This window comes from Ranitomeya variabilis, chromosome 8, assembly GCF_051348905.1.
Source record: "Ranitomeya variabilis isolate aRanVar5 chromosome 8, aRanVar5.hap1, whole genome shotgun sequence".
Taxonomy (NCBI): domain Eukaryota; kingdom Metazoa; phylum Chordata; class Amphibia; order Anura; family Dendrobatidae; genus Ranitomeya; species Ranitomeya variabilis.
This window is the reverse complement of record NC_135239.1, coordinates 63,183,780-63,243,392: the sequence shown is the minus strand read 5'-3', so window position 1 is coordinate 63,243,392 and position 59,613 is coordinate 63,183,780. Positions and strand designations below refer to the sequence as shown.

Below are 59,613 nucleotides of genomic sequence, written 5' to 3'. Positions count from 1 at the left end.
CTTCAGAATACTTAGTTACTGCTTCTGTAACATCCCAAATTATCATATATAATAAAATAATCTCTCATTACAGATATTATCTTATAATTACTAAGTAGCAACAGTTCCTATTAAAGGAAACCTATCAGCAGGAATGTGCTAAGTAAACTACAGACAGTGTCAGGTTGGCACCGTTATACTGATTAAAATGATACCTTGGTTGATTAAATCCATCTTGTGTTTGTTCTTTAATCTTAATTTGTAGTTTTCAGTTAACGATATTCTCGTGCTCCGGGGCGGACTGTGGGCGGGGCTGTGGGTGGGAAGGTGGGTGGGGCTTTATGTGGTGCTCTGATTACATATTCATCTGCATGGCTTATGACAGGTTATTGATCCCTCACTGGCCGGCCCTCTATTTTGCATACTGAATATAACATGGTTTGAAAAACAAAAAATTGCATTCATCAGGCAGGTGCCGGCGCATGCACTGTAGCATTATACGGTGGATAATATGCCTATTTTTAATTTTATTTAGACATTTAGTTTTGTTTGAAAAAATATATTTTAATCAAAATGGCGATGGCAGCCGCATCGGCGCAGTAGCATCTATCACATTCAGATAATTAAAATGATACGGCTCGTAAACCCGCTCCGTGGGTGACTTTATGCAGCTTCTAATGTAGAATGCATGGTTTTGGATGTAGCTCAGATGGGCTGCATCCAAAACACTGCTGTTCCAGATCATGGGCACATACCCTTATAATTTCTTAGAAGAATAGTGTCACGATTCGGATAGCCCATGGCCAGGAGCTACTACCCTGTCCCGGACACTAGGTGCACCCTAGCTATCATGCTCCCCAGGTTACGTCTGATGGTGAAGATGCTGGGGCCATGTACCTTGCTGTACTCCTGAATCAGCCCTATATCTGTCCCCGTCCACCACCCAGGGAACTGGGGAGGAATAGTGTATGTAAATACACAAACCAGACAAGCAAGGTAGGACGTACAGAGATAAATGAAATCACCAATCATGCAAAATATGCACTCACAGGCAACAGAAGAGAACACCAGAGATATTAGGAAGTTAAACAAAATGGGAGAGGATGGGGACAATACACACAGCCAAAACAGCAAGCAACTGTCACAGAATAGCTCTCCAAAACCGCCTCTACTGAACACCGAATCCTCCACTCCTTCACCAAGCAGTACAAGACTTAACACTGACAATCCAGATTGCCAGAGGCCACAATATATAAGAGAGTAAATTAGTCGGCAGTAGTATTTCCCATCAAGCGAACCCATATATTACTAGTCAGGGTTAGAGTCTGAATATGTCTCAATAGATAAGAAGAGTTTAAACAGACATTCAGCTCGTTTGCTGGCGCTGCTCCCTTAAGAACAGGTAACATTTGGCAGAAGTCACCTGCAAAAAGTACAACAATTCCCCCATTAAGCGATGGGATCGCTGAATATCTTTGAAGGTGTGATTGAGGGCCTCAACCATTTTCTTGTGTGCCATGGTACATTCGTCCCAAACAATTAATTTGCAAGTCTGTAATAAGCCCTTAGTGATATTACCGATTGGAGTTTCCAAAAGCTCTAGATTCAAGGGCATGGATGGATCACTACTGTATGATGAAATGTAAAAAAGAATATGTAAGATATCACCCTACAAACACTAGGCCAAAATATTCCTTATCTCTTACATTTGCACCTCATTCCCTCATATATATACAGCTCTGGCAAAAATTAAGAGACCACTGCAAAATGTTCAGTTTGTCTGATTTTTCTCTTTATAGGTATACTGTTGAGTAAAATATAAATTGTTCTTTTATTCTATAAACTTCTGACAACATGTATCTTAATTTCCAAGCAATACATTTTGTATTTTTTTTCTGAAAAGGAGAAATGATCAAAATAATAAAAAAAACAGTGCTTTCAGACCTCAAATAATGCAAAGAAGACAAGTTCCTACTCATTTAGAAACAACAATTCTATAAATATATGTAAAAAATAGAGGGATCATGTGCAAAAAATAATGTAAAAAGTTGTCCATGACAATGTAGTGGTCGCAGTTTTTCATTTTTTAGCCTTCACTTATGTAACAGAACCTGACTGTCATGCCGCCGCTACCGCCGCCACTCCCTGCGCCTCGCCATACTCACCTGTCCTCAGCGTCCTGGCGCGACTCCTCTGTTGCAGCATCCTCTTCTCAGCGCTCGCCCCCGGCTTCTGCTGCTCGTCAGGTGCGCGCACACGCCAGGTTTTCTACTGCGCGTGCGCACTTCTAACATCTTCTGGTACTTCCGTCCTGTCCTCTCTATCACCTTGGAGGACTCTCACCCGGAAGTACTGTGCAGCGTCGCTTTATTAATCCCTTCCTTCCTCTCCCCTGTGCCTGATGATCATTTGTGTTTTCATATGTTCTGGGCCGCACGTTCACCTTGTTGTCTTCCTTGCTTTCCCTAGATCCAGTCCTGTGTCTCCGCATTCCTGCCAGTCCTGTGTTTCGGCATACCAGCCAGCCCTGTGTCTCCGCATACCTGCCAGTCCTGTGTCTCCGTATTCCTGCCAATCCTCTGTTTCGGCATACCTGCCAGTCCAGTGTCTCTGCATACCCGCCAGTCCTGTGTCTCTGCATATCCGCCAATCCTGTATCTCTGCATATCCGCCAGTCCAGTGTCTCTGCATACCCGCCAGTCCTGTGTCTCTGCATATCCGCCAATCCTGTATCTCTGCATATCCGCCAGTCCTGTGTCTCTGCATATCCGCCAGTCCTGTGTCTCTGCATACCCACCAGTCCTGTGTCTCTGCATATCCGCCAGTCCTGTGTCTATGCATACCCACCAGTCCTGTGTCTCTGCATATCCGCCAATCCTGTATCTCTGCATATCCGCCAGTCCTGTGTCTCTGCATATCCGCCAGTCCTGTGTCTCTGCATACCCACCAGTCCTGTGTCTCTGCATATCCGCCAGTCCTGTGTCTCTGCATACCCACCAGTTCTGTGTCTCTGCATATCCGCCAGGTCTGTATCTCTAAGTGCCTGCCAGCCCTGTGCTTCTGCATACCCGCCACTCCGATGTTCTCTCCGTTAGTTCTGTGTTCCTGCATAATCCGCCCGTACAGTGTCTCTTGTACTCTCGCTAGTCTGGTGTCTCTGAGGATCACTTTCTTGTCCTTCTTGGTCTCCCAGCTGCTGTGGCGATAGTCCCCCACGGGCCTGCCCCTAACTCTCCCTGTATAGGGGGCGGTCTATCTGGTCAGCTCGTCCGTGGGTGGGTCGTCGTCATGGTCCAGTGGGTCCACTTCTTGTTTTTTCTTTAGTATCCTCACACTGACTATGGAGTAACAAGACCTGAACATGTTAATAATCATGTACTATTATGAAATACCATTAAGATGTTGCTTAAACTTGCACATTTGCTAAAGATCATCCAGGACGTCCTGAAAGGTCATTTCAATGTCAGACTGCGGTACAAATGCTCCTTGTGATATAAGACATGATTTTAGTCACATAATATATATTATATATTTCCATCTTTCACAAATCCTTTGGACGGTAGTATTGTAGTGGATGTATATTCCAATTCTGTGGTGCAAATACATTGATAATGTAAATATTTAGTGTTTTTATTAAATCATTATTTATTGCTGGTAACCCCCTTTAACTATACTATTAGATATAAAATTAGTTATAGTGGTCTAGATTTTGGTATCCAAACCTACTAAAATAAAACTTTGTATAGTCTGTCATTTATGTACAAGTGCTTCTCACTAAATTAGAATATCATCAAAAAGTTAATTTATTTCAGTTCTTCAATACAAAAGTGAAACTCGTATATTATATAGTCATTACAAACAGAGGGATCTATTTCAAGTGTTTATTTCTGTTAATGTTGATGATTATGGCTTACAGCCAATGAAAACCCAAAAGTCATTATCTCAGTAAATTAGAATACTTTATAACACCAGCTTGAAAATGATTTTAAAATCTGAAATGTTGGCCTACTGTAATGCATGTTCAGTAAATGCACTCAATACTTGGTCAGGCTCCTTTTGCATCAATTACTGCATCAATGTGGTGTGGCATGGAGGCGATCAGCCTGTGGCACTGCTGAGGTGTTATGGAAGCCCAGGTTGCTTTGATAGCAGCCTTCAGCTCGTTGGCATTATTGGGTCTGGTGTCTCTCATCTTCCTCTTGACAATACCCCATAGATTCTCTATGAGGTTAAGGTCAGGCGAGTTTGCTGGCCAATCAAGCACAGTGATACTGTTGTTTGTACACCAGGTATTGGTACTTTTGGCAGTGTGGACAGGTGCCAAGTCCTGCTGGAGAATGAAAATAATGAAATGAAAATAAAATTTCCTGGTAGACAGCTGCGCTGACTTTGGTCTTGATAAAACACAGTGGACCTACACCAGCAGATGACATAGCTCCCCAAACCATCACTGATTGTGGAAACTTCACACTAGACCTCCAGTAGCTTGGATTGTGGCCTCTCCACTCTTCCTCCAGACTCTGGGACCTTGATTTCCAAATGAAATGCAAAATTTACCTTCATCTGAAAACACCTTGGCCCACTGAGCAACAGTACAGTTCTTTTTCTCATTGGCCCAGGTAAGACGCTTCTGGCATTGTCTATTGGTCATGAGTGGCTGGACACAAGGAATGTGACACTTGTAGCCCATGTCCTGGATACGTCTGTGTGTGGTGGCTCATGAAGCAATGACTCCAGCAGCAGTCCACTCCTTGTGAACCTCCCTCAAAGTTTTGATTGGCCTTTACTTAAAAATCCTTTCAAGGCTGCGGTTATCCCAGTTGCTTGTGCACCTTTTTCTACCACACTTATTCTTTCCACTCCACTTTCCATTAATATGCTTGGATACAGCGCTCTGTGAACAGCCAGCTTCTTTAGCAATGACCTTTTGTGGCATACCCTCCTTGTGGAGTGTGTCAGTGACTGCCTTCTGGACAGCTGTCAAGTCAGCAGTCTTCCCCATGATTGTGGAGCCTACAGAAACAGACTAAGGGACCTTTTTAAATGCTTCGGAAGCCTTGCAGGTGTTTTTTGCTAATTATTCTAATTTACTGAGATTATGACTTTTGAGTTTTCATTGGTTTAAGCCATAATCATCAACATTAACAGAAATAAATGCTTGAAATAGATCACTCTGTTTGTAATGACTCTATATAATATACGAGTTTTACTTTTTGTATTGAAGAGCTGAAATAAATTAACTTTTTGATGACATTCTAATGTAGTGAGAAGCACTTGTAGTCCTAATGCCAAGATTATAAGGGCTATCTTTATAAAATGGGATTCCCTTAGGAAAGGAGAAAAATGTAGCGCAATCTAAGCATAGTATGTAAGGATCAGTAGATTGGGTGAGAAATAAATGACAATACTCACCTGATTGGTTTGTGGGCTGAGGCACAACACTAGGAATGATTTGTTCTGTGGACTGCAGCCGACCTGATGGACTGTAGGAAGTTCCGCCAAATTGAGCTAGAGAGGATCCAGGTATGTGTCGCTTCCACCGCAGAAAGTAAAATAAAAATGGGGGTAGCAGTGCGATTTTTCTCCCAAAATAGGTTATTTTAAAAAAAAAGCACAACGCATTTTGGCTGTGAATGGCCTTCTTCAGGTGTCTACAAGTAAAATGAGGAACTCAACATTCTTATACGCTCCTCAACTGCAAAGGATGGATTTGATCATTAACAAAAAAACACACTAAATAAAATATTTACATCAGCACATAAATAGCATGGCATTTATATGCAGATGCACATATTTTATTTGTGTATTTTTTCTTTACATGCATTTAGGATGTTTTATTATAGAGAAGAATTGTTTTATTTGTTTATTTTTTGTATATTCTTTTTATTATTCTTGCATTTAGGATATTTTATTATTGAGAACAATTGTACTGAAAGCAGAGTGATCAACTCCACTCCTTTTCAATTGAGGAGAGTATAAGAAGGTTGAGCTCCCCACAATGACTGTGAGTATATGACACCTTGTCAGGATTTGACATGCTTCAGTGCCTAATTTTATAATTACTGCTCCTAATATAAATACAGATATAGTAATCCTTAACTTGTCAGACAATACAATTCTTTATTAACATAGCCATGTGTCACATTATCTGACAGGTTATGGATTGTTACACGTGTATAAGATCAGAACCAATAACAGTACAGGAGATACCACCAGAGCCACGATCAGTTCAGAAATACATCAGTAGAACCACTATAGGTACATGAATATAGCATCAAAAACATCATCAGTATAGAAATACATTACAAGAACCACCGACACTGCATATATACATCGCCAGATTCACTACCAGTAAATGTATACTGCACCAGAACCACCATGAGCACAAAACTACATTACCAGAACCACCTTCAGTACAGGAATACATCACCAGAACCACCATCAATACAACAATATATCACCAGAGCTACCATCAGTACATGAACACAACACCAGAACCACCATCAGTACAGTAATACAATACCAGAACCAACATCAGTACAGAAATACAGTATCACAACTGCAATCAGTGCAAGACTACATGATCAAAACCATTAACAGTATAGAAATACATCACCAGAACCACCAGCAGTCCAGTAATATAGCACTATAACCAGAAACAGTGTAGAAATAGAGCATCACAACCACCATCTGTAGAGGAATACATCACCATAACCACCATCAGTATAGGAATACATCATCAGAACTACCATCAGTACAGTATACATAACCAGAACCACCTTCAGTACAGAAATACATCACCAGAACCACCAATAGAACAGCAACACATCACCAGAACGACCATTAGTGCAGTGATTAAATGTAATGTCAGGTCAGCTGCAAATAAAATTGTGTTACATGAACCTACAACACCCAGTATGTCCTTAACAACAGTAAGGAAATACTGAGAATTATGGTTACCAGCCATCATCAGACTGCAGCCCACACATGAATCACAGTGCTGATGAGACACAGTCAGCATCACAACTAAACACTTACATAAGGTAACTTATAAGTGACATGTTTTATCATTGGAGTAGCTATCTTTCTTTTCTTTTTCATCTTGTCCAGATGCCATGATAACTTTTCCCACAGCTCGTCCCCGCAGATCTCCCTCTTCTAGCGTCTTCTGCGTCACATTTCACAGGTATAAAAACACCAGCGTCATTATTATGCTCCTGAATAAAAAATATCTGCCCTACGCTGTGTCCCTGAATAAATAATTGACTCTCACTCAGAGTATACAAAAATCTTCCAATTTTTAGCCAGAAAAAAAGTATATTTTCTATCCGCATTGCTATCCTTTCGCCATGAGTATATCCATATTTTACATCCGTCATTCATTTTTCACGCATCAGCCGACAATAACATTTAGCATACAGTATACAGTTTCAATTAATGTTTGTGGATGTATGAGTCAATGAAAAAGAAATGTCACGAATATTCCACGTGAAGCTATGTCGTTCTTACAGGAGTGCAAAGGTATTTTGTGTAAGCAGCACAGATTATCTTTTCAGTAGAAGTTGTCTACAAGTCCACAGGGAGTTGCCCTCACCCCACAGACAGGATGAAGATACAGAAAGGGGAGTGTGCGGCAGGAATCCATGCTGCCTAGGGGAGTATATAGCTGCCTTCTGGCAAGTAGCTGTCAGTCCATGGCCAGGAGCTGCTCACTGCTCTACACTGAGGCATCAGGTGAGTGACAGAGAGGGAACGCTGCTAGTTTGGGGTCACTTTTACAATTCTGCTTTTTGACAACTTTATACTTGGGCTAACAAGTTCTTCATACTTCTTGTCTTCATACTTCTTGTGTGTCGTTCTTATCCAGCAGCTCCTATAGTGTAACTCCTGAACAGCCAACATTATATTTACAAATATATTATTATTACTGCTATTTACTATGTTACTATTATATTATGAGTACAATGTGGGCATAGAGTTGAACAATTTCTAAACAAAGAATGTATTCTACTCTGGCCTCACTCCGGCACATAGACGCGTCATACATATAAGTTTATGGGACGCCACTCTGTATCAGCAGTCGCAGTCTTTATGTGTGTGACGTTACGGTTATTACCTTCTGTTTACAAAACATATATATATATATATATAGTTGGTAAAGTGCCTATATTATTTTTATAATATATTTTATAATATATATTTTAGAATATTTTCCTACTATTTTAGATACAGGGCTAAGCCTGTATTATAAATCTTTGCAGAAGAATGACCTAGCTATGGCTCTGCGTACACACCTTATTAAAGAAAAAAACTGAATACGGATGTATTGATTGAATAGCAATTCCATAACATTTTCTTATTATCATATTTGCCATCTATTTCTGGTCGTCTAAAAGGCGCCTGGGAAAAGAGAGCCATCTCGGACTCTTGGAAGCGTTGGCTAGTTTGCCCGGCTCTGATAACGCAGCTCTTCCAGAAGGTTTCTTGTGCTCGATTCTGGGGAGCCTCATCATTACAGAAAGCTGTGACCCCCAAACACACATTCAGGGGCTGGGGAAGCTTCATTAAGGGTGCAGCACCTGAAAAAGAGAAGATGTTATGGAAACGGCTTTCAATGGCGCATTGGTTAATGTACCTCCAAGATAGACACCTACAAAGATGGCGAATAGTTGTTTTCTGATCATTACATTGTATGCCTGTTTTACAAATATCTGTACCTGACAAACACTGTAGAAAATTGCAATAGATTTTTGTTGCATAATGTAGGGACAGAGACCCTGATTCCGGTGATGTGTCACGTACTGGACGGTTTGCTGTAGTTGTTAATAAAATCCTTGTTTTATCAGCAGGGGATTATTACTAAAGGACTAATAAACCTGAAGCCATGTAGTCCAACCATGCCCCCACTATTGATTGCAATTTTCTGCCTATGCACTGTGTTCACAGAAAGTTGCCAATCAGTGGTGTGGGTGGAATTATGCAGAGTTCTGTATTCATTTTTTTTCTCTGCTGCAGTTCTCTGAATACTCAGCTCTGTGTAATTCTACCCATACCACTGATTGGCAGCATTCTGTGTACACTGTGCATAGGCAGAAAATTGCAATTAGTAGTGGGGGCAAGGTTGGATTACCTGGCAGCAGGTTTATTAGTCCTCTAATCTCCTACTGATAAAACAAGGATTTTATAAAGACTACAGCAAGCAGTTCAGTAAGTGACACATCACTGGAATCAGGGTCTCTGTCTCTACATTATGCTGCTCTCAAATGAGGTTGCAAAACTTGCTGGCAGTTTCCCTTTTTTTTTTTAAAAAAAGGCAGGCAGCATCAGTGGCAGTAATTGGGATGCTGAGGCTGATAACAGAGAATACCAGCTTGTACCTTTGTGATAAGTCAGTAGCTTTTGGCAGCAATAAATCCTACTCTACACAAAACAGAAATGTCAGAAAAATTGCAAAACAATCACAGAAAATGTAACAGATCGTTTAAGTGAATTCTAAATCTGAGGATCTCCTTGGTGCCTAATCCTCGGATACTTCTCAGATTCTGGATGTGTCGGGTTATTTATCATTTTGGACAGTTACACAAATTCCCCTTATGTCCCTGCTTTTATGGAACGCGGAATTTCCCACCACTGAGTCATGTGACCCGCTCTAGTTTCTCTTTCGGACTGTGACTGTGTTTTCCTGAACGGCAGCTCAGATTCCAGGCGGCATAAGGGCAAAGTCATCCCACCGGGAAGTTTTACTCCAGCCGGAAGATTGGATCAAACTTACTTAAAAGTCACAATTATAAGTGCTTTTATTATTATTATTATTATTATTATTACTATTATGGTGATCACTAGAATTATTGTCGTTTTTCAGCATTTATTGTGGTGATTTTGCAGTCAAAATATTTGACTTTAAAAAATATTTCTTTAAAGGGGTGTACAAGATAACTGAAGAGCTGCCAATATTGTTAGAAATATGAAATAATATATAATCACGCTCCAGCTAAAGGAGTTATCCAGGACTTTTTTTTTTTTTACAATATGCTAAGGACTAACAGGGAGGCATCTGACTGTTGTGCCCGACACAGATCTCTGCCATCACAGAGCAGTCACAGACCGCTCCTGCCAGCAATTCAGCTGCTTCCACTGATGCCATTTTGCCAGAGCAGCGACTTCTCTTCCTTTCTGCTATGTTGATTGGGCATGGCTGCCAGCGTCATGCTGATAGGCAGCGGGGAGCTGGCTGTCAAACTGCGGGAAGCTGGCTGTCAATCAGCATGATGTCAGCAGTGACGCCCCTTGGACAAAGCAGCTCGGATGAAGAAGAATTGCGCTGTGGACATGGAGCAGCTGAATCCTTGGCAGGAGCGGACAGTGTCAGCACCGGGCACAGCAGGCAGGTAGCTGCCTCTGATACCAAGTACCTGCCAGTTAGTTTTTAAAGGGATTGTCCTGTCAAAAACGATAAGTATGCAGTCACTTTGTGAGACTGCAGACTTATGAATACCCTCAGTGCAGAGTGCATGCGCTGGGTGGATTCATACATCTGCAGGCTCACAAAGTGACTGCACTGTGCGCTGCGGGAATTCGCCCATTTCAGACCACGGAAAGGAGGGTATGTATGAGCTATGCATACTCCAGGCCAGTGGGCGAAGGCTTGTTCCATACACTTGTACTTGAACGAGGCTGTGCCCCGACCAGTGACATGGCCGGCCAGAGGGCGTGGCCAACTAGAGGGCACAGCCGACTAGAGGGCACAGCCGACTAGAGGGCACAGCCGACTAGAGGACACAGCCAACTAGAGGGCACAGCCGACTAGAGGGCGCGGCTGACTAGAGGACACAGCCGACTAGAGGACACAGCCAACTAGAGGGCGCGGCCGACTAGAGGGCACGGCTGACTAGAGGACACAGCCGACTAGAGGGCGCGGCCGACTAGAGGACACAGCTGACTAGAGTACACAGCCGACTAGAGGGCACAGCCGACTAGAGGACACAGCCGACTAGAGGGCGCAGCTGACTAGAGGACACAGCCAACTAGAGGGCATGGCTGACTAGAGGACACAGCCGACTAGAGAGCGCAGCCGACTAGAGGGCACAGCCAACTAGAGGGCATGGCCAACTAGAGGGCGCGGCTGACTAGAGGACACAGCCGACTAGAGGGCGCGGCCGACTAGAGGACACAGCTGACTAGAGTACACAGCCGACTAGAGGGCACAGCCGACTAGAGGACACAGCCGACTAGAGGACGCAGCTGACTAGAGGACACAGCCAACTAGAGGGCATGGCTGACTAGAGGACACAGCCGACTAGAGAGCGCAGCCGACTAGAGGGCACAGCCAACTAGAGGGCATGGCCAACTAGAGGGCGCGGCTGACTAGAGGGCACAGCCGACTGGAGGGCGGGTCTGACTAGAGGGCACAGCCGACTAGAGGGCGCAGCTGACTAGAGGACGCGACTGACTAGAGGACGCGGCCTTGCTGCATACAAGTGTATGGAGATTGAGGCCATACCCACTGCCTGGGGTGTGTATAACTCATACTTACCCTCTGGTCCCGGGTCTGGAGGAATTCCTAAGTTTTCAGTCACAGAGAGTGACTGCAGACTTATCAGTCTCTTTAAGCACAAAGTATAACAAACATGGATAACCATTTTAAGTTGAAGGGTGAGAATATATATTATTTCATAATTTTAGCAGCATTTGTGCCTGTGGGCATATTTTATAAAAAAAAAAAAAAAGGGCAGGAAAAACATGTATTCTAGAGCGCTGTTCCTGTGGCAGAGGATGGTTCTTTTCAGCTGCACGATATATCAGAGTATGGAGGGTCTATAGGTCAGTAATACTGATGTGTAGCAGCTCAAATTGTCGTCATGAGGGATCTGTGCCACTAACACATTTGCAATGACATATTCAGCTATAGTAATCCGTGGATACTGACTGAGGATCCTCGAGTTTGATACTTCTTTTCTCTATCAAAGATGTTTGTCATGATGATAAAGTTTCCATTTACTGTGTTTGGCAAAACATCTGCGGATGTGTGACAACAAGAAATGATTAATTATATAAAGGCCTGAGAAATCAAATAACCGTTATTTCTATTTAGTCATAAAACCTTTAGAACCAGCGGAATCAGAAAGTAAAATATCCTCAGGGTAGAAAACACCTGCATACCATAATAGCAGAGAGTGCGCGTTATTATACATGGACTCTCGCCTGCAGCTATTTCACATGTACGGAGTTATTAACACCGGTATTGGGCAACAGCGGATATGATTTACCGGGGAACATTAAGTAAAACTTCAGACCAAATAATGAAAGTGATACTGAGGGTCAATGGATGGAGCAGGAGGGCACATGGCAGGTAAGGGTCGTTAGGGTTAGGGTTAAAGATAATTGACCAAATGCATTATTCTTGGTTATTGGCTCATGTTATATCTCAGCAATTAGTTCTCCAACAAGCAAAGTACTCTTTTGGTAGCTGCTCTCATTATTTATATGATAAAAAATATTCATTGTTGAGAAAAAGGCCTCCTGGGTTATTTTTTTTACATTTACGGTGCAATTGTACTTTTTTTTTCAAAAGGCTTAAAAACACATAAAAAATATCTCATAATTTAGTTACTGTGTAAATAAAAAATAGCCATCATAATAAATCCATCAAAGCTTTCTGCTCATTCTTATAGTCCTGTTCTCATTATATCTTCTATTATTATTATTATGGAGGGAGTAATTCTGCCCCTATGTGTTAATCCTGCCTTATTACCAGATCATTTCCACTTGTGTAATTTCCTAACAGTGATGTCGAAAATAGTGAAAGCTGAAAAACAAATTACTAAAAAGTTGCGTAACTCTCCATGATACAACCATTAAACCTTTTTTACATGAAACTGGAAAACCCCATTATATTGTTCCTTAGCTAACCAACCAATATGTGACGTAACGTTGCCTAATTGCAGGTCACATCAGGGACAACAACTTGCCTTAAATACAGGAGGCTGGAAGGACGGAGACCGCAACAATGAAGACAGTCGGGATACTCGTTCTCATTTCTATACTTCACGTGATCCATTCAGCAAGAGACACATTAGTAAAGCTTACCAACAATGGATACGAAGACATCATCATTGCAATAAACCCAAAGATTCCTGAAAATAAAATGATCATGGAGAATATAAAGGTAAATATTTCGTAATATTCACCAGTTTTACAGTATACTTGTGTCTATGTATATCCTATATCAGAGGTGTCAAACTGCATTCCTCGAGGGCCGCCAACAGGTCATGTTTTCAGGATTTCCTTGTATTGCACAGGTGATAATTTAATCACCTGCACAGAATGATTCCAGCACCTTGTGGAATGCTAAGGAAATCCTGAAAACATGACCTGTTGGCGGCCCTCGAGGAATGCAGTTTGACACCTCTGTCCTATATTATTACCAGACATGTGGAAATAGTTTATGATAGGAAACATTTAATTTGCATTGGTTTTTATTAGATTTTTTTTTCTTTAGAAAATGGTAAAGGAGGCTTCTTCCTATATGTTGCAAGCTACAGAAAACAGAGTCTTTATTAGAAGTGCAAAGATTCTTCTTCCCAATACCTGGGCCAGTAACAGCACATATGGCAGGCCGAAAACAGAGTCTTATGACAAGGTAATTCATATGTGACATGTTATCTGGAAATCTGATTATGGAATTCTGCATGACTGGCAATACCAGCTCAATATGTGATGTATGGGAAACCTGCTCCATATTATGTTACTCTTATACAGCCTTCAATATTTATTGATGTACTATTTTTATAGCATCTTAAAGAAGCACTCCTCCCATGAAGGTTTTTATCCACTTGATATATTGCAGTCATCATATTATATAGCAATGTGTACTTACAATTGCTCATTTTGCCTTTCTACCCAGTTAATTCTTCTCTTTTTTGTGCTCTATGTAAAAACATGAAGTCTTTTTTTTCCCTTCATGAGTCATCCCCCTCTTCAATTCCTCCTGACCCATCTTCTCCGCTCCTTCCCCTGCCAGGGTCTTTTGAAGCCATGTAGAATTGTAGTTCTAATGATGACTCATGCAGGGAAAAGAGACTTCCATAGAGCTTAGAAGGATTCAGCTAGTCTGTTTTTAGTCATGTGATGTCACAGACCTAATGGAAAAAAGAAGAATTAACTAGATCGAAAGGCAAAATGAGCAATTGTAAGTGCACAGTGCTATAAAATATGATGATTGCAATATATTAAAATTATACAAATTTTGATGGGAGGAGTGCTTCTTTAACGCAGAACATATAATGCATTAATTCCTGAATATAGATAATACTCTTCACTTTAGCACATGTGCAAGCCTAATGCTGGCCATACCACCTAGGACCCCCATACAGTTTAGATCAAAGTAGGCTACGTTCGCAGATTTCAGTAGCTGATTGACCATCTGATGAGCATGAAGGCTTCCCGACTCTCCCCCAAGAGATGATGTCAAGGAAAGGATGGATCAAGTAGTTGGAACTGCAATGTCCGATCCTGAGGTAGGCTTCTGCCAGAGGGTTTTGGCAGCGGCTTTCTCTTCTCATGGCTGCTTGGCTGAGGCAAGCATCCATGTGTATGGAGAAGTTGGGACTTGGGAGAGTTAGCTGTCTGCTGAACATAATTCCATCTAAGTTACCTAATGTGTATGGCCATCAATGTAAACAAGTCATCATCACTCCGCAGGGTTGGTGATAACTTGCTGATAGGTGGATGTCCTAACATTGGGACCCTCACTATTTAGTAGAATGGGGAACTTTTATTCCCTATAGGGAACGTTTATCCCAGTTGCAAAATGGCGAGGAGGGTCAGATGCCTGACCACTGAGATCCTTTAATTCTAGAGGCGCTGCCAGAAAAAGCTGAGTGCAGCCCAAAAGGGAATTAATGGAGTGGCAGTCAAGCATGGGCACTGCGCAATTCTTACAGGGATAAAAAATGCCCTGTTCTACCAATCAGTGTGAATCTGAAACATCTGTGGCAAAGCTCACTTCGGCTGCGCCTAAACCTGGCGCTAGAGGTAGTGGCGTGGCACTGGCAATGCTAGGCAACGCAAGTCCTAGTACTGCTGGGGCTTGTGTCCATGTAGTCAGTTTTTCCGGTTTTTCTTCTGGGTCCTTAGTAGTCGATAGTAATTACACTCTACCTTTGATTTGGACATCCCAGTTTGGAACTGCTTCCTGAATACTCTTTGCCAGCCAGATTCTTCGGCACGCTATCTCGTATAGGACAGGATCGTAATGTTCGGACCTGCACCAATTAACAAGTTAGAATTCTTACTGGGGTTATCAATCCCTTTCAAATAGCTGTCTGCTCGTTTATCCTAGGGTGCATCCACATGGCATTGAGGGACCCGTTCAGTTTCCTCACCGAGGCATATGTCCGAACCCCTCGCAAAATGGGATTCTGATGTATACGCCAACGGGGCCGTAGACTGATCCCATAGACGTGTACACCTACTGGAGGTGGATACCAAAACGTAGTGGACTGCATCTGCATGTCTGCCTCCAGTAGGCCCAAAAATGAGCACATGTTTGCTCTGCCGGCACCATTATCGTCTATAGCACCATTGGTGCATCCCGTTTTGTGGAGGTTTTGGATGAATGCCCGACGGGGCCACCAAGCGTGTAGCTAAACGCAATGTGAAAGCACCCTTAGTTCTCCCATTCACACACATACAAGTACGTACGCGTTCTGAATATTACGTAACTAATTGTGCCATATACAACCTTGGCTTAGATGACCCTAAAGGACCTGTCTGGTAAAAGAAAACATTTTCCAATAACTTACTAGATAATTCTGAGTTCATAGATGGTCTACAAAATCAGGGCCATCATCCATTAGCCATCAGGAGCTGCATAGAACGGCTTTCATTCTGGAGATAAATCCGTATGTTACGTAAAGATCCCAATTATTTCTTTGTGAATGATGTCCTGCTTCTTTTCAACTCTAGTGGCGTGGTAGCAAAATTGAAACCTTGCCGATAAATTCCTCCAGATTAAGGAAGAAGAGAAACTGTTAAAGTGGTCAACCCATTGAATACAAATTAGTACCTGGTACTTTAACCTGTAAGAAGTCATCTAAAAAGACGTTCTCATCATTCCCACATCTCACATTTAGGAATACATGCACAGCCATACTTCATAACAATGAATATTGGTGTACATGACTTAACACACATTTCTTGTACTTTGTGACCACCCAGTATTTGCACATGTACTTACATTAAGGGATTGTTTTTCAGTCTCCGCCACATGCATAATAACAGTTATCAGATCTCCTTCGTGACCTTTAATGCTTCCGCACTTTAACCCCTACTATTCAAAGGTGGCAGCACTGGTAAATACATAAAGTCATAAAAACTAACAGTTCTCTTCACACACAGCTACTGTATGTCATACACCATAAAATAATACAAAGTGCCAAATATTGGGAGATTAAAATTCGTAAATTCATAGTCGCAAGTCACTTTTTTTTGCTTTTAGTTTCTCTGCACATAATAATTAAATCATACTTACCAGCTCTCCTGCAATGTCTTGGACACTCTTGGAAAAAGGCAAGTTCTCCTGGACACTGGGAAGACATGGTGAATTTTAAGGGTATGTGCAGGCGATCCGGAACTGGCAGCGCATTGGACACAGCGTATTTTCGCTGTACTTAAAGTGCTGCTGTCTAATGAACAAGGGTGAATCCGTATGTGATCACTGAAAGGTGCGGATTCACCTCGACCAATATATTGTACGGGTGAAATTTATCTTGCGGAGGCTTGCATCTCCGCAAGATAAATAGACATGCTGCGGTCTGGAGAGACGCACCGCACGTCCGTCTCCACGGGTGAGCCGCGGACATCTGTGGACATGGGCTTTCTTAAAATTCCATCCACTATGCTATAACAGCTACACAGCGTCCAACCTGCAGCGTTTACTGATCATCTGCACATATCCTAATGGCACTAGCAAAACCTTCCAGAAGGAAGCAATTCCAAGAGGTTTTCTGTCATCAGGGTCAAGAAATTAGTCAAATAGGCGCATGGAAGGGATGTAGTATGGCGTATGAAAAAGGGGCATGTCATTGTAAAACATTTTTACAGTTATCCCAAATATCTTTTGTAACAGCTACAGGTATGACTTAATGGAGGTGTTTGGTGAAATCAAGTTAACTTATCACCTATTCATAGGGTAGGTGATAACTTATTGATCGGTGGGGGGCCAATCGCTGTGACCTGCACTGATCTTCTTAGAATGGAGTAGCAATGCACATACTCTACTGCTGCACTATGTATAACCAATGGGACTACTGAGAGCTATACTTGGCTTCAGGGCCGGACTGGCCATGTGGCAATTATGGCAAATGCCAGAATGGTCGTGGGCTGCCTTGTCTGCTACATTGTTAACAGAATCAGTGTTCTCAAGACACCCATACTTTTAACAGTTGTGATGGAGCACAAAGTCGCTGACTCCATCACTTACTCCAGCAGGCCACCGGTATCATTAGAAATATTGGACTTGTAGTAAATCTTGCTCTCCTCCATCCAATGTAATATTGGTAATATATCTCCATCTGGTGCTTGGAAACTAGGGCAACATGGGCCTGTGTGATTGCAAATGCCAGGGCTGAATTCCAGTCCCAGTCCGTACCTGCTTGGCTTTATCCAGCAACCCCATAGAGAATGAATGTAGCGGCGGATGAGCATCCGGCCTCCCACTCCATTTTGTAATGGAGATAAAAGTGGACCTTCGGGAATAAAAAATTCCTGTTTTTTCAATCATTGGTGCAGGTCCGACCATTGGGACCCACAATCAGTAAGTTGTCATCTCTTCTGTGAATAGGTGATAACTTATTTTGACCAGACAACCCCTTTAAGGGGGAAATCCAGTCTGTGTACACAGACCTTCATAGATTTCCACAAGGCTGTTGCTGCAGTTAAAAATTAACAACTTCGTACATCAATGTAATTTAAGACGCATCTCTGTGAAATGACAGATTACTCTGGGGTGAATTTCTTCAAACTCAAAAAACAAATTTATCTAAAAAAGACCCTTTACTTTTTCAAAGCTTTGATTCTAATATTCAAAGGTATTTATCATCACCGGGTTTGTGAAAGCAAAACTTGATAATGGTCTTAAAGATGACACATTTTCTTTGTATTTTAGGAAGGAAAAAAACATATTTCCATCTTTTACATTTTTAAAATTACAAAAATGAAGATGGGTCAATGCAAAGGTTTTGGCACCCTGCATGGTTAGTACCTAGATGAACCCCCTTTTGCAAGTGTCACAGTTTGTTAACACTTTTGTAGCCAGACAAAAGTCTTTCAATTTTTGTTTGAGGGATTTTCATCCATGCTTCCTTGGAAAATTCCTCCAGTTCTGTGAGATTCCTGGGTCATCTTGCCTGCACTACTATTCTGAGGTCTAGATACAGATTTTCAATGATGTTCAGATCAAGGGACTGTGAGGGCCATTGTAAAACCTTCAGTTTGTGCCTTTTGAGAAGCCATCCTCTTTTCAACTTCAGCTTTTTTGCAGATGGTGTTATGTTTACATGAAGAATTTATTGAAATTTTATTGAATACATTCTTCCCTCTACCCGTGAAATGTTCCCCAGGCCATTGTCTGCAACACAACCCCAAAGCATGATTGATCCACCCCCATGCTTAATGGTTGGCAAGATGTTCTTTCCCTGGTCCACAGGATTTGTTTCCAAAATGCATCAGGCTTGTTTATATATTCTTTTGCATACTTCTGACGCTGAATTTTATGGTGAGGATGTAGGAGAGGTTTTCTTCTGATGACTCATCCATAAAGGCAATATTTGTGCAGGTGTCTCTGAACAGTAGAACAATGTACCACAACTCCACAGTCTGCTTAATCTTTCTGAAGGTATTTTGCAGTCAAGCAGAGGTTCTGATTTGTCTCTCTAGCAATCCTACAAGCAGCTATCACTGAAAGTTTGCTTGGTGCCCAGACCTTATCTTGGCCTCCACTGTACCTGTTAACTGCCATTTCTTAATTACATTTCGAACTGGGGAAAGGGCAACTTGAAAACGCTTTGCTATCTTGTTATAGCTGCCTCCTGCTCTGTGGGCCTCAACCATTGTCATTTTCAGAGTGCTAGGCAACTGCTTAGAAGACCCCATGGCTGCTGTTTTTTTGGCACAAAGTTAGAAGAGTCTGGGTTTTTAGAAAGCTGGTAAATTTGCGTGACCTGGCCTTTCCTAACGATGATCGTGAACAAGCCATAACCCTAACAGGCTAATTAAGGTCTGAAGGCTTGGCCAAAGTTTTCTGAGCATATTAATCTCCGAGGGTGCCCAGACATTTGCATTGGCCCATTTTCCTTTTTGTAATTTTGAAAATGTAAAAAATGACAATTATTTTTTTTTGCCTAAAATAGAGGAAATGTGTATTTTTAACTTTAGGCCTTTTCAAGATCATTTCATCTTCAACTTACTTAACGGTTCACGATAACAATAATTTTGACCATGGGTGCCCCAACTTTTACATGCCACTGTATAATCTTGATATGCACTGATTTTATTCTTCCTGTTTTACATAATACGTACTCTCTTTTTCCTTAAGGCTGATATCATCATAGCTGATCCTTTCATTTCTGGAGATTTTCCTTACACCTTACAATATGGTGGTTGTGGAGAGAGAGGAAAATACATACATCTTACACCAAACTTTATCTTGAATGACAAATTACTGCCGATATATGGACCCAGAGGTAAAGAAAACTAAGTGTATTATTAAATAATGAGATTTGCGTGTCCTATGATAGAGGGAAGTTTTGGATAACGATAAACCTTTTTTTATGCTTTCAGGATTCAGATTTTTTTGTATGAGTTTATATAAGAGCAGAACTGTCAATCACTGTGCGTTAGTAGGGGTAGCAAAGTCATGCAAGATGAGTTGAACTCTCCTCGAATTTTACCAAAATTTGTGTCCTCCTTAATACGTGCTTTTTGCTATTTGCTCTATGCAAACTCGGTAATATGGCTGCCAGCTGCGGTTGCTATTTTGATGAACTGTAGAGGGTTGCTAAAAGATTTAAAAAATAGTCATCTCATCATTCAGCAGCTCCACTACACCTATATCCCGCACTTTGGTTCTCTGCCACTTCTTTCTGCCTTCCCCTGTTGTGACTATCCTCTTTGAACTTCTTCACTCTGGGCCGAGGTTTCAAGATCGATCAAGCCTCTGATGGCCCTTGGTGAACGTCTTGACGTCACATTGTGTGCAGAGATGGCACAGCACGCAGTGACATTAAAGACCTTCTTGGTGCCAGAAGATCCAGCATAGAGTAAAACAAGCCGAAGAGGATGCGCACAATGGGGAAAGGCGAAAAAAGAGGCAAGGTATGCTGCAATGGCGGTAGGTAAAGTGAGCAGTAAGAGAAATATTTGCTTAAATTCTATGTTTGTTATGATTAGGGGTCTATAGAGGTCCCAGACCATGATTAGGAACAGGCAATTCGAAAGCGTCAATGTGGATAGAATATCCCTGTAAAATTTGCCAAATTTAAATTTTGGCAAATTTGATGGTCTTTAGGTAGCATCTCTTCTTACATCTCTTACCTAGTTTTATACCTAACAACCTTATGTATTTTAATTGCAGCTAGTAGGCTGTAATTCCCCCGTGGGCCCCCTGCTTGTACCAACTTCAGTGTGGACCTTGTGTGTAATGTATATGTGTAGACTATACGTGCAAGGAGCCAGTCTGATGTAGACCTGCCATAAAAGGCTTGAAAAAAAGCCTCTTGGTTTACAGTGTGGGAGTTTCGCATAGTCATGCCGTGAGAAGTCATCCAAACGGACTCTTTTTCTTCTATCTCTCTCGTTCCTCTGTTATCTGTCGTTAGCAGCTGCCGAGCTGCATACAGGATAGGAAAATAACAGGATAAGGAAATTAAAAGGTAATGTATTACCCAAATGTCTCATAATCAGCTAGAAATATGTAAAAGATTTACTACCGAATTTTATGGGCTTATCGGACTGAGAATGTACTGGTACTTCACATGAATGGCACTGTGCACCAGATTATAAACTTATTACACTTTTTTTTAATAGACACAACCAGGAGCCCAGTGATAGAACAGCCTGTGTTGTTCTAGACAATTATCTGTATGAGCACAAATTAAGTAATTGATTTATCTAAGACAGAGGCAATGTTTATAGGAAAAGTATTGGATCCAACCGGGGAGGCACGGTAAGCAACAAGGAAAATGCCGACACACCCTTCCAATAAAATCAAAACCCTTTATTCAAAATTTCTATAAAAAAAGTGGAACCACGCAGCAGCTTAAAACCTGATGGATCACCCCGACAGATCAGCGGGGTACTCGGTACCGGGTCCTTCGATTCACAGGGGGATGTCACGGTGGCTGACCCGGTCCATGGCCCTGGGACGTCCATGTAAAAGGGAAAGGTCTTTAAGGGGAATGTTCATGATGCCACTTGTGGTATTCGGTCAGGGTGACCGATGCTGCTTTAAGGGGTCCACTGGGGTGATGTTATGGCAGCTAGATGGTATACCTTCCCACAGGTGAAGTATGTCCCCAGGGCTTCCCAGTGTGTAGATGGTGGATGGTGAGAGGTGCAGAGAAGAATGAGGACACAAGGTTGCAGTCTCTTTACCTTTACTGAAGACTTCAGCATCCACAGTCCAGGGCACCAGATCACAGGGCAGGCAGAGTCCGGCCGGTTTGGAGGCAAGTCCAGAGTCCCCTTTTCCAGGTGGAAATCAGTAGCCTTCCCTTGCGCTGCAGTGGTGTAGTCCCTTACTGCCTATGGCTTCATATAAGGGTCTCACAGATGCAATGTTTTGCTCTCTCTGTCCCCCATATAGGATAGGACAATACCCGTATGACTGGTGACTTGAGACTGTTTATAGGGTCTCTTAGATGACCCAGCTCTGTAGGTGTCACCGTGCCTCCTGGGTGTAGGGCAGACAGGTAACTTGCAATTAGCTGTCCTACCGGTCTCTGGAGCAAAGCATAAAGGTCCTTACTCCCTCAGTGTTCCGGCTACCGGGATTCTGCACCTCAGAAAGAGGCAGCCTGTGTATGGCTGGTCCCCTACTGGTATCCTCTCCTTTGCTACGACTTCCTTAACGCTCGCTGCAATACAGTTCTGCCTTCGATGTCTCTTCCTAGGAGCTGCAGCTCTGAGGGCATTCACAGCTCCGTGTCCTTTCTCCTTCGTTCACTGACAGGATCCCACCCCTGTCAGGGACCAACTAACTGAGCTGAGCTCAGCCAGCAACTAACTTTCCCTACAGGCGACCAGTTTTTCCTATGTGGGGAGTGACCTAATAAATAGGAGCAGAAACTCCCCCTGGTGGCCTGGAATGTGAAATGTGTTGCATGTTTGTGATACCTGGATGCAGTTATCCTTCTTTGCCTCCAAATGTAGCATCACTCTCCCTGAGAGGAAAGCAATACCACTGCGACGACCAGGACCCTGGGGCGCCACACTGACACGTGTCATCCTGTCATTAAGGACTGCTATGTGGTTCCACTTTTTTAATGGACATTTAAATAAAGGTTTTTTATGTTATTGGATGGACGTGCCATTATTTTTCCTTTTGGCTTTTCTTGGTGCAATATTTCTCAGAAGTGTGTCTTAAAATTTAAGCTGATCACAAGCTTTCTTTCTACTAGTGTCTCAGCAATCTATGAGGAACCTGGCAGTAAGTGTTGAACTTTCCTGCAGCACCCCCACAGGGGAAATAAAGTACTGCACAGTGCCCAATTAAAATCAAAGGGTTTCTGTACAATGCAAAACAGGACTGGTCTGTTGTGAATTAGACTTTTTGGCTCCCTCTTGTGGTTACTAGTGATATTACTCTGGGAGTTTCTTCCCTCAGTTTGCACCCACCTGGGCCGTTAGTCCAGGGGTGTTGCTATATAAACTTCTTGGATCCTTAGTCCAGTGCCTGGCATCGTTGTAATCAGATCCTTTCTGTTTGCTCCTATCTGCTGGTCCCGGTTCGTGCTAAATTAAGCTAAGTCCTGCTTCTTTGTTTTTTGGGTTATTTGCTTGCTCTCATTTTTGTCCAGCTTGTACTAAATGTGATTCCTGACCTTGCTGGTTGCTCTAGGGGGCTGGTGTTCTCCCCCCGGGCCGTTAGACGGTTCGGGGGTTCTTGAATTTCCAGCGTGGATATTTTTGATAGGATTTTTTGCTGACCATATAAGTTATCTTACTATATTCTGCTATTAGCTAGTGGGCCTCTCTTTGCTAAATACCTAGCTCATTCTTACGTTTGTCTTTTCCTCTTACCTCACCGTTATTATTTGTTGGGGGCTTGTATCCAACTTTTGGGGTCTTTTCTCTGGAGGCAAGAAAGGTCTTTCCTTTCCCTTCTAGGGTTAGTTAGTTCTCCGGCTGGCGCGAGACGTCTAGAATCAACGTAGGCACGTTCCCTGGCTGCTGTTATTTGTGGTGCTAGGATTAGATATATGGTCAGCCCAGTTACCACTGCCCTATGAGCTGGTTTTTGTGTTTGCAGACTTAGTAAATATTTCTGAGACCCTCTGCCATTGGGGTCATAACACCGGTCCTCCTAGGTGATATTTGGCCTTCTGGCCAAGAGATGAGGATCCTGAGCAGGTGATCTCTCTATTATTTGATAATGGGGTTATAAAATTGTTTTTTCAAAGGTCACAACCATTTTATAAAACTTCAATTCATTAGTTGCGATCTTCTCTTGATCATCAGTGGATGAGTAAGAGCTGCTTTTTCTTATGTATAGACCGATGTCAGTTCCCTAATATTTGTGCTTTATTTTCACAGGTAGAGTATTCGTCCATGAATGGGCTCATCTCAGATGGGGGGTCTTTGATGAGTACAATGAAGACATTCCTTTCTACATCAGTAAACAGGGCAATGTTGAAGCAACAAGGTGATTAAATACATTTTTTAAATTCTGTAAATCACACTATACAGGGTTGGCTTTTGAAGTTATAACTACAGAAACATTATATGTGGGGGGACAGCATAGATTCACGAGACTTTAGTAGGTTGAACGTAAACTATCTCATTCTGACATATATGATGCTACTTCATAAGGACATTTAAGCCCTAACCAGTAACCACCCTTTAATTAAACAAAAAGGAAGATATGGGATTATCCTATAAATAAATATGTAGAAATGTGTACAGACACCAGTGTAAATAGCACGCCAGTGATCGCAGTAGTAATTTATGTTCATAAATCTTGGAGCATTCAATATTGGTTTAGGCGGTCAACAGGGGGTTATCTGTCTAGAAATTGGATATTTTTTCTGGGTTTCCAGTTTAGTTTCTCTCAAGATGATTGTTGATGCAAACCTCACTAAAGCCTACAGTTCATCCAAGGTGAAGAGGAAAGAATTTACTGATAAGAAACCTCTGCTAATCCCATCTATGGGAAAATCCACAGTAACTTCCTTATAGCAAATTGAATGAAAGATAATCTCAGAGTAAATAGTGCAATTCATTCTATGCTTGATATATTATCTAATTATCTATACAAAGAATGCACAAGCCCTCGCATATGACATATTATTAACTTGCACAACATACACCAACATACTATATAAATGCCATTGTATTAGTCCATTTCAATGCAGGAAGACCCATGTTGTTGATTGACATCTGATTAAAGTAACTGAAGAAGGTTTGCACAATATAGAATTACAATTACAAATGTAATTGGAGGATCACTGGTCACGCTGCTAAACAAGTTAGGCAATGTTACCATCTAGTTCACTCACCAAAACCCGTGTACTTTTGGCCTACACTGGGCTGGTATATATATATCTAGAAAAGGGGGTCTGCTTATCTTTTCAAAGTCATCCAGCCCCCTTCACTCACTACTCTGAACTTGTGAAAGTTAGGCTGGGTTCACATTGCGTTAATGTGTGCACGCTAACGGACAGCGTTGCACGGCGAAAATGTCGCAATTAACGCCGTGCAACGGGTCCGTTAGCGTGCCCATTGACAGCAATGTAAATTTCTCATGCAGCGCATCACTAGCGCGTGCCTTTTTCGGCTGGCGCTAGTGATGTGCCGTTCTTCTGTGACGCGCCTCGGACGCTGCTTGCAGCGTCCGCGGCGCGCCCGAGGTCCGTTCCTCGCTAGTGCAGATCGGGGATCTGCGCTAGCGGGGACACCGAACGCGGACCCTAGGGAAGCATTGCGTTAGCGCAACCCGCTAGCGCTATGCGCTAAACGGATTGCCCTAACGCAATGTGAACCTAGCCTTAGTCAGCTCATTTCATTCAGTGGTCTAGTCAAGTGAAATTAAGCCAGCCCCCTTAATTTATTCCGCTGGTCATATGAAAGTAATCCAGCCTCCTTCACTCACTGCTCCAGTCACATGAAAGTCATCCAGCCCCCTTCACTCACTGCTCCGGTCACATGAAAGTCAGCCAGTCACCTTCACTCACTGCTCCGGTCACATGAAAGTCAGCCAGTCACCTTCACTCACTGCTCCGATCACATGAAAGTCATCCAGCCCCCTTCACTCACTGCTCCAGTCACATGAAAGTCATCCAGCCCCCTTCACTCACTGCTCTGATCACATGAAAGTCATCCAGACCCTTTCACTCACTGCTCCGGTCACATGAAAGTCAGCCAGTCACCTTCACTCACTGCTCCGGTCACATGAAAGTCATCCAGCCCCCTTCACTCACTGCTCCGGTCACATGAAAGTCATCCAGCCCCCTTCACTCACTGCTCCGGTCACATGAAAGTCATCCAGCCCCCTTCACTCACTGCTCCGGTCACATGAAAGTCAGCCAGTCACCTTCACTCACTGCTCCGGTCACATGAAAGTCATCCAGCCCCCTTCACTCACTGCTCCGGTCACATGAAAGTCATCCAGCCCCCTTCACTCACTGCTCCAGTCACATGAAAGTCATCCAGCCCCCTTCACTCACTGCTCCGGTCACATGAAAGTCAGCCAGTCACCTTCACTCACTGCTCCGGTCACATGAAAGTCAGCCAGTCACCTTCACTCACTGCTCCGATCACATGAAAGTCATCCAGCCCCCTTCACTCACTGCTCCAGTCACATGAAAGTCATCCAGCCCCCTTCACTCACTGCTCTGATCACATGAAAGTCATCCAGACCCTTTCACTCACTGCTCCGGTCACATGAAAGTCAGCCAGTCACCTTCACTCACTGCTCCGGTCACATGAAAGTCATCCAGCCCCCTTCACTCACTGCTCCGGTCACATGAAAGTCATCCAGCCCCCTTCACTCACTGCTCCGGTCACATGAAAGTCATCCAGCCCCCTTCACTCACTGCTCCGGTCACATGAAAGTCAGCCAGTCACCTTCACTCACTGCTCCGGTCACATGAAAGTCATCCAGCCCCCTTCACTCACTGCTCCGGTCACATGAAAGTCATCCAGCCCCCTTCACTCACTGCTCCAGTCACATGAAAGTCATCCAGCCCCCTTCACTCACTGCTCCGGTCACATGAAAGTCAGCCAGTCACCTTCACTCACTGCTCCAGTCACATGAAAGTCATCCAGACCCCTTCTCTCACTGCTCCGATCACATGAAAGTCAGCCAGTCACCTTCACTCACTGCTCCAGTCACATGAAAGTCATCCAGCCCCCTTCACTCACTGCTCCGATCACATGAAAGTCATCCAGCCCCCTTCACTCACTGCTCCAGTCACATGAAAGTCATCCAGCCCCCTTCACTCACTGCTCTGATCACATGAAAGTCATCCAGACCCTTTCACTCACTGCTCCGGTCACATGAAAGTCAGCCAGTCACCTTCACTCACTGCTCCGGTCACATGAAAGTCATCCAGCCCCCTTCACTCACTGCTCCGGTCACATGAAAGTCATCCAGCCCCCTTCACTCACTGCTCCGGTCACATGAAAGTCATCCAGCCCCCTTCACTCACTGCTCCGGTCACATGAAAGTCAGCCAGTCACCTTCACTCACTGCTCCGGTCACATGAAAGTCATCCAGCCCCCTTCACTCACTGCTCCGGTCACATGAAAGTCATCCAGCCCCCTTCACTCACTGCTCCAGTCACATGAAAGTCATCCAGCCCCCTTCACTCACTGCTCCGGTCACATGAAAGTCAGCCAGTCACCTTCACTCACTGCTCCAGTCACATGAAAGTCATCCAGACCCCTTCTCTCACTGCTCCGATCACATGAAAGTCAGCCAGTCACCTTCACTCACTGCTCCAGTCACATGAAAGTCATCCAGCCCCCTTCACTCACTGCTCCGGTCACATGAAAGTCATCCAGCCCCCTTCACTCACTGCTCCGGTCACATGAAAGTCAGCCAGACTCTTCACTCACTGCTCCGGTCACATGAAAGTCAGCCAGACTCTTCACTCACTGCTCCGGTCACATGAAAGTCATCCAGCCCCCTTCACTCACTGCTCCGGTCACATGAAAGTCATCCAGCCCCCTTCACTCACTGCTCCGGTCACATGAAAGTCAGCCAGACTCTTCACTCACTGCTCCGGTCACATGAAAGTCAGCCAGTCACCTTCACTCACTGCTCCAGTCACATGAAAGTCATCCAGACCCCTTCTCTCACTGCTCCGATCACATGAAAGTCATCCAGCCCCCTTCATTCACTGCTCCGGTCACTTTAAAGTCATCCAGAACCCTTCACTCACTGCTCCGATCACATGAAAGTCAGCTAGTCACCTTTATTTATTCCACACATGAAAGCCAGTCTGCTACCTTCACTCACTGCTCCGGTCACCTGAAAGTCAGCCTACATCTTCACTCATTGTTGCAGTCACGTGAAAGTCACCCCTTTATTCAATATTGCAGTGTCTAGAAAATCAACCAGCCCCCTTTACTCACTGCTCTGGTTACACGAACGTAAGCCAGCCCAGTTCACTCACTGCTCCATTCTGGTGGAAGTTAGTTGGTCCACGTCACTTATTACTGTGATTATGTGAATGTCAGCAGGCCGTTTCCACTCACTGCTCCGGTCAGGTACCAACATAGGAAACAGAGGGAGCAAGCAGCTACCAGCAGGTCAGGGCGCCTGGGCTAACTGGAAAGTATTCATGAGTTTTATAACTTACTATTTAAGGTTTCCTTCACACGTCCATATAAACCACGTACGTGAAAAACCGGTACCGGTGTTAATATTTTCCCGGTATGGATAATACATATACTATACTTTGCAATGTTAAACACGTACAGGACACAGATAGCATCCGTGTGCTACACGCGTGTTTTCATGAACCCATAGACTTGTATTGGCTTTTGTCATCCGTGCTGCCAGAAAAAGGTGGCCATGTGCACAGCACCAAAGATTGTAATGAGCACGTGTGGTGCCCGTGAGAGGCCGACAGACCGTTTAGCTCTATTTTTTTAATTGTTTCGAAAACTCCTTTAATTAAACCACAGAACATCTCAGCATGTACGTGCACTCTTAGGGAAGACTGAAGGAATTTGCAGTCAGCAAGAACTAACATGTTTGGGTTTTTTTCAGATGTCCTCTGAACTTAGGTGGAGTAAATAAAGTTGATGTTTGCCTAGGAACGAAATGTGAAAAAGCAGACTGTGAAATAGACCCATTAACCGGTGTCTTTGAAGACGAATGTGCATTTTACCCTAATGTGGACCGAGATGTCCATGAATCTGTTATGTACGGACAAGCCCTGGATCCTGTAAGTGCTCGTACTATAAGTGCTTTATTGTTACTGACTCAATTAATTCCAGGGTTAGGAAGCCAAGTATGGAAATGTCACTCTTTGTTTGTACAAGTGAACCGGGCCGAGCTGCAATAACAGAGAAGGATAATCCGGTTTCATTTCTTAAAAAAAGAAAATAAAAAAAAATAGAAGGCAGAATTTTTTTTTAGAGTTTCTTACTACCAAATAGACTGGTCTTCAGTATGAAGGCTAACAAGCCCAAAAGTAGTATACGAGCTGGGAAAATGGCTCTCTTCTTATTATGGCTCATGAGCACGACTGATTTTCTTGTACAAGTGTTAGCCGTGGTTTTCACTGATGGCACTCGTACCTTTGATATTCTATGGGGATCTGCACATCTCTAGTTATTTTTCTCCTCTTACCAAGCGGTCAACGGACAAAAAAATGAGACATGTCCGATTTTTGATCCAGTTGTCAAATTAACCCCTTAAAGACCAGGAGTATTTCTGTTTTTGCATTTCCATTTTTTGCTCCCCTTCTTCCCACGGCCATAGCTTTTTTAATTTCCATCAATATGGCCATGTGAGGGCTTGTTTTTTGCGGGACGAGTTGTACTTTTGAATAGCACCATTGATTTTACCATATCACGTACTGGAAAATGGGGAAGAAAATTCCAAATGCGATGAAATTGCAAAAAAAAAGTTAAATTCCACAATTGTTTTTTGGATTTTTTTTACTATGTTCACTAAATGCTAAAACTGACCTGCCATTATGATTCTCCAGGTCATTACGAGTTCACAAACACCAAACATGTCTAGGTTATTTTTTATTTAAGTGGTGAAAAAATAATCCAAAATTTGTAAAAAAAAAAAATGTTGCCATTTTCCAAGACCTGTAGCGTCTCCATTTTTCAGGATCTGGGACCAGTTGAAGGCTTATTTTTTGCATGCCGATCTGACATTTTTATTGATACCATTTTGGTGTGTATACTATCTTTTGATTTCCTGTTATTGCATTTCATTGCAATGTTGCAGTGACCAAAAAAACATAATTCTGGCATTTCAATTTTTTTCCTCGCTACGCCGTTTACCAATTGGATTAATTCTTTTTATATATTGATAAATCGGGTGATTCTGAATGCGGCAATACCAAATATCTGTATGTTTGATTTTTTTTTTAAATTATTTTGAATGGAGCGAAAGGGGAATGATTTGAACTTTTATATATTTTTCTTTTTTTAATATTTTTAAAAACATTTTTTTTACTTGTTTCAATAGTCCCCATGGGAGACTAGAAGCTGCGATCATCCGATCACTTGTGCTACAAAGAGCAGAGCTGCAGGCCTGGTCATGTGACACGGGCGCTGATGTGAGGAGGTAATGACGCGCTTCCTACGCATGCATGTTAAATGCCGCTGTCAGAGTTTGACAGCGGCATTTAACATGTTAACAGCCACGGGTGGATCGTAATTCCACCCATGGCTGTTAGGGGCACATGTCCGCTGATCAGATCAGCTGTCAAGTGCCAGAAAAGGTGCGGGCTCAATGCTGTAGCCCGCACCAAACAGCAGGAGGCGTCCAATGATGGACACTGCCCGTCATTGGACGTTAAGGGGTTAAAATCGGCCATGCAAATGTATGGGTCCATAGAAAAAAATCAAGGGTTCAATTTTCATGGAATGACAGAATGGAGAAGGTGGAGATACTTTTTTTACTCTCCATGTCTGAGAAAAACTGATGTCACTCTGATCAATGTCTGATCAGATTATTTGAACCGGATGTGGAGAAAATGGTCGTGAGACCCTACCCTCAGATAGCATCTATGCCATACACTAGCTTCTCAAAAATAATAGTTGACTGCAGGGGGGCAGAAAGTGAGAAACCTTGTCCCCGACCACTATCCCAGAGTGAGTCTTCATTTCCACGTAACCATGAACATGTTAATACCATCTTTTTAAAGAGAACCTACAGCACGATCCACCATCTTGTCAACTGTTTATGTAGCGCCCCTTCCACCGCCGCAGGGCCGAGGGGTACCCGGTACCGGGCCTCTGAGTCTCTGCTTCTGGGGTTGTCACGGCGGCTAGGCCCCGGTCCGTGACCCTGCCGTGGGGCGCACAGTAGAATGCAAGGTGTGGGTGTTGGTAGTAATGATAGCGATGTAGCGGTGCAGTTGTGGGGTGCAGGTCGCAGTAAATAACAAGGACACCAGGTTGCAGTCTCTTTACCTCTTTACTGGAGATCTCTGAGTCCTCAGTCCAGAACACGGTTCACCAGGCTACGCAAGTCCAGCCGGTCCAATGGCACCTCCAGAGTCCTCCTCTCAGGTGGAAATCTGTGCCTTCCTTCTAGCGCTATGTGTTGTAGTCCTTCCCTGCTGTGCTCACGGAAAGTGACCCCACAACGGTTGTGTCTGTTTCTTAAGTTCCCTCACAACTCGATTTGATGTTCCTCTGTAATCCACCCCTCCCTGTATTCAGGTTGGAATGGCACCCGTTTGTCAGGTAGGCCTGGAGTTCTTCCGGGACCCTAGAGACGCCCCTCTCCCGCAATTGCCCCCCAAGACTTCATAGGTGATATGTGGTAGACAGCCCGCCTGAGACCGACTGTCCTGCCGCTGTTTGGAGTATGGCTTGAAGCTGTATTCTAATCCACTCCCTCGGCGTTCCGGCCACCGGTATTGCGCCTCAGCAGGGTGCTGCCTCTTTCAACAAAACCCCTGCTGGTATTCTCCTTCTGCTTGATCTCGTTTCTCACTCAGCACAATCTGCCTCGCTTCTAGTCCTTTCTTGGGCACCGCCGCTAAGCTGAGCAGGCACGGTCCCGTTACGTTCTCTCAATGCCAAGCCTCTGCCAGGATCCCACCCCTGGCAGAGACCCTACAGTCTCTCCCTTCACAACACCCTCTGCCACAGGGTGTTGCTCTGTTCAATCCCGTCAGCGTTCTCTCTCTCACTTCCTGCCTGACCCCCAGTTTACCCACTATGGTGGGGAGTGGCCTAATGAATAGCACCCTTAGCTCCCCCCGGAGGCCCTGCTGTGAAACATATTGGTGTCTGTGATACCTGATTGGAGGAACTCCTTCAGTGCCATCGAACGTACCATGGCTCCCCTTAGTGGCAGAGCCACAGTACTGCAACGACCAGGACTCTGGGGCGCTGCACTCCCCCCTGGTTAAACACAGTACTCCGGGACTGGGAAGAAAAACAACAATACAGATTAGTAAACAGACATACAATTTTGTTGAGTGCAAAACAATAAGTATACTTGAACAGGCTTCCCTTTATGGGAGGTGAGGACACTTTTAACGTTACAAACATAGTCAACATTATAAATTACAGGCTATACATAACTCCTGTTACCCAACCGGGTATTCTACTTAGTGCAAATTCTGGAACAATAAATTAACATTGCCTTTAAGAAACATACACTCTTAGTTTACCAAAGGCCTTCCTATAATCACATTACAGGGTAGGGTAACTTCACATTCTCCTACTTTGAACCTGCAGGACCGCCTGTCCCTATGGCACCAGACCTACTGCCTCTCCTTTCTTTTACAGGACCGCCCCGTTCAGCCAGGGCCTACTGCCTTTCGCTACTATACATAGTATAGACATAACATTCCTTTCGTTTAAAGAACTCTGAGCCAGCTCTACTCGGCTCCTTTAAGGACTCACTCTCTAACCCCTACGGGTTCGCTTTCTGTCCTTAGTAACAAAGTAACTTTCTATGGGGACGCAGGGTTTACCTTCTATCCTCACCTTCATCATTACTTCTTTACTTTCAACTACGCAGATCTCTACTTCTACCCCTGCGGGCTCTCTGCATCTTTTCCTTTCACAAAACATTATTTTCAGATTTCACAATTCAAACAATTTAAACACATATAACTTTTCATGTAAAACAGTTACATTCTTTCTCAAAGCATCATCATCATCTCAGAGCCTTTCTGAGGTAGCTCGTCTTCTCAGCCTACCAGTCCACGCAAAGGCTCCGGAATGGCATCTTCGCAAAGTGTCTTTTAACTAAAAACCAGTAGGAGGCACCCTTAAGAAGGTGCAATTATTTACAAGGAAGTTCGAATCATGCACAGTCCATGATTACTGCAGTTTGTGTAAAACTTCTGGAAAACAACAATAGTGACCCCGGGTCAACAAAGGGGTCACCTTTTAAAGTTTACCCTGGACGGGTTTAGCAACCAACAATCAGGAACAGTTAAAGGAAAACTATTTACATTTTTCAGGTTTCCGAGGTTTATTCTTCTTCAGGTGGCTTTGGTTCCGGGACCCCGGCCACTGTAGCGCCAGTGTCCGCGGTGGGTCTTCCCAGTGCAGTCAGACCACCTGACGCCTGAACCTGAAGACGGATCCTGGCTGCCAGCTCAGTTGCTGCAATGATATGGGCGGTGGCAATGTTGGTAAGCTCCGCTACATTGAGTTCAATCGCAGCTGAGGTAGTAGATGACACTCTCTCAGATCCACATCGGCGAACGTTGCGGGCACACTCTTCCCGGGCACTCCGATGGCGGGTATCTCCTGACCGTGCAGGCTTCAGACCCTGGTTCACGGCTAATGCAGCGGGGATTTGTCCCATCTCTTTCCAGTCTTTCCATTGGGAAATCAGGCACTGTTTATATTGTTCCCAAGTGAGCACGGCAACGGCGTGGCTTCTTCTCCAAACCCCATTCGACTTAATCCGGGGGGCCTCCCACCGGAGAACCACTCCCTCTGAGCTCACATCTAGGAACTCTCCCATTGCGGTCGGTGGCAGGGGTACCAGACCCTTCATCACTTCGGGGGATGATGCCACCATTCCCGCCATGAAGAGGCGGCTACTGTTGTGAGAGGGGTCGGTCGCGAGAGCGGGATCGAGCGGGGAGGCAGGGGTGTCTTCCGTACCTACGCCTGATGTGGTTCCACCGATGTCGCTCCGGTCCGCTAACAAGGGCGCTGGAGTCGGCTGCAGCCCGGACTGCGGCCCCTCCAATAGGATTCTCGGATTCGGCTCCGCTTGCTGTAGTTCCTCCTCCTCTAACTCCGAAGTCAGGATTGGTGGACGTAGCCCCGCTGTCGGGTCCGCAGGCTTCCGGTCCATCGTTGGTGAAGGAGGACAAGCCGGAATCGCTTCCTCCTCGCTCAGGCACTCGCTGTTCATCATCGCTGCCCGATAGTCGGTGGCAGTGCATGCACCTAACTCCGCCATTTCTCCGAGGTCGGGCTTCTCCATCCCCAGCCCCTCGCTGTTGCATATCAAGGGGTGTTTCTCTTCCGTTTTGGGGCAGGCCATTCCTCTGCAACCAGAAGTGCAGGGGGCGGTAGCCATTTCTCGCGCCACACTGGGAGTCTCCGCCCATAACACGCCCTCCTTCCCCTTGGATGTAGCAATGGCGGCGCCTTTTGGCGGGAACTTTTGGCGGCTAATGGCGCAGCACAGTCTTACAATAAAGTACAGTAAATCACAGTCTCTAGGCACACATGACCTGATTCTTCAGGCTTAAGTAGATCCTGTTCGTGACGCCAAGTTCTGTAGCGCCCCTTCCACCGCCGCAGGGCCGAGGGGTACCCGGTACCGGGCCTCTGAGTCTCTGCTTCTGGGGTTGTCACGGCGGCTAGGCCCCGGTCCGTGACCCTGCCGTGGGGCGCACAGTAGAATGCAAGGTGTGGGTGTTGGTAGTAATGATAGCGATGTAGCGGTGCAGTTGTGGGGTGCAGGTCGCAGTAAATAACAAGGACACCAGGTTGCAGTCTCTTTACCTCTTTACTGGAGATCTCTGAGTCCTCAGTCCAGAACACGGTTCACCAGGCTACGCAAGTCCAGCCGGTCCAATGGCACCTCCAGAGTCCTCCTCTCAGGTGGAAATCTGTGCCTTCCTTCTAGCGCTATGTGTTGTAGTCCTTCCCTGCTGTGCTCACGGAAAGTGACCCCACAACGGTTGTGTCTGTTTCTTAAGTTCCCTCACAACTCGATTTGATGTTCCTCTGTAATCCACCCCTCCCTGTATTCAGGTTGGAATGGCACCCGTTTGTCAGGTAGGCCTGGAGTTCTTCCGGGACCCTAGAGACGCCCCTCTCCCGCAATTGCCCCCCAAGACTTCATAGGTGATATGTGGTAGACAGCCCGCCTGAGACCGACTGTCCTGCCGCTGTTTGGAGTATGGCTTGAAGCTGTATTCTAATCCACTCCCTCGGCGTTCCGGCCACCGGTATTGCGCCTCAGCAGGGTGCTGCCTCTTTCAACAAAACCCCTGCTGGTATTCTCCTTCTGCTTGATCTCGTTTCTCACTCAGCACAATCTGCCTCGCTTCTAGTCCTTTCTTGGGCACCGCCGCTAAGCTGAGCAGGCACGGTCCCGTTACGTTCTCTCAATGCCAAGCCTCTGCCAGGATCCCACCCCTGGCAGAGACCCTACAGTCTCTCCCTTCACAACACCCTCTGCCACAGGGTGTTGCTCTGTTCAATCCCGTCAGCGTTCTCTCTCTCACTTCCTGCCTGACCCCCAGTTTACCCACTATGGTGGGGAGTGGCCTAATGAATAGCACCCTTAGCTCCCCCCGGAGGCCCTGCTGTGAAACATATTGGTGTCTGTGATACCTGATTGGAGGAACTCCTTCAGTGCCATCGAACGTACCATGGCTCCCCTTAGTGGCAGAGCCACAGTACTGCAACGACCAGGACTCTGGGGCGCTGCACTTACATAGTCATGTTGCTCTCTGAAAGATAATGTCATCCACACTATTACTGTTGCAATCTATCTTGGGGGCTTGAGGGATGTGTCATTCCATGTGGTCACCAGCTCCCTTCGGGACACAATTGTGGGGTGATGATGGGCTGTTGTGAGTGACAATGCTCCAATGAAACCAATCGCGGTGCTCCGTTGAAGACCAACCTGTGGTTGGGCTTCGTAGGAGACCATGATTTCTGCTGTATAATACTATACTGTTGTATTGCAGTATATAGTATAAGTTACTGGATAATCCAATGTTCAAGTCCCCTAAGGGGATTAAAAAAGAGCAAATTTTTAAAAAATATAAACATATGAATCACTCATTTTTCCTCCATTAAAAATAAAGATTTTTTCAAAAAATAAATATATTTAGTATCACTGCATCTGTAAAAGTCCAGTCAACCAAAATCTAAAATTAATTAACTCAATGTGTAAAGAGAAAAAAATTTAAAATTCAAGAACATTTTTTTTTAGATTGCAGCAAAAAATGCAGTTAAGAGATCAAAACCTTGTATATGTTCCAAAATGGTATCAATAAATACATCAGCTCACAATGCTAAAAAAAAAAAATGAAAAAAAATTACTGGACTCAAATTAATTGACAAAAATAAATTTTTACAAATTTTCGATTGTTTTCACTACTAAAATAAAGTACGGTAACTTGGAAAGTTTGGTATTGCCATAATCATAAATAAAAAATGCCTTTTTTGGGGGGGGATTTCACTGCAGTTGGAATTTTTTCCCATTTTCCAATGAATTGTTTGGTAAAATGAATGGTGTTGTTCAAAAGTACAACTTTTCATGCAAAAAATAAACACGGCCTCGGATAGCTTTATTGAAAATTCTAGCTCATGGAAGAATTGAAGGGAAAAAATGCAAAAATTAAAGCTGGGATTGAAGAGCATTTTGGTTAATTTTATTTTTTCTCATCCTAAAAACCTTGTTACATGCACAGTCATTTAACACCTACCATTGTTCACTTCCAGGTCCATGCATTCTGCAATGAACAATCTCATAACAAAGAGGCTCCAAATCAACACAACAGATTGTGTAACCAGAAGAGCACATGGGAAATCATCATGAATTCTCCTGACATGAAGACAAGTGCTCCATTAACCAACACCAATATTCCTGATCCTACATTCGACCTGCTGCAGTACAAGGACAGAGTGGTCACCTTGGTTCTTGATGTTTCCGGGAGTATGAGTACTGTAAGTGATCATTTTATTTGTTCTTTTATGATTGTACTTGAAGTCCCGTTCTCCATATATGATAGTAAAATTGTCCGAAAACTACTTCATCCAAGAGGATAACACAGTCACCTATCATTACCCCTAATACTCTTATCATATGATGTTCAGGAAAGTTGCCCTCTTAAATGTATATTTTTAGATCCTAGAAGAAGCGTGAAATCTCTCTAAGGAGATATTAGGAAATATTTCCTTCTGAAATCCTCATTTTGAACAAAAACAACATATGAGGCATGGATGTCCTGAATGTAATGTTATGAGCACAATATTCTGGTGCCTCACACATTCAAAATGTAATGATGGAGATGCTGAATCCCTGAATATGGTCTCATAGAATTCTTAAATCCCATTCCTAATCATTAAAGGTTTATTCTCATCACTGGCAAGAGTCAAACTGTGAATCAAGCATGAGTGTACATCCCCATCCTCAGCAAACAGAGGCAGTGCACTCCTACTTGATTGACAGTTCCGACCAGCGGCATCCTTGCACCACAGGTCCAAACTGTGCAATATTGGAAGCTAATATATGGGGTACCTTTTCACTCAGCAGCATCAAAGGAGTGCAGTAGCACTTAAACTAGCCAGATTGGGAGCCAAGAATGTGCCCCAGCGATCTTCCGACAATAGAGAAGACAGAGAAAGGATTCAGAAGGATCTAGATAAGCTTGAACAATGGGCAGCGGCTAATAGAATGGTATTTAACAGGGAGAAATGCAAGATTTTTCATCTGGGCAAGAAAAGCAAAAATTACATCTAGAAAAAACTTTTTGACAGTGAGGGTGATCAATGAGTGGAACAGGCTGCCATGAGAGGTGGTGAGTTCTTCTTCAATGGAGGTCTTCAAACATAAGCTGCCCAGACCTCTATCTGAGATGGTTTAGTGATTCCGGCATTGAGCAGGGGGTTGGACACGATGACCCCAGATGTCCCTTTCAACTCTAACATTCTATGATTTTATGAGATTAGCACTTGCAAGCTTTATTGGAATCGGCTTGTAAGCAATATGTATGGCCAGTGACCTAGATGACTATCAGTAAGCAATAAATATCCCTCCATTCTTGAGAACAATTTTTACAGGCAGTTTGCAAATTTACCCAAAGTAAAGAACATGAGACAACCCCTTTAATATGGCCATATAATTTTGGCTAAAAAAGGGTTATTGTTCCCATGTTGTTTAATGGGTACATTCAGGTAGAGAGTGAGAAAAAACACATTATACACTAAATAGTAAAAAACTCTCTTCAATTTAAAAAAAAATAAAAAATGTAAAACCTTTTTACCAAATACATTATGACTGTAGAGGTGTCAAATTAGGTGAAAACTCACTTTTAAATTACCCATGTTGGTATAATAATTTGGATCTTTACATTACAGAATGACCGCATTTCCCGTCTCTACCAAGCCTCTGAAGTTTACATCATGCAAATAGTTGAATCCGGATCCCATGTTGGCATTGTTGATTTCTCCACCGATGCAATAGTTAAATCTGAACTGGTGAAAATCATTGATACTTTCCAGCGTGAAAAACTGAAGCAGCTTCTCCCCAAAGTAGCTAATGGTGGCACAAACATTTGTGCTGGAGTTCGTAAGGGACTGGAGGTAAAGTATTTACTTTCATTAGTTTATTTTATTCTTTTATATAAAAAGTTTTACATGGAAAGATGTTTTCCTAGTGGTAATGTACCCAGTGTCATAATACACTACATGCACATAAAATACAAAATCCTTTATTGAATCATTGAACATTTGTTTTACAAACCAAAATTTAAGAAACTATTTAATGATGTAACCTTAAGGATCAGCCAGTAACCCTCCCTAGACCTCCAAGACATTAGATATAAGATAAGATATTAGATAAGATAAGATATAAGATAAGATATTAACATATACCTACACTAGACCTTCACGGGGAAGGGATATTCGTATCCAATATCACTCTACACCATCAGCGATATTGGATATTAACCTCCAAAGTACCCCAGACTCCATATAATATTTCAGGAATACCGTTACTTAGGGTGCATGTACACTGCATGGTTATCGAGCACGGTCATTCTTAGGAAGGCTTGTTTCTAGATAATCGGTCAGTCTAAATAGGTTCCCAACCGCCCAATAAAAAGGCCTCCAAAAAGTCAACGAACTAGCAAAATACTCATAATTCTCAGCAGCACTTCATGCTGAGTAAGCAGGACATGTGCTGCCGAGTTCAGTGACAGTCTACAGTGGTATATAAAGGTTTGGGCGCCCCAGCTGAAAATTCTGTCATTGTGAACGGTTAAGCCAGCTTAACATGAAATGATCTCTAAAGGTTTAAAGTTAAAGATGACACATTTCCTTTGTATTTTGCGCCTAAAAAATTAACATTTTAAAAATTACAAAAAGGAAAATGGGCCTATGCAAGCGTTTGGGCACCCTGCATGATTAGTACGTAGTAGCCCCCCCTTTTGAAAGTATCACAGCTAATAAACGCTTGACCAGGGTTGCTCAAATTTTACATACCACTGTATGCCCACAAAGCGATCTTATTACTGATCATTCTGAGCGCATTAGAAGAGTGGTCGGGCTATCGAAATTTGTAAATCGCTCATTGTTAGGCTAGGGTCACACGATCGTGTAGTATCTCATCCAACAGAATCAAGTCTGTGAAGGATGATATTGAAGAGATCACGCAGTATCCACCACATGTGATGAAACCGCACTTAGCCACCTCACCTGACATCACTATTACGTCAAAGGGATCACTTGGTACAGACTCTTCACTTGCATCACCGCGACGTTCCACATCCTCTAGGGACACTTATGGTCAGCTTTGCACAGTTTTTCACCCTCTGCCCACATGGGCCCAGGGAAGCACAGCGAGTGAGAGTAGGTGACCCACGCAGCCACTGAAATGGCACCACACTCGCTACCAACCCTGACAGGCTGAGAGACACCTTTCATAGCATCAGTGAAAATGAGCTCTGCCAGCCTGATAGGACTGCCACCAGTTCCTTGTTAGATATAAGCCCAGTCCAGGATTTTATTGAGCCAGAAACCAGCCCCAGTAGTATGTGATGTTAAAACTGAGAACATGAACATGTGGATTTGTGGATCAAGGTAAAAGAGCAGCCCACGGTTAAATTCTATATTTAATCTTTTTAAGGGCACACTGCACAATACACTATATAACAAATGGTTATACAATATACAATGGTCAGATATGCAAATATAGGTGGTAGTACAAAAGTATCAGCAGATGATACAAAAGTCAGTTATTGGCTTGATGACACATGGGATGTGTGGGGGCCACCTATTGCCGTTTCTTCCAACATGCTGCATGACGTGACCTCCCTTGGCAGAGAACGAAAGCCCTTGTTGGTGCACGTGCACTTAACCCCCTTGGACAGTCACTAATTTCCCCACCCCCTAGTCATAGCCTCCCTCACTCTTGCTCTGGCAGCTGAAACACCAAAACCTTTGATGGATCATAAATTCTCTATGGAAGGTCGTGGGGAGGCGGTTTTGGTGCAATCCGATCCAGCTGGGTCCCCATTACACTCAGAGATCAAACACAGCTTCATTATTTGGCTTTTACTAGCTGTTCTATGTTTCTATCCAATCCCTGGGTGCTAGAATGGGTTGAGACTCTGGCAGGCGTTCGGCCAGTTCCCAAGATCTTGAAAATGTAACCAGTATACAATTAGGACATACAATAAGTCCATAACTTCATAACTCTTTACGAAATTAAGGCTCCCGTCTGGCTAGGGGAATTCTTTCATCAGGTAATTAGCATACCACTCTCAATAGGGATCCATCCTGCCAGGAATATCTTTGACCCAGCTATCTGCTCAAGGCATGAATTTAGCTTGGCCTCCTACTGACAATGGTTTCCTGTCTCAGCTTCACACTTTGCAGGAGGACTATATTCTTGAACCAGATAAGATAGTTGATTGACAAGAAATTATAGCTCCCATATTCTTCACAGGGTTGATTATGCAAATCACACTCAGCTCAGAGTTTGATCAAAGTTTGATCACAGTTCAATCCGATTCTCTCTCGGATGAGAAGATGGAGAAGAAAAAATGTCTCCATTTTCCCCATTCTGTCAGACTGTAGAAATCGGACTGCACTCAGATGTCATCTAGGTACAGTCCAATGTTTCCCACACACTCATCGACTTGCATGGCCAAGTGCGATCCCAATAGCAAATCACACTAGGGTATGCCCTGATTTTATTTTTTCCTCGGTGAGGTCCGCCGGAGGATAAAAATAAGACATTTGCATGGCCCCATAGAATAACATCAGTCCGAAAAGACGGCCATGTGCTAGCACTTTTACAAAGTATAATTTGGGTGTAGGAGAGTTTTGCAATATGTGTAATAAAATTCTGTTTTTTCCCTCTAATTTAGGTAAACAGAAAGCTTGATAGTAGTACATACGGAACTGAAATAGTGCTGCTAACTGATGGGGAGGACGCTAACATCGTCTCTTGCAATGACGAAGTTAAAGCCAGTGGTGCTATCATTCATACCATTGCTTTGGGCACCAGTGCAGATAAAGGGCTGGAAGGGTTGGCTGATATTACAGGTATGTTATATTGCATTATATAATGTTGTAATCTGATGGTCAGATAGTATTGATTTGTTTCCAAAGCAATTTTTTTTTTAGCTATTAAGTTATATTGTCGCGCAGCCGATGACTACTAGAAACTTCTGGTAGACATTGTCACGATATTTGCATCGTAAACCTACATGCAAATTCCCTCTTTCGTTTGAAATGGGCGATATCTGCAAATTCCGAGACAGATGAGGAAACTTACAGCGTGAATATTTAGAAAGTGATAAAATAACTATTTTTTTTTATTAAGGCCGGCGTCACACTAGGCGTATGAAAATACGGTCCGTTTTTTACGGCCGTAATATGCAGTAATTGTCCCAAAACACTGTTCCATATTCAATGCGAGGATGCGATTTTTTTACGCACAAATTTATCTGTGTATCATCCGTATGGCATCCGTCTGGCTTCCGTACGGCGTTTTTTTCTCGCAGGCTTACAAAATGGACATATCATGGATCCATCGGCTCAAATATTCTATAAAACATATATACAGTCTATATATATATATATATATATATATATATATATATATATATATATATACCAGTGAGACACACATATATATTTATAGTTAATGCAGCGCTAGATAGCAGAAAAGCCAGTAATTCAATTGCCGGCTTTTCCTATCTCCTTCACAAACCCGACAGGATATGAGACATGGTTTACATACAGTAAACCATCTCATATTACTTTTTTTATTACATATTCCTCTTTACTAATGTAACAAGTGTCTCTGTGTAAAATTTGGGGTCTCTAGCTATTAAATTAAAGGGTTAAATCCTGGAAAAAATTGGCGTGGGCTCCCGCGCAATTTTCTCCTCCAGAGTGGGAAAGCCAGTTACTGAGGGCTGATATTAATAGCCTAGAGAGGGACCATGGTTATTGCCCCCCCCCTGGCTACAAACATCTGCCCCCAGCCACCCCAGAAAAGGCACATCTGTAATAAGATGCGCCTATTCTGGCACTTAGCCTCTCTCTTCCCACTCCCGTGTAGCGGTGGGATATGGGGTAATGAAGGGTTAACGTCACCTTGCTATGGTAAGGTGACATTAAGCCAGGTTAATAATGGAGAGGCGTCAATTATGACATCTATCCATTATTAATCCAATAGTACGAAATGGTTAATAAAACACACACACGTTATTAAAAAGTATTTTAATGAAATAAAGACACATGGTGTTTTAATATTTTATTATACTCTTAATCCACCTGAAGACCCTTGTCACCTGAAATAAATTTAAACAAAACAAACAACAATATTCCATACCTTCCGTCGTTCAGTCTTGTCCCACGCTGTAAATCCATCTGAAGGGGTTAAATCATTTTACACCCAGGAGCTCTGCTAATGCAGCTAACACCCAGGAGCTCTGCTAATGCTCCTGCCTGTAAAACGTGGTGAATGAATGGAATGCAGGGGAATGTACTGTAGTTACCTCAAGTCGCGGTGATGCACCCTCTGCTGGATGAACTCGTATGAACTCGAGCCTGGGAACTTTTCAGAATATTTTCCCATGCTCGGCTCCGGTGGAGCTGCATATTCATCACTGTAATGAGCGGTACCACGTGACCGCTCACACAGGACAAGCTGCCGGCGCTGAGAGGAGGCATTGCGGGAGCTGGGTGAGTATTTTAATGCAAGCGGGAGGCGCACAGGGGGTGGGAGGCGGGAGGTGACCCCGAACTCTGCTGGGGAGAAGGAATGAATGCCGGCTTCAGCACCAAAAGCAGGGGACAGCGCTGAACTCTAGCGCTGTCTCCTGCACGGTCTGTGTGGTCCTCAGTCGGCACACGGCGACTGATGTGCCACGTGAGCACACGGACACGGATAACTCCGGTACCGATTTTTCCGGTACCGGAATTATCTGGACGTGTGAGACTGGCCTTATAGTGTGTTTTAGACAAGAGGGCGTTGGCTCTCTGGAATGGGGTGTGTCTTATCTGAAAGTGGGTGTGGCAAAAAATGTATCATAAAAACAAGGCTCCACAATTGTGGTGCACAAAGTAAGCCAACTAATAAAACTTGTAAAATAAGTATAGACTGTCGTAAAATTCAAGCAGATTTACCAAACAGCATGAACCACTGTGATACATCTGGCTAAGAGTTATACAGTTTTGATAAATATTGATCCAATATGACAGCAGTTTGTGCAAGTTTTCAAACTTTCCAGAACTTGCATCCGGGAAGTAAGAACATTTTTTCTATATAGCCTATAGCCATCCCCTTCCAAACCTCATCTGCAATTCCCCCCACATTACACCCTATGAAAGTGGATTTGGGTGCTGCCCATGATGTTCTGGAAGTACCTGAAAATTAGCTAACTGCTCTGGGAGTTGAGGAGGTCTTCCTTTTTTTTCCAGGAGAATTGTGAAAAGTTTAAGGAAAATGTAAATTCATGACAGCATTACTCATTAACATCATCGTGACAGAATATGGTGGCAAAATAGCTGGTGGCACATGTGATTATACAAGCTTTATGTATTAGAAACTTGTATAGGTAATTTGGATTCTTCCTGTTTCTTTATTTTAGGATGTTGGTGTTTTTTATGTAATTTTTAATTATACGATGCCTAATTAAATAAATATAATCTGCCTACAGGGGGCTTAAAACTTTACGCATCTGATAACGTGGATGCAAATGGTTTGATAGACTCCTTCAGTGGAATAAAATCTGGAAGTGGAGATGTTATACAGCAATCCGTTCAGGTATGCAAAAAGTATGGATGATATAAGTCTCATTAATGCAAACTTGTCACACTGACAATGGAGGCCTGTATGGATATGTTCACACTGAGATTTTTGGGGAGTTTTTATGGAGTTGATCCTCCTCAAAAACTGATTGAAAAATACTTTCCCAGATATTTGTCTGGGAAAATCAACTATGGAGTGTGGTCATTTTACCGAGTTTGTGGAGCAGAAAATGAGAGGAAATTCCATGTTTTTGAGGAGTTTTTGAGAAGGGCTTTAAGAGTTTCTGTTCAGTTTCTACTGCCAAAACTCCTAAAAAAAAACTCATGACCTTATTGTTCATTAAGGCCACATGCACAAGTTGAGTATTTGGTGAGTTTTTTACCTCAGGATTTGTAAGATAAAACCAGGAGTGGGTGATAAATACAGAAGTGGTGACGTGTTACTATTATACTATTACTCTGATTGTTCCACTCCTTATTTTTGACTTACAGATACTGAGGTAACTCACCAAATACTCAACGTGTGAACATGGCCTTAAGTAGTTTTTGTGAGTTTTTTTCTGAAGAGGTCTTGAAAAATATTTGTGGGAAAAAAGTCTCACTGTTTGAAGAAGATCCTTAGGGAAACCACTCCACAGTTGACACTGTCCCATCAAAAAGCTGTCATAAACCATTTCGGTTAAAAAAAAAAAAAAAAAACAGATGAGAAAAAAAAGCTATTCCAAAACTCAGGAAAAGGACAGCTCCTCTGAACACTTCCCAAAACAGGAGCACTTTTTTTCTTGAAAAACAAATGTTTTTTGAACTCCTCAAAACACTCAGAGTGATCGTGGCCTTATAGAGAGTAGATCGGCAGATTGATATACAGGTTAATGGGAGAAGACTCAGTATAACATCATTTAGACCTCTGCTTATTCTAGGCTTGTCAATCAAGTCAGTGACTGACCAATATCTCAATATTACACCTATGTAAAGAAGGCTGTCAATCAATGATTAGGACTGAAACGCCAGAATAAGAATGGATTTTTAAAAAAAAAACACAATATGCGATAACCTGCTGACTTTCTTTTAAAGAGGTAGACCTTCACAAAGTGTCCCATACTATGTCAGGGAAAGTGACAATGGTCGGTCATTTTCACAGTGGCGGTTATTACAAGGGACATAGTATTTCAGATGAATAATCATATGGATGGAGGCCTGTGTCCCATGACATCCACATTCCATCATAAGATGTATAAAGTGAATAGCTGAAACGCCTCTCTGTGCAAATGCAGGGGCTTGATAGAATCAGGATTGGGTTGGACTTAAACCAAACTTAATTTTATAGGATTTGTCCACTATGAGAAAAGTTGGGCCAAACACTGTAAATGGCAGCTTCCTGCCACTTCGGTTCTCTATATTTTGGCTAAAGCAAAGATGTCAGGTCTGCAACACCCATCACTGCTCTAACCAATCATTGAGCTCAGTGGCGCGTGCCGTCCACCTCGGCACAGACACTGATCCTTGGGCATGAGCCACTGACCTCAGTGACTGACTACGGCTGTGATGTGAGCAGTTGACATGACGTCACCACCACAGCCAAAAACACCAAGACCGAGTGTATTTTTTTTTTATTAGGTATGTTACAGAGTTTGGGGCCTACTTTCTGGAAAATAGACAACCCCGTGTCACGAGGGTGTCATGTTACCTTGGAAGACCTGTAGTTAGATGATTATGCTTTATTTCAGCTGCTTCTGATCTTGTCATTACCTCTTCCTATATAAACTGGTCAGATCTTCTTGTCCCTGCCAGTGAAAGATTTGTCTTCATATGCTGTGTGCTAAAGCTACTGTAAGTGTTTGGAGTAAAACTGTTCTGTGGTTTGCTATAGTACATGTGTGTTTAACTCCTGGTCCCTGTTCCCATTTACTTTATTCCTCCCTGTCCCTTTCCTCCTCCCAATTGTTGGGTTGTGCTTTTGTACAGTAGAAGTTTTCTGCTATCCCTGTTTTGCCTTTGTGGGGGAGGGGACAGATCAGGGTTTAATAGGAGCATAGTAAGGATTGAGACTCAGGCCTCTCTACCATCAACAGTACCCCCGGGACAGGGATAGTTAGGATTTAAGGGACAGTTTGAAGCCCCCCTTCCTTACAGAAGACCATCACAGCATGACAACCCATTAACTAATTTCCCTCACAATTTAATGCTTTTTTTTCTTACTTAACAGATAGAAAGTACTGCAACAACAATACAACCAAGCAAATGTCTGATGGGCAAAGTGACCATCGATAATACTGTGGGGAATGACACTTTCTTTTTAGTAACATGGATCAGTCTAATGCCATCTATTGATATTAAGGATCCAAAAGGCAAAGAATATAAAAACGACCAATTTGCCAGTGATTCTGTCTCAAAATCAGCTCGTCTAACGATCCCAGGCACAGCAGAGGTAACCGCACTATACTCATCTCCTTCATCTGCTTCTACAGGAATATGATTCATCTTGTCCACAGATCTTCCTGTCCTTCAGCATATAAGGCTGTATATTCACCATGACAACTATCAGAACTACACAAAAAAGTATAAAAGGGACTGCGTTATACAAAAAAGCATTATATGACACGTTATAAATAATATAAATGTCCCACAACCTGATACTGCCCTAGTAAGAGCTTCTGATATTTCCTTCTTTTGTCCTCTATTTAGGTATTAATGACGCATACTTGACAACATCTGTCTACCCCACCGATCAGCCATTTATAGCTCCAGCCCAATGTGAATGATGTACGGTATCAGAACACATAGCTCCGTACATGGTGTAGTGGCCATTCTCGGTACTGCAGTCAATCTCCTATCAGAGTAAATAGGAGCTGAGCAGTAATACCTGAGAATGGCCACTATACAATGTAGGGAGCCGTGCTGTTCCTCCACCGTATACTCTTTACATCTAGCTGATGCAAATGCTGGGAATAGATGATTGGTAGGGGCGCTGGCTGTCTGATCTTCACAGATCTGATGTTGATATTTTACAAAATATTTTTGACTCTTCCCTGGTTAACTCCATCCACCTTTCTATGGAGTAAAAATTTGCAGATTTTAGTGCAGTTATGGAGTTAAATTCCCTACAATGTTTTTCCCATAATGTACATCACAGTGGAAAAATATCAACTTATGTTAAATGGTCAATGTCATTTTAACAAACTGGGCAGAATTTTGGAATACAGTTGAAAATATTGTATCTAATCTGAGAAATTTGCTTCTTTCTCCACCTATGAGACACTTCTCTCCCTGCTTCCTGAACTCATCATCCACTTAAAAAAAATGGTCAAAACTGTCTTGGTCAAAGCAAGGGTTGCCATCCCAGTAAGGTATCAGGTTACACCTCCTATTATACTCACTATAGAGGGGAGTGTAAATGACGAGCACAGTGAGAGACCAGGCAGACACAGACAGATTAAGCTGCAGTTCAAGCAACTATTTACCTATCTCCAGAGCTGGACTCACAGCCACACCGCTTAGTACTACAATATATTGTCCTCCATGCTATTGTTGCTTCTGCCTGTGTGCTACAGAAAAAGAATAGCAGTAATCAATATCTCTCATAGCATATCATCATAACAGATACTCACTCCCCCAGCCATAGCTCAGAGAGAACTGAAAATGAGAGACAGAGGGGAAAATTGGTGAAAATAAAGGATACAACTCATAAAGGCCAAAAATAGATTTTAAACCCCCTAGCACTATTACGTTTTTCATCTTTATCTATTCATCTATTTATCTGTTGTCAAAATGTGTAAGGTTTCCCTTGTACTTTGCTAAAAATTAAACAAACTGTATATATTTCATTTTAGAAAGGAGATTGGGAATACAATCTATGTAATAGTCATCCAGCGGAACAAGTTCTTGGTTTGACCGTAAATTCCCGAGCAGCCGATTCTAATGTTCCCCCAATCATCGCGGAAACATACATGAATGCTGACACAAGCAGTTTCCCTTCTCCAATGATTGTGTATGCGACGGTCACCCAGGGACTTGCTCCAGTTCTACATGCAAAAGTTACTGCATATATTGAGCCGCAGAACGGAAACGTGATTACGCTCCCACTTTTGGACAACGGTGCAGGTTAGTTCTCGTGATATAGTGTTATTACATGTTCATGCATGTGGTATTGGCTAAGAAAGACATATTAATAAGGTAAATGACTTCTACATTGTCCTTATACGTACAGTAGTATTTCATAGTCATGGTGGTACGGCCATCAGATCCAACCCGTAATCAGAAAACCTCTATAGTGTATATTTGCACATTTTGATATCATTCAGCCGTTCAACAATTTGTTTCAGGGAACTTTAGTGTTGCCGGAAAAGTAAAACTATTGCATGATGAAGGTTCTAAAGAACAGTCTATGTCCGACACCTGCTGGTGATTAGTAGTGCTGCAGTCTTTATTCCTAAAGGCAAACTGTTGTGTGATAAAATGCTGCTAACTTGCAGTTATGGGGTTAATCTGCAGGTTAATAGTGTTCTAAAGATGTGTGGTCGCCGCACTGAAAGTCCTGCTGCAAGTGGGGGGAATGAACTTTATTCCTCCTGGTAGCCTCGGGCTTTCAGTCAGAGAGGTGTGTCCGGTGTCTCTTCAGTCACTGCTAAATGCATAGTGAGCGGCGTCTGTAACTGCTCCCTGCCACTGACTGACAGCCTGCTCTGTACTGATGCACTGCTAAGCATGCTGTCAGTCAGTGTTGGGGAGTAGTCACAGTCAGAGATGAGGGAACCTAATGGTGCTGAACCCGGACTTATCCCGGAAATCTGTAACCGCTCCTCGCCACTGACTGACAGCCTGCTCTGTACTGATGTACTGCTGAGCCTGCTGTCAGTCAGTGTTGGGGAACAGTCACAGCCAGAGATGAGGGAACCTAATGGTGCTGAATTCCGAACACAAGCTTATCCCAGAAGTCCATTTTACTGTTCGGATGGAGAGAGTCTGTGGGAGTACTCTGCTTCCTCTAGCAGCCCTCTAGCCCTTACTACTACCATTTTACAGCATTAAAGTTCGGGTCCCCATTGACTTCTGTCGGGTTCAGGTAGAGTTCTGGTACCTGATTCGAGCTTTGGACTGAAGTTCAGGTGAACCTGAACATCCATGGGTCCGCTCATCCCTCGTCCCAGCCTTCCATCACTATGCATTGAGCGGTGACTGAAGCTGCAACGGCAACGTGGCTGTGACTGAACGACTGAGGCTGCCAGGAGGAAAAACATCCATTTCCTCTGGTAGCCTGGATCTGAGTGGGGGGGCTGCATGACGTTAGAGCACTGTTAACCTGCAGATATGGGGTTAATCTGCCAGTTAATAGCGTTTGGGGACATGACACACTGCCTTTAAAAGCTATGGACACCATTGACACGGAAAGAATCATTTTTACTTATGTTAGTGATTAAGTTCAGTTATTATTATGCTTTGCTTATATAGGGCTGTCATATTCTGCGGCACTTTACAGACATTATCATCATTGTACCCATTGGGGCTCACAATCTAAATTCCCTATCAGTAAGTATTTGGAAGAAACCGGAGAACCCGGAGGAAACCCACAAACACGGGGAGAACATATAAACTCCTTGCAGATGTTGTCCTTGGTGGGATTTGAATCCAGGACCCAGCGCTGCAACACAACAGTGCTAACCACTGAGCCACTGTTTATTAATTATATTAAAAATAAAAGTTTCCTTCTGGAGTCTTCACTCCTTTATTAATTTTCAGACTGGTTTGGAACCTGATCCAAGTCTAATTTTTTTTTTCTTGTGGAAATATCCCTGCCAGTAATACAGGCTGGATGTGAGCTCTGTGTGTATCCAGGGTGCTGCTGTCTTCACTTAAAGTATCAGCAAAGTTCCAATACTGTACTTTCCTCTCCACGTGCTTTCCTCTGTATCTATAGTTTGTCTTCTCTGCTCTCCATAAAACCTTAGATACTTTCCCCACTGCCCACTGCAGATCTGTGTCCAACCACTTTCCTCTTGCCATCTCCAATGGCCCCTACACACACTAAATAGGTGTCAGCCTAACGCCAGTTTAACCAACACCGATCTCTTCCAACTCCCATAATCATAGGAATATTTGACTCAGCTGAAAGCAAATGAACAATACAGAAGCATTCTGTGTGAAGGTGTACATAGTGTTTAATTTGTGAGATTACATCAGACTTTGTAAAATTGATATTAAGTTATGCAATCACAGTATTAAAGTGTTGATATTTTGTTTAAATAAACTTTGCTTTCTTTGAAGGTGCCGATATTATCAAGAATGACGGAATATATTCCAGATTCTTTACAGACTTTAATGGAAATGGCAGGTACAACTTGAAAGTGCGTGTAGAAAGTCATGAGAAAGACAGCAAAGCCACCATCCCAAAAAGCCGGGTGCTATACCTTCCTGGTTATGTTGAGAATGGTAAGATTATCATGTAAATGCCAATATTATAATATCAGTCTAAGTCCGGCGTCACACCTAGTGTAGGAAAATACGGTCCGTTTTTTTACGGCCGAGATACGCAGAAAAGTTCCTGAAGAGTGATCCGTATTCAATGCGAGGATGCGATTTTTTTCTCCAAAAATTATCCGTGTGTCATCTGTATGGCGAAATTTTCTCACCGGCTTGCAAAATGGACATAGAATGGATCCATGGGCTCAAATATTCGTGAAAACATATATACAGTCATATATATGTCAGTGAGACACATACAGTACAGACCAAAAGTTTGGACACACCTTCTCATTTCAAGATTTTTCTGTATTTTCATGACTATGAAAATTGTAAATTCGCACTGAAGGCATCAAAACTATGAATTAACACATGTGGAATTATATACTAAACAAAAAAGTGTGAAACAACTGAAAATATGTCTTATATTCTAGGTTCTTCAAAGTAGCCACCTTTTGCTTTGATGACTGCTTTGCACACTCTTGGCATTCTCTTGATGCTAAAGAGACTTTTAAATGAGAAGGTGTGTCCAAACTTTTGGTCAGTACTGTATATATATATATATATATATATATATATATATATATATATATATATATATATATATACATATATATATATATTATTACTTGGAGAATATAGAGTCAAAAATAGCCCAAAGAGAATACTATTAATTCATGTTTATTAGAAATTCTATTTAGCATATAAGCACATACATAATACATGTGGAAAAGCTTCATATCAAAAAGCAATAATTGTGACTAAATCCTTGAGTGCAACCAGTACATCAGGTATACAGATCAGGGCACAATAGTAATAATAATATAGTTTATATGTTACAGCAAGTAATAGTAGTAAACTCCATCTAGGTATGAAGATGCATGGTAGTCAAAACAAGTGTTGACAGCTAACAATAGTGCTAACAGCCTAACCATGCATACATGCATGCTTTGCAACATATAGAATATAAAAAAGTAGAGATTAATTACCCATGAAAGTTCTGGTGAGCCCGTCTGGATCCTGGATGTGTACCCCAACGCGCGTTTCGCGTGTATGTATAACCGCTTCCTCAGGGGTATATATATACACTCACTGGCCACTTTATTAGGTACACCTGTCCAACTTCTTGTTAACACTTAATTTCTAATCAGCCAATCACATGGCGGCAACTCAGTGCATTTAGGCATGTAGACATGGTCAAGACAATCTCCTGCAGTTCAAACCGAGCATCAGTATGGGGAAGAAAGGTGATTTGAGTGCCTTTGAACGTGGCATGGTTGTTGGTGCCAGAAGGGCTGGTCTGAGTATTTCAGAAACTGCTGATCTACTGGGATTTTCACGCACAACCATCTCTAGGGTTTACAGAGAATGGTCCGAAAAAGAAAAAAAATCCAGTGAGCGGCAGTTCTGTGGGCGGAAATGCCTTGTTGATGCCAGAGGTCAGAGGAGAATGGGCAGACTGGTTCGAGCTGATAGAAAGGCAACAGTGACTCAAATCGCCACCCGTTACAACCAAGGTAGGCCTAAGAGCATCTCTGAACGCACAGTGCGTCGAACTTTGAGGCAGATGGGCTACAGCAGCAGAAGACCACACCGGGTACCACTCCTTTCAGCTAAGAACAGGAAACTCAGGCTACAATTTGTACAAGCTCATCGAAATTGGACAGTAGAAGATTGGAAAAACGTTGCTTGGTCTGATGAGTCTCGATTTCTGCTGCGACATTCGGATGGTAGGGTCAGAATTTGGCGTAAACAACATGAAAGCATGGATCCATCCTGCCTTGTATGGAGCATCTTTGGGATGTGCAGCCGACAAATCTGCGGCAACTGTGTGATGCCATCATGTCAATATGGACCAAAATCTCTGAGGAATGCTTCCAGCACCTTGTTGAATCTATGCCACGAAGAATTGAGGCAGTTCTGAAGGCAAAAGGGGGTCCAACCCGTTACTAGCATGGTGTACCTAATAAAGTGGCCGGTGAGTGTATATATATATTTAATACAGAGCTAGATAGCAGAAAAGCCGGTAATTCAATTGCCAGCTTTTTCTTTCTCCTTATTAAACCTGACAGGATATGAGACATGGTTTACATACAGTAAACCATTTCATATCCCTTATAATTTTGCATATTCCTCACTAATGATGTAAGAAGTGTCTGTGTGCAAAATTTGGTGGCTCTAGGTGTTAAAATAAAGGGTTAGATCACGCAAAAAAAATAGCGTGGGCTCCCGCGCAATTTTCTACGCCAGAGTGGGAAAGCCAGTGACTGAGGGCAGATATTCATAGCCTAGAGAGGGACCATGGTTATTGACCCCCCGTGGCTAAAAACATCTGCCCCCAGCCACCCCAGAAAAGGCACATCTGTAAGATGCGCCTATTCTGGCACTTGGCCACTCTCTTCCCACTCCCGTGTAGAGGTGGTATATGGGGTAATGAAGGGTTAACGTCACCTTGCTATTGTAAGGTGACATTAAGCCAGGTTAATAATGGAGAGGCGTCAATAAGACACCTATCCATTATGTCTATAAAGACATGGCTGGGTGAGTTTGGTACAGAAGAAAATGACCGGCTGCACAGAGCCTGGCCCTCAGCCCCATGCAACACTTTTCAGATTAACTAGAAACGATGGATTTAATATTCAGCACTAGGTGTAATATGTAGGCACCCTAATACTTTTGTCCATACAGTGTATACATCTAGTACATCATTGTTTTCCCACTTGTCGCTATGCTGTATGATGTTGATGATATTGATGTTCTATTCCCATCTGTCACCTTTACCTGATTTTTTTTCTTTATTTTTTCACAGGTGTATTAGTCAGTAACCCTCCAAAACCAAAAATTACCATTGAGGATCTGAATTTGGGAAATTTTAGCCGTACAGCCGCAGGAGGTGCTTTTGTAGTATCAAATGTGCCATCGGGTCCCTTACCGGATGTCTTTAAGCCTAGTAGAATCACCGATTTGGGGGCAGAGTTTCAGGACCAAATAGTTGTGCTGTCTTGGACAGCCACCGGTGATGATGAAGATAAAGGAAATGGTATGTGCTTTTTCTAATTTCTGAACATGCATTATTTTCATGTTTTATGTGACGTGAACATTTCACTATTTTATCTGGATGGTACAATATTATACTGGGTAAGGCTAGGTTCAGATTGCGTTAGTGCAATCCGTTTAGCGCGAGCGCTAGCGGATTGCGCTAATGCAATGTCTTTTTCGGGGCCGCGTTCAGGGGTCGCGTTAATGTCCCCGCTCTCGCAGATCCCCGATCTGCGAGAGCGGGGAACGGACCTCTGGTGCGCCGCGGACGCTGCAAGCAGCGTCCGAGGCGCGCTACAAAAGACCGGCACATCGCTAGCGCGTGCCGAAAATGACACGCGCTAGCAATGCGCTCTAACATTGCCGGCAATGGGAGCGCTAACGGACGCGGTGCACGGCGTTAATTTCGCCGTGCAACGCTGTCCGTTAGCGCTATCCCATTAACGCAATGGGAACATAGCCTAAGAATAAGTCTCAAATGGAAGCACATTTTTATTCAAAATATCCTAAAAGCTACACTGACCATCACCCATGATAAATTAGATCTGATAATCTTGAAAGGAGAAGCTAGATTTTCCTTCAGTGTGACCTCTCATATGTGATTTGCACACTTAATGTAACTTGCCGAATAGTGGCTCATCCTGATTTTTGTCAATTTTCAGTGAAAAACTATAACCCCTGCTTCACTGAGAGAAGCAGGAAGAATAGCTAGATGGCATGTAACCGTAAGGGTGAAAATCACGTATGAGTGGTCATGTGCTACCTGCTGCAACTGCAAGCAGAATTGCATCGTGACAGCGAGTATGTTACGCATTACATGGATTTGGCATGATACGGTAATTAGTGTTATAATGAATGCCCAGAAACATCATCAGTATGTGAACACATCACCAGAACCATCATAAGTACTTGAATACAGCAGCAGAAACGCCATCAGTACATACTGTAAATGCATAACCAGAACCACCATCAATACATGAATACAGCACCAGAACTACAACTATTACTACATGAATACAGAACCAGACTGCCATTAGTACATGAATATAGAACCAGAACCACCATCACATATATGTTTTATGAATGGAACCGTGGTCCTTTATAGTCTATGGGTACATTCACTAGTTAATTTTTTCTTGTGGACTTATTTTGTGATTTTGATCCAGTTTGTGAATTAAAATTACCTATTCAAATCAATGGGTCTGTGAAAAAAAACAGACAGCACTCAAATACCATCCAAATTCTGTTCAGTTTGTACTTTTTAATGAGTAAGAGGAGCATGGAATTATTTTTTTTTTTTTAAGGAAAATGGATGACACACTGATGGTGCAAAGCAAAAATACATGAAAATCAGATTTAACATATGTATAAAAACAAAAATCAGACGTCTGAATGATGTCTCAGGAAGGGAGGGAACCACATAGAAAACTGAAAACAGAAAATTAGCCAAAATTAAAAGTCTCATAGTTTGGAAAATTATTAATTTGGCTGTAAACATTTTTGTTCCCTTTTTCAATTAAGAAACATTCCCATTGCATTGGTATATTGGGTCACAGACAAGTAACCTAAAAGCAATAGCCTTGGTCAGAGGTTAATAGCTGGGAATGAGCAGGAATATAGCTATAGGACCAGGATCTGCACTAAGGCCGCTATGCCACAAGTTCAGTATTATAAATGGTTGAGTCCTGTTACAGATTTGGCATTGGGCACTTATTAATGATCATTTGGTTTCTTGATGAATTTTTGGTTACCTGTGTGTTCCGGCTTGCATGATATATAACGTCACGATGGTGCTCCCATTTTCAGGGCTGGTCTGATAAAATGACTCGTGAAGTAAAAAAAAACCAAAGGGTAATTTATAATAATAAACTTAGACAATTACATGAAATTAAGTCTATGAAGAGTTGTATATGATGTAGTTTCTGTAGTTTTTGATGGTTTGCATCTTTTTCATTTTTAGCCACCAGTTACGACCTACGAATGAGCCTGAACAGCACCACGCTCGTTGATGACTTTGAGAAAGGCACACCGGTCAATATTTCCAGTCTTACGCCATCACAGTCCGGTTTACGGGAAGAATTTCGCTTCACTCCTCACAATACTACTATTAAAAATGGCACCATATTTTATTTTGCATTAATTGCTATAGACAAGGTAGATCAAAAATCGGAGCCGTCTAATGTGGCAAGGGCAGCCCTGTTCTTACCGAGAAACTCGGCCAACGGCGTGTTAGGAACAGGAAACACGCTGATTTTGACTCTTTTGATGACAATTGTTGCTTTCCATCTCTGAAGCACAAGTTGAATGATCGAAAACAAGATTTTGGACTGAAGCGGACTAAATACCTATGTAGGACATATACATATACTTATCGATCTGTTTCATCACTGGTTAGAGAAGAGAGCCAGTGCCGTGCAGTAACCTTCCATGGAAACTTCCCTGTGCGCTTGTATGAGGCTCATACCATTTTACAACTCCTAGACAACATATCAATGTCTTCCTAGTCATTTCTTATACATGGAATGATGGAAAAACAGAACTATTGAGGAGGACAATGGTGCAGCGGCACGCAACGCTCCAAACACTGACCTTGGTATTTCTGGAATATGTCCCCTATTATGTATGTGTATGAATGAGCCAGTTGTATTTTCATTCTTCCTTACTGACTTTTCAACACATTTTGATGCAAAAAATTACAATACTTCTTTCGTTTTAACAAAATTACTGTATGTAATTTTCACTTATTCCAGCCCACATTAGTCCTGATGGTCTAGAGGGCTATCAGTAGAGAGGAGACCATCATCATCATCATCATTCTCTTTTATGCTCTTTCCCAGCCAATTGGAACCATGTAAAAGCAAATCCTAAACGCAGAGATTGATTGCTTATTTAGTATATTTTTTTGTTTTTAGCTTTTATTTGCTCTAGTCGAGTGTCTTTAGAAGGTTCTGGAAACCCAATGAGTTGATAAACCTTATGTAGCACTAGTATACTCAACAACATCTCAATCTCAGAGCTATACCTGACATATCAGTTATGATAAATATATAGACCTGTGTAAAAAATGTAAAATATGGGGAAAAAAACACGGAAAAATGCCAAATCTTGATATAGAAAATCTAAGGTCTGATGCAGAAAAGCTGAGTTGTGCGCATGGAGGCTTTATTATGGAAGCATCTGGAGTCCCAGCAGATCTGGATTCAGGCTTACCCAGCTACATTACATGACTATGTGTTATCTTAAAGTGAGCCACCCAAAAAATGGAGGTACAACATCTATAGCGTCTTGCCAAATGCTTCCATTTTTCTAATAGAGTGACATCTGATGATATTTAGGAGGGCACCGTCAGTGCCAGAAGCACAACCATTTTACTAGGAACAGATAAAGCAATCTCCAGAGAATGGGGATGTACGTTCACTAATTTATTTAGTTTTTCTTTTTTATTTATATCTCTATTTCTAGAGTAGTGATCCACTGGATGATCGGCTGTGTATCTGCTTAGGTATTAAATATTACTAAGATGTATACTGGTGGATGACACTGTACAAGGAGCACTGGAAGTCAGTATTCATGTCACACCTAAATGGAAATATCAGGGAACCGTACAAACCATTGATGTACAATTGTATCATGTACAAATGAAGGATTGATCAGGTCGGAACAGAGATATTAAGAAAAGTGTTCATTATAAGGCTGTTTGCTTCGATGCCATAGACTGTGAATAGAGCAGCAGAGGGCTCACTTAGGCAAACTGCTCCAACCATTGTGATAGGAAGAAAAGATGTCCTCCACTCTGGCGATCAGTGGTAGGGCCATGTATCAGACCGCCATGTCCTCGCATTCACCAGTGAATATGGATAGGGTAAATAGAGATTAATGAATATATGTACTGGCCCCTTGCCCAGGTCAGTAGTCCGTGTCCGCTGGACGGGAGCCAGAGAGCTGCCCCTTACCTGCCACCAGCCACAACTCCTCTTCTGATTAGCCAGCCTGGCACCATATCTTAGGTGCGCCACATCACAACAATAACGTAAACCCAGGACGGCTAATCAAAAGATGATGTCGGCAGGTAAGAAGTTATTCCCAGGGCTCCTGTCCAGCTGTCACAGAGTACTGACCTGGATGTGAGACCAGGGTCTTGTGAATTTATGCTCTGATCTCATCATGGTAATAATTGCTTTAGGCTGAAATATCCATTTATAAAGCTACATTTAAATCAGTATATTACAGGGAATCTGTTAGTAAGGGTTTGCTATGTAAACTGAGAGCATAAATAAGTAGGGGCAGAGACCCTGATTCCTGCGATGCATCACTTACTGGACTGCTTATTGCTTTAATGAAATCACTGCTTTATCAGTAGGAGATTATCACTAGAGGACCAGTTGTTTTGTGCCATGTTGTCCTCCTGCTCTATATAACCCTACTCCCACCATTGATTGTCAGCCTTTTATTTATACTGTGCATAGGCAAAAAGCTGCCACTCAATGGTGGGGGTGGGGTTATATACATCTCAACAATCACAGCACTGCTACACCTGCAAAAACAGGGATTTTATTAAAAAAACTGCAACAAGAAGCCCAGTAAGTGATACATTGCTGGAATCAGGGTATCTGTCCCTTCATCATGCTGCTCTCAGCTTACATATCAAAAACAGTTTATAGCAAAGACAGATTCCTTTTAATTAGATGTGCTATTCAGATAAGCTGGGAAAGGAAAGCAAATAACATATGTATATTTTTATTACAAAGATTTATATTTTTGGGATTTGGTGGTCGTTTGTAAAGTGCCTGAAATAAATGTGAATAAAACCTTAAAGTTGCTGATTCTCTAATGTCATTGTTTTCCACAACCTGTAAATTTTACATTTGTTCCTTGTAACATTTATAAATCAATTAGACATGGTAGCAGTAATATCATTGTGGATGTGGGTTTGGGACCGTTTATTAGCATCCAGTACAACAACTGAACAATTCATAATCTCAATTACTGTACATCGGTGTTTGTTGGCCAAAACTAGGAGTGAATCCAAAATACAAAGGACTTGCAAATCTCTCAATCATAGTTTTCTGTTTGGTTTTGGTTTACAAACACTGATGCAAAATACTTCCTTGTGAAAGTGGATTTGTAGTAAAAATGAGGGAATTTTCACAGAGAAAGGTAATTTTGGGGTGAATGAAAAACTGCTCACAGAAAAAATCCCCCAAAAAATATTAAAAATTAACCTTTATTAAGCCAATTGATTAAAAAAGACCCAAAACACATGTGCACTTGCAAAAACCATCACCAAAACACAATCAAACAATAGGAAAGGCCGGGACAGTGCCAAGCCCTACACTCACTGAATGCACCCTGCCTACTTGCGGAGGTTGGCACCCTGTTATCCTGCGCAATGGCGCCCCCGCTCCTCGCCGGCTCTCCCTGCTATCCCTGCAAAACCCTGTCTGGAAAACGGGATTGAAAAAGATCATCCATACGGGTGTACAGAAATGAATTAAATTGATGACAATGTCTGGGTGAACCTATACGACTATCTGGCTAGAGATAATAATCTTTTAATAGCTAGATAAGCTTAGAGTAGGAGAAAGTGCTAAAGTGCTGTATTAAAAAAATGATGTTTTAAAAGATCCTAATGGAAACATATGCATATATATTCTCTTAGTTGGTTAAATATATTGGGAACCCCTCTCAAGATGCTGTCCCAATATTTGTAAGAAGACAATTATTGTGCTACACACTCATACTTCATATAGCCGCACATTGCCATGATGAACTTTATACAATGTCAAAGACAACCAACCGGTTGATAGATACCGTTCAATATATTTGCATCAGATAGATCCCTTTCTGTTCAGTCAGAATAAACCATCTTAACTCAAAAGAATCCCTTTTCACTCAACGCGTTTCCCCTCTTCCTTCTTTCTAAAGAGGTTCATCAGGAGTACAACCAAATATCAAAGGGTTACTTAGCTTTATATGTTTTTCATCATTTTGAGCGATATGGATAGCTGCACCACCGGGCCGATCCCCTATCTATGTAGCGCTTACCGACAAGTGCCCAGTTTGTGCGTTTTATGGACTGTAACTAAGTACCAAACAGATATCACCTGAATAACTTCCACAGTACGGATTAGATGTGCTTCCGGTCTCACCCACGATGGTAATGATGACGTATACGTGATGTAATGAGACGGCGTCAGGCGGACAGAGCGCGCACGTATCACGTAGGGG

The 59,613-nt window shown here is 42.7% G+C and overlaps 1 protein-coding gene across 1 annotated transcript; it reads left to right on the top strand.

Annotated features, from left to right (window-relative positions):
* Window positions 1–7,589: 7,589 nt before the first annotated feature.
* On the top strand, window positions 7,590–58,204 carry LOC143787866 (calcium-activated chloride channel regulator 1-like). The gene is made up of 15 exons (XM_077276983.1): window positions 7,590–7,713; window positions 12,924–13,144; window positions 13,478–13,618; window positions 19,574–19,721; window positions 23,791–23,899; window positions 28,472–28,649; window positions 36,343–36,567; window positions 37,981–38,205; window positions 40,995–41,172; window positions 43,800–43,906; window positions 46,097–46,318; window positions 47,721–47,991; window positions 50,152–50,316; window positions 53,156–53,386; window positions 55,346–58,204. Exons 2-15 carry the CDS (start codon window positions 12,986–12,988, stop codon window positions 55,675–55,677), a joined length of 2,691 nt encoding a protein of 896 aa, XP_077133098.1. The 5' UTR covers window positions 7,590–7,713; window positions 12,924–12,985; the 3' UTR covers window positions 55,678–58,204.
* Window positions 58,205–59,613: the final 1,409 nt, after the last annotated feature.

Bases quoted from the DNA above. Each gene is read 5' to 3' on its own strand.
- LOC143787866 (XM_077276983.1), top strand. From the start codon at position 12,986: ATGAAGACAGTCGGGATACTCGTTCTCATTTCTATACTTCACGTGATC. The intron at 19,722-23,790 runs GTAAAGAAAACT...TTATTTTCACAG, and splicing joins GCCGATATATGGACCCAGAG to GTAGAGTATTCGTCCATGAA. The intron at 43,907-46,096 runs GTATGCAAAAAG...CTTACTTAACAG, and splicing joins TTATACAGCAATCCGTTCAG to ATAGAAAGTACTGCAACAAC.